At 35.1% G+C, this 63,835-nt stretch overlaps 2 protein-coding genes, 1 long non-coding RNA gene, 1 other non-coding gene and 1 pseudogene across 6 annotated transcripts; 2 read left to right on the plus strand and 3 right to left on the minus strand.

Moving 5' to 3' along the window:
* Positions 1-28,741: 28,741 nt before the first annotated feature.
* Positions 28,742-29,744, plus strand: LOC136203495 (ethylene-responsive transcription factor WIN1). The gene is made up of 2 exons (XM_065994660.1): positions 28,742-29,023; positions 29,107-29,744. The coding sequence occupies exons 1-2, from the start codon at positions 28,944-28,946 to the stop codon at positions 29,585-29,587; spliced, it is 561 nt and encodes a 186-aa protein (XP_065850732.1). The 5' UTR covers positions 28,742-28,943; the 3' UTR covers positions 29,588-29,744.
* A 4,690-nt stretch (positions 29,745-34,434) lies between these two features.
* On the minus strand, positions 34,435-34,521 carry TRNAY-GUA (transfer RNA tyrosine (anticodon GUA)). The gene is given in 2 exon segments: positions 34,435-34,471; positions 34,485-34,521. It is a non-coding gene; the product is annotated as a tRNA-Tyr (tRNA).
* A 1,621-nt stretch (positions 34,522-36,142) lies between these two features.
* LOC136203925 (inositol 3-kinase-like) lies at positions 36,143-37,539 on the minus strand (annotated as a pseudogene).
* Positions 37,540-39,285: 1,746 nt separating this feature from the next.
* On the minus strand, positions 39,286-42,504 carry LOC136202847 (uncharacterized). 3 transcript variants are annotated; one of them, XR_010674642.1, is made up of 4 exons: positions 42,240-42,504; positions 40,581-40,752; positions 40,443-40,492; positions 39,286-39,579 (listed from the first exon to the last, which is right to left on the minus strand). It is a non-coding gene; the product is annotated as an uncharacterized lncRNA (long non-coding RNA). The 3 variants fall into 3 exon arrangements; XR_010674640.1 differs by having other exon boundaries at positions 40,581-40,742; positions 42,240-42,502; XR_010674641.1 differs by lacking the exon at positions 40,581-40,752 and having other exon boundaries at positions 42,240-42,498.
* Positions 42,505-56,839: 14,335 nt separating this feature from the next.
* LOC136203618 (SPX domain-containing protein 1) lies at positions 56,840-58,983 on the plus strand. The gene is made up of 3 exons (XM_065994816.1): positions 56,840-57,349; positions 58,150-58,276; positions 58,367-58,983. The coding sequence occupies exons 1-3, from the start codon at positions 56,858-56,860 to the stop codon at positions 58,789-58,791; spliced, it is 1,044 nt and encodes a 347-aa protein (XP_065850888.1). The 5' UTR covers positions 56,840-56,857; the 3' UTR covers positions 58,792-58,983.
* Positions 58,984-63,835: the final 4,852 nt, after the last annotated feature.

A 63,835-nucleotide genomic window follows, 5' to 3' on the forward strand; every position in this document is an offset into this window, starting at 1 on the left:
ACTCAGCAGACTTATCCTGGTTCAGCCTCCACCCTACGTCCAGTCCCCAAAATACCTTCTTCTGGGTTTTAGGTCACTAGAGCACTCTTTTAGAGGTAGAGCACAAACCTTATACAAATAGATAGAGCCTTTGTAGAGTACCTTCCTATACAATCACTCAACTATCTATAATTCTATTGCTTGCTTATTACCGAAGCAAACAGCAGAGCTTCTGATGAAAAATATTATGAACAATGATTTTTCTTTTGTAAGAAATACAATAAAGATCTAAACAATATCCTTGGACGAATAAAATAAGAACAATGCTTGAATGTTTGAATATTGTGTATTGCTTTTGAAGATTGATTTTGCTTGAAAGCTTTTGGATTTCGTCAACTTCATGTGGAGCTTGTGAGCTTCTATTTATAGGCAGAGGGATCAAGAGATCCGTTTGAAATTGAAGTTACCATTCTGATAGAACGGATGTTGTCTTGTCCGCTCCTGGCACCTTTTTGTCTGGTAGGTGAAAAGGTCTGCCACACCTCCACAACTTCAGTCTTGGGCCATGTAATTCTGCCACCTTTTCTGTCTGTGGTCATGGTAGAGGTAGGTTGACCTGCATGCCCATTGTATCACTTATGCTTTTAGATCAAGGCTTGAGAATAAGTGTGCCAGCTGTTTATCCCCTCTATCTTGTAGACTCCGGATGTGGATATGGTCCTTTGGATGGATGATGAAGCTTTCTTTATCTCAAGCCCCTTTTGTTTCACTTGGCTACAACTTAGTTTTATACACTTAACACACAATAGTAGTAAATAAACCAATTTGAGTCTTAGTTTGTTTATTTGGGGTTCTGATTAACTTATTTTTGTCATATTCAAAAACTTTATGGAAAATTGTGTTTCAACATCTTAGTCCTATTATCAAATCCATTATTAAACACACAATTACCATGCATCTAAAAAAAAGGATAAAAGGACAAAAAGCAATTAGTAAAATTCCTTGCCTTGGGCCATTCGCCTTTCAAGCATTGATAAAAGACATAGTATCTTCTTGTTTGGACCTTGCATATATGTAGAATTTGAGAAAATATGATATTTGGATATGTAAAATATGCCATTTTTGGCTTCAGACCTGGCAAATTTAACTTTACTGCAACCTTGTTTCAACATCCTCTAGGCTGCTATAAAACATTTAGGACCAGGTTGGCCTAATCCTTATACTGCTTATGTTTCCAAATTCAGGATTCCAAGGATTGTTTTCTATGGAAATGTTTTTATGCCATGCGGCTATGATTTCTGTTCAGTAGAACATTTACAGGAAGCATCTGAATGTTCACTCTGATTCGATGTCATTTATCATCCTTAATCTTTTCGATGAAATAATGATAACTAGTAAGAAATTGCCAACTCATCACTATGAAAAGCCATATTGTGAAAATACTTAGAGGATGTGAAAATTGAGGAAGATTTCAAGGAGGAGAAGAAGAGTTGTGAGAGAGATGATGATGGATTATAAAATTGATCACAAGAATAAGAATAAAAATGAAGTTGCAAATGGAGTTGGAGTGGTGGAGAATTGCAGATGCAGTTGGAGTGGCATAGAAGGAGAAGAGAAGTAGATAAGAACTCAGAGGATGACCAAAAATACCCCTCTAGGCCATGCCCCTTTGTTTGTCACATCATCAAAGAAATTAATGTCGTTTTTCATTCAGACCATCTTTGCTAACGGAATGTATCATATGGTACCTCTTTGCAAACTTTTAAACCACTTAGTTTATGTTTGAAAATCACCCAAACCATAATATTTATTTTTGTATTTTTTCCTTAAATTAATTATATAATTTTATTCATTTTTTCCAACAATCCCCACATGAATAAAATTAGAAACGAGATGACTATGACGTGGTGATAACTTTCAACGGTCGATATCTGTATATGATATGTAGCCAATGTGCCTTGAACCTTCCCTTATAAAAGTATATTTACTTTACTAGATGACTAGTAGATGCGATATCTTTGAACTATTCTGATGTTTGTGTAAATAATGATATACTCCACACAGATACCAATATAACACGGTATTGGTTCTCATGGTTATGTTCGTTATGATCATGAACATTTCCTAGTTCTGTGAGATTTTTAGAGAACTAGGCCCCACTAGTACTGACGCACAATGTATCATTAAAAGCATATCGCTTAATCTATTTCCCGTTTTTATGTCAATGTTTATATCTAGGAATAGACTTGGGTTTAACCCCTAGTGACCACACAAGGTTCATGCAATTAGGTTGTCCTTTTAAACCTAGATCTTGGGATCTCCAGTCAATAAGGTAGGATTTTCATTCACACAACGCCTTAAATTTAATAGGCTTGAGCCTCATTCCTCTCGTTGTCTATTCAATTTGATCTCGGTTTAACCTATAGGTTAGCGGATCTGTTGTGTTACCCTTTGATTATACAAAATCAATAAGGATGACACTCATTGAGATCAATTGACTAATAGTGCTATCATGCAAAAACTTTTCTACTCGTATTTCATCATACATAAGCTTCTTATACCGCATGTTCACCAATTGATATGATATTTTTGGTTCTCTTCCTTCACTGTGACGTACTCGTTTTAAGGCGATTTGAATAGACAAAGAGCAGAAAATTTCAGAGAATCTTTTTCTGTATTCGTTTTGTTTTTTGGTTAATCACATCTAATAAAAAGTAAAAAAGAATTGTGTGGGTCGGCTTTTTTAAGAAAAACAAGCTTCATTAAATGGAATCAACGTATAAGAAATGTAAAATAAAATCTAGAGGGACAGTACCCCACTCCAAGTTCTAATAAGGAATCAGTATACCTAGCTAAAGCATGAGCCCCTCATTCGCGTAATGACCTATAAATCTGATAGAAACATCATTGAGACTAGAAATATGACTTTTAGGATCTTCTATAATTGAACCATAAAAAGAATGAAATTATACTTGATGAATATGCTCCACCACTGACAGCGCACATGACTCCACCTCCACACCACCCAAACCCTTGAGTTTAATCCAGCTGAGAGCCTCTAGAATACCAATACTTTCACATTTCCTAACCGAAACATTTCCAGCAATACATTTTGAAAACGCATCACAAAAGCTACTAGCGATGTCCCTACGCACAATACCAACGCCTAACCAGCTTGGCCCAGAAATAATTGAAGCGTCTGTGTTTACTTTGAGCTACTAATGTGAGGTTTAGATAAAACAACACTCATAGGGTCTCCATTGTGAAAACCAAGCATCCATTAGACATTATTTTGTAATAATTACGCATCTTGCTAGTCTTTAAGCCCAACACAAGCCAAACGAAAGACAACAGTAATGACAGCGCTCTAGCCCTTCCACACCATCTTATTCCTTCAACGCCAAATACCCTTATGGTTTTTTTCTTGTAAAAAAATGTATATGTTTTGCAAAATTAGTATATAAGAAATTTGACTTACACATTAACTCAATATTTTACATTATGAAAATTTAATATTTTGTTGTGTAACTGTTATTTATTTTTTTTTTTTTTTTTGCTAACTTTGTAAAACGCGTGTTCCTTTTTACAAGAAAAAACTAGGGATAAGGTGTAAAACTACTCTTAACGTTTACAGTCATGAACAATTTGACTCTTTACGTATAAAATTATGCAATTTTACCCCTAATGCTGGTAGCCAAGAAAAATTCTACCTCTAACATTTAAAGTTTGGTCAATTTGATAAATAATCCATCAATTTGTCTTCTCGGTCATGAATTTTGTCATTTATACTTCACATGTGCACTATTTTATCAGTCATTCATAATTTATCACAAACATATGATTAGACGTGAAAAAAATGTACTTTCCTTTATACAAGCTAGACAAAAAATATTCAAATATTTCACCGAATTTATAAATATTAATCGCCAATTCTAACATTAAATCACAAAAAATATAAAATATTTTATTCTAGAACTAACTGAAATGCAATTGGTGGAGAATAAGGAACAAAATATCTATCTTTTATAATAATATCTTAAGTTGACCCAACTTACCAAAATTACTCCTAGCTTTAAATGTCATGGGCATTTTTAAAACTTATCCCAAAAAAATCACATTTCTCTACTTGCAAAATTGATGAAACCACTAAGGGGGCGTTTGGTTCGCGCAGGGATAAGGGAATGAAATCAAGAAAGGAAAACAAGGAAAGAAGAATTGAATAACCCTGAATTTCCTTATTTGTTTGTTTCAATTCCACAAAGAGAATGATATACATTTGATTCCATTTGTGACTGTTTGGTTCAAATGAGGTAATGAACCACATTTGTATTTTTAATGATAATTTCTATACATACATGCAGTGTTCTAAAAATCAGCCAAGGCCTAGGCGGGGATTTTTAGAACACCGTCCCGATTTTCACTAATCGGGCGGCATAAACCGGTTGACCGATTTTTGGCCGCCTAGGCGGTCTCAGGCGAGTCTAGGCGGCTCCTAGGCGATCCCAGGCAGTCCTACGCGGCTCCCATGCAGCCTTTTTGAAAAAATTGGTCCTTAAATTTTATGTCAATCTTTTAGTTTAAAAAATATTAAATAACAAAAAAAAACTTAAACTATTAAATTTATTTTTAAGAATATTAATTTTATTTTATTTTGACACATTTTGTTATAAATATTATTTTATTGATCTATTTGTTATTTTTTTAAGGACATTAATATAAATAATATTAAAATATGTATGTTTTTCTATCCTAAATATTTTCTATTATTATTTTTACATAGTATAATTCATATATTAATGGTATTTATATAATACTTTATTTAATAAAAATAAATAAATATAAAAAATATAAATCCGATTAATCGCCGATTAATCAGTAAGGGGCCCTCTCCGCCTGACTAGCGCCTAACGTCTTTTACAAACCTTACATACATGCATCTCTATTAATAAAATATAAGAATTAAAATAAAAAGATGATGAAATAAAGGAAACTGAAATAAAATTAATAAAACAAAATGCATAAACATTATATTTTAAAAAAATTATTATGTTAAAATAATTAAAATAAACATTAAAACTGAATAGTATGATAAAAGAAAAAAAAAGTTGGTTAAAATTATTTTTCAGGATAAAAAAGTAAAATAAATAAGTATAAGGATCAAAAGTGAAATTAATCTAAGAATAAACAAAATAAAAATAAATAAATACAAGTATCAAAATAAAAATCAAAAAGTGAAATTTAGTCAAAAATATTTTTTAAGGAAAAAAATTTAAAAATATATAAGTACAAGCATCGAAGTAAAATAGAAAGTAAGTAGAATTTTATAATTTTATAAAGAATGTAGACGTTCAAATTTAGTGAAACGAGGAAAGGGAATAGAAAAATTTAAGAGAGATTAAGAAATGAGATTAGAAAAGTTAGATAAACCCAAACTAAAAATAAATTAATAAAACAAATACGGATAAGAAACCTCCTCTTCTCTTATCATTTCATGAAACCTAAAACAAATACACCTAATTTTTATATATATATAGAATTTATCATTCCAAGTTTCCAACTGTCAACAACTTTATACAAATCTCATTTAATTGAATATTAAAACTTGAGAAAAAAAAAAGTCTTCAATTCGTTGAAAAGAACAGCATCAGAAATGCCTTTCAACTTGAATTTATTCTTGAAAGAAATATTAATTCTGGGAAAGAAAATAGTCGAAATAAAAAGAAAGAATAAAACTAATTAATTCAAAAAGAATATTATAAAAATAAAATAAAGATAATTATTGTTATTGTTATTTTGTATCTGGAAGAGGCTAATTAAAAAAAGAATTGATGTCCAACTATATTATTGTGGTGGATTCAATTTATCCAAATCCAACATATAATGACATGTATTAATTTATGGTAAACTAAGACGTATAAAATAGGACATCTCTCCGATTCTTCTAGTGAGGACCCCACAATCGTACGGCAAACAGGAAAAATGAATATCGTTAAGCATTACCATCAAATTAATAAGGGAAAATGTGTATACATAATATCTTTTCATATTGGTATACACATAATGTAATTAATTGCATGTTTTATTAATAAGCTGCCGTTTTGCTTAAATAATAATAATAATAATAATAAGCTACAGTTTTTCAATTACACTACTAAAATTCGTTGATGTCTAATAATTTTGAGTAAATAATTTATTAATCCCTATTTTTATACGTAACACACTGTTTAGTCCTTTTATTTTGGAAAACATAATATAATATTCATATCGTTTGTCAATGTTGTTAACCATTCGGTTTTTTTGTCTTTTTTTTTTAGATTTTTAACCGAAAATATCTTAGTTTTTATGACAGTCATAGTGTGATACAAAATGGTCATGTTCTCTGTCATTTTCTATCTATTTTTATGTTAAATATAACAATTAAAAATCTAAACAAGATAGATAGGAGAACCAAATAGTTAACAGTAACACAAGATAAAGACCTTATAACCCTATTTTTAAAATAGCAGCAGTGCTTACTTGGACTCTGAATGATCAAATGAATTTGGTCATTCACCATTAGATTCAAGCTTTTTAAATCTAAGCCTTAGGATGGTTTGAATCTCCACCACAAGATTCTAATAAGATTGGATCTAACGGTAAATGGTCAAATTCATTTGGTCATTTAGGGTCACTACTGTTAAAATAAAAAGACTAATCAGTGTGTTAGGTAAAAAAAAGACTAATAAATTATTTACCCAATAATTCTTTTTAAAAATTACACATTAACAAATATTAACAAAAACAAAACCGTCCAAATAAAAACTATATGATTTTATATTTTTTTTAATAATTGAACTGTTTATAATTGACTGGTTAAAAAAACAGTTTATGCAGCAAATGAACTTCCCTGAACAGTATATCCGACTGGTTATGATGTGTGTGTCGACCGTTACTATGTCTTTTCTGATAAATGGACAACCTAGGGGCTTTCTTCGCCCTGATAAAGGCATACATCAAGGAGATCCAATTTCTCTGTACCTATTTTTATTATGTGCAGAAGCTTTATCAGCCAATATCAAAAAGGCCATCAGTAATAACTCGTTACACGGTATTAAAATCAGTACATACTGCCCTATGATCTCCCATTTGTTTTTTGCAGATGATTCAATGATATTCGGAAATGCGACAGTTCAAGAGGCAAATTCAATCAAAAATATCATTGCTCAGTATGAACAGGTGTCGGGACAAATGGTGAACTTTACCAAATCTGAAATTTTCTTCAACGCTGGAGTCCCACCGGAGATAAAATCGGAACTAGCATCGATCCTACAAGTGCAAGAAACTGGTGCCTTCCCACGATATCTAGGCCTCCCCACAATAATAGGCCGATCGAAAAAACAAATCTTTGCTACTGTCAAAGAGAGAGTGCTGAAGCGAGTTCAAGGGTGGGAAGAGAAGGTTCTGTCCGTAGGAGGCCGAGAGGTATTAATAAAAGCAGTCCTGCAGTCAATTCCGCAATATGTGATGTCCTGCTTCTTATTACCTAAAACCCTTTGCACAGAAATACAGAATCTAATCAGCAAGTTTTGGTGGAAGGGAACCGCGGGCAAAAGACCGTCTACTGGCTTGCCTGGGAGTCGATGTGCAGTGCAAAGGCAGTGGGAGGGCTTGGTTTCCGATGGATGAGATCCTTCAACCTAGCTATGCTGGCCAAGCAATGCTGGAGATTGCTTACCAAGCCTGAATCGCTGTGTGCCCGTGTTCTAACAGCCAAATATTATCCCAATGCCAGCTTTTTACAAGCTCCTACTGTTACTAATCCTAGCTACTTCTGGCGGGGCCTTTGGGAGGCTAGGAAAATCTTTTTGAAGGGGCTGAATTGGCGAATGGGACAAGGTCATAAAATTAATGTCTGGCATGACCGATGGGACCTAGCTTAAATGCAAAACGACCTCTGACGGCACTCATGGAAACTCAGCCTAATCTAGTAAGCGAGTTGATTGATTTGGAGACGGGCGATTGGAATCATGAATTGGTGTCTGCGTTATTTCCTTAAGATGAAGCCACAACAATTCTCCAAATTAAGCTCAGCTACAGACGACCGGAGGATGAACAGTACTGGGAACGGACAAAAAACGGATTATTCTCTGTTAAATCCTGTTATTTCCTGGCAGAGGAACAAAGACGGCATGCAAGAGCATCTACATCGGTGTTATCACATGACCATGGAGTCTGGAAACAGATCTGGAAACTTAGAGTCCTTCCAAAAGTGCAACATCTGGTGTGGAAATTGTTGCACGAGATTCTACCGTGTATGCTAAATCTGGGAAAGAGAGGGATTGCAATTGACAGCTCCTGCAGGTTGTGTGGATTCCATACTGAGGATGAGCAACACGTTTTTTTCTTATGTCCAACGGCTAAGGAAGTGTGGAAGAAGTTGCAGCTCCAGGTCCGGGTCGACAAAATCGTGTACAACAATATCACTGATTGGTTTAAGAATATGCTGCAGTGTCTAACAGAGGCGGAACGCCAGAAGTGCGCTTTTACCCTTTGGTGGATCTGGTTCCGCAGGAACAGCTATATACATGAAGGGACGATGATTCCGGTAGAAGTAACCTTGAGCAAAATTGCTAATTATATCAACGAATGGAATCAACGTTGCGCTAAGGCGATGACAACTGCAGAACCGATCAGTCGTGGTAACAGCAGCAACATGGATTCGCGATGGGTCCCCCCGGAGCCTGGTATGATCAAAATCAATTGCGATGCTACTTGGACACCTCACGGAACAAAGGACAGTATAGGTTTGATTGCAAGGAATTCGGAGGGGTTGATCATAGCTACAGCAGGAATCCCAATTGCTAAGTGCGGAACTGTTGAGGAAGCCGAATTGCAAGCTGTTATTGAGGGCCTCAAGTTCGCTCGTGACTGTTGTTTCAACACGATTGTGCTAGAATCAGATGCTGCAACCGTAATAAACACATTAAACAGTGAGGCAAGAACCAAGTCATACCTCTGCTTCCAATACGAAGATGCGTTGTCACTTTAGCTATCCTTTTCGTCCTGTCGGTTCACATTTACACGACGGTCACGTAACTGTGGCTCACGCACTTGCAAAGTGGGCACGAGACTTACAATCTACCATTGTTATTATAGAGGACTGCCCAATTATTATATGGGATTTAGTTTGTAATGATGTTGCAAGGCCTGTTGGCTGATTTTTTTTTTTTAAATTTGCGCAATGCGCTTACATTAAAGAAGAAAGAAAAATCCCCACCAGACCCGGATGTGATTCGAACCCATGACCTCCCAAGGCATAGGTAAGCTCTCAACCACTAGGCTAAGAGCTTCACCACCCTGTTGGCTGATTGAATACAAGCTCCTTTCATAAAAAAAAAATTATTTTATACCGCCCAAATATTGGGAGTCGATGGATATCTAAATATATTTTTTTTTAAAGCTAAAATTTTTCTTTATCTATCATTATCATCACAACATAACAATGTAATTTTTCTTTATCTCTCTTTTTCTTTCAACCACTCGAAAACTGTTCTCTCAGAGAGTTAGATAAGAAAAACTGTAATCTTCATCTTCTTCCTCCTTTTCCTTCTCCTTTTTATCAATCTTTCTATATTTTATTGATCTACTTTGAGGAGGACGTTCCTCACACCGGGTTAGATTTCTATATTTTTTTATTGCTTTTGTAGTCTGTGTTCATATATTTCATCGGAACTCCTTATCCGTCTGATTGTATCTGCTCTATTATTCTTTCGTTTATACTTTTTTCGGATTTAGCAAGAGCGGAAATGGTTTATCCTATCCGTAGATCAATAAAACTACGTGGTTGCAACAAAAAAAAATGATTCAGATCCAAATGTTCGAAATGGTCTAAAGAATGAAGTTTGGATTGCAGATGTCTTTCTACTGATTTGGATTAACGAGAAATATATTGTTGTTTTGTGTTTTTTATGCATTTTATGGGTTCTTTTTACTTTTTATAGTCATTTTCATCCCTTCGTGGATATTATATTTATCTGTAATCATGTGAGGTTTTTTTCCTTACGTTTTGCTTGTTGTACTTCTCTTTTCATCTAATGATATTACAAGCAATTTCTAAAAAAAAAAAAAAAAAGTAATTTTTTTTTGAAAGAACAATATAATATAATTATAACGTATTTTGCTTTTTGTTAATTTACAAAATTTTAAACTTACAGACCTTATATTATACCTCCAAATAATAAAAATCACATTTTTTTTTTATGTTGTTTGAGTTTTTAAAAATTCTGTCTTAATCTTAATATATTTTCTATATTGACTTTGATAATTGGATGCGGACAACACTTTCATCTAATCAACATCTAATGTATTATACAAAAAGTACAATTATTAATTAATTGTCACTTTCCTTTTCCAAATCCTTCTAACAATTTTTCAAAGACAACCATTTATATTATTCATATCTCTCTCACCATATTTAAACCACGTGTCACTACCATTTACTTAAATATTTTCGTTTATTATCATTTTGTTATTGCAAAAAAGAAAGTAGAAATTAGCAATATGGTTACTTTGTTTCTAAATCATATTTCGGGTATACATTTTGAAGCCTGGGCCATCACAAGGCAGCGGCCTAGGGCCTCCGACTTACGGGGGCTTCCGATCGGAAATTTTTTAAAATTTGATAATTATTAAAAAGGTTATGGTTAAAAGGTATATAGAATTAAATATATAACAAGAAATAGTGCTAGCTTGAATGGTAAAGACATAGTGGAGATGTTTACAAAGGTGAGTGTTCAACGCCCTCCCTAAAATGCCTTTAAAGTCCTTTAGGGCTTTTGGACTTCTGCGCGCCGTCATATGCTCCCTCATTAATGTGCACTCTGTTCAACGCCATTTGATGGCTGACACGTGTGGTGGCACACTGCCCTAGGAAGGTTCAAAAACCTTCTTCTTCTTTTAATTTCTCTTTCTTCCTCATTTCTTCATCTCTTTCTGTCCTCGAAGCTTTTTTCCCACAAATTTTTCGGAGATCCTACTCAAGCTTCTACATTTCCATGTAAGTGCATTTTTCTTTTATCTTGAATGTTTAGAAGTTCATCCTCATCTTCTGGGTCGACTTCTGAACTTTTTAACTCGACATCTCCTCCTAAGATTGAAGTAGATTTTAGTTGGACCACTTCATCATCGGAAAACTCCCAATCTTCTATAGGTGCAATTAATTCCGATTTAGCTGAGTTCAATAACTCGGCGCGTAACCATTACCAGACTCGTTCCACCAGAAATCCCTCTTTCTTTTCTTCTGTTTCCGGTGCCGTTCCGGTCGGTGCTCGTAATCGGTTTCTGGGTTCAATGGCCACTTCTTCCTTCCCTGTTAGGAAAAAGAATCCTCGAGCGGAGTCCACTCCATCTCGTATGAGTGCCGTGGATCTGGCGAATCTGGCGGACCGCTTTCCGTGGATCAAAAATTACGAGACCCAACTCGCTGCTTCTCATCAACGTCCCTCCAATCCGCCTAACGGCTTCCTTACTATATTCTGTAGTCATGTAGAGAGAGGGTTTCGCCTTCCTCTTCCCAAGATGATGGCGGATATCCTCTCATACTTTGACATTGCCGTCAGTCAGCTACATCCTAATGGCTGGCTCGACATGGCCTTAGACTGCTATCTCGCTTCAAATTTAGGCGTTGTTTATACGGGCCGTATCTTTAGAGCCTTTCATAAACCTTCCAAGAGGAAGTCGGAATCCTATCTTACATTTGCCAAATTTGGTGTCTACTCGCCTTTTTACGAAAAAATGTCCAATGTGCATTGCTGGGATGAGAGTTTCTTCTATGTGAAGATAAAAGAGGATGAACCGCTAGGTTTTCCTTCAGTTTGGAACTCTCGACCGCTATATATGGCGGGTGACATGCGAATCTTAACAAGCAGTGATGAAGTGGTGGCGAATCTCATGAAGCAGATCAAGGCGGATGCATGGACTTATGCGGATGCCATAGCCTTTATGATGAGTGACATTCTATTGATTCGCCGAGAAGATGATCAATTTATTTATTCAAAAATTACTCAGTTTGATCAAGGTACCTTTCTGTTACTTCGGGAGTCTTGATTATTTTGATGTCTTCTTTGGCAGGGGTGTATCTAAGGCCAATCACGCTCTTGCAGAGACGCGCATGAAGCTTTTGGAAGATGAAGCGCGCAAGAAAAGTCAAGCGGCTAATCCTCAAGCCGATACGGGCAAACGTCCTGCAGAGACAGCTGTCGATCCGCCACTGAAGAAGAGGCGGCCCAACACTATGGGTAGTACCAAGATTATGGCGGACGCGATACGATCCGCCAAACCTGCTAAGAAGATTGTTCAGGTAATCCATCTCTTGATTTCTTTTTGCTCATCCGATTCTAAAGCGGTGTATGGCTCTTTTCTGTTTGTGCAGATGGCGAAGCCCGATATTGGAGGATACTGGTCCGTCAAATTAGGGGCCCAAGGTTCTTTTGAGAATGAATCCCTTCTGAATGATCTGGATGAGGCCTTGGGTCAGGTGGGAGAGGTACAAAGGAACTATAACCAAATCCATGGACCAATTCACGTCCACAAGGGGAAATCAGAGCTTCTTTCGGTGAGTTCAAAAAGAATGTAGATAATGGTAATTCATTCACTTCTTTTTTGCCCTTAGACTAAATCATTTTGTCTTTTATAGTTGTATGCCCGTCTGCGTACTTTGGAAAATGGGCTTCTTCAGAACGTGGCGGACAGGGCAACTATTGAAAAGTTAGAAAAAGAGATAGCGAATGCCAATTCCACCATTGCCTCTGCAAACGCGGATCTAGCTTCCGTCACAGCTGCTTTAGTTCTTCGGGATGAGGAGATTAAAAGTTTAAAGGCAACGATGGCTTCTGATGCCAAAATCCATGAGGATGCTCTCAGAGAAGCTGAATACACGGCGGGTGTACAGGCATTTTATTATGGCGAGATGCTTATGGCATACTTCTCCCTGGCCCATCCTGAAGTTGACTTCACAGATCCCCAGTTCGCCGTCCCCGAACCAGAAGACGTGGCGAGGTTCAATAAAATGCCAGATGTCAGGGAATACCTCCGCAATTATGTACGGAGATGGATGAAGGGACCCATGCAGGAAACCAAACCTTCTACCATAGTTTTGGCGGATGATTCCGAAGAGGTGCCGCCCAAGGCAGGTACAAAACCAATTCTAGATTCTGTCCTTCCACCGGGTCCTGCTTCTTCGAAGGATAAGGAGGTATCTCCTGATGGCGGATCTGTGACTGTGGAGAAGAAGGATCCTCAAGCAAGCATCATAGGCGAAGGAAGCACAAAAGAGGATGCCCCTATTATTATTTAGCTTTTGCTAGAGATCTTTTTGTAAAAACCTTCTAAGTACAATTTGATTAATCCTTTACGCTGCTATCTATTTATTTTACTCTTACATTTGCGCAAAGAAGTACTTTAAATATAAGCATGTTTAGGATTTATGTTTGGAGTAGGTGGCCAGCCATACTCCATGGTATGAACCTTTGCGAAGGTTTGAAGCTGTTCTATTCCTTCTTGGAGGAAGTAAAGCTGCCCAGGGGTTCAATTTGCTACCTATCTTTGAGGTGAAATGATCCGCCCGCAGGACTTGTGAATCCTTCTCTGGGAGGGATAAGAGAGTGTAAAGACCTTGCGTCCAAGGATCGTTTTAACTCTATCGGTGATCAGGATCCGCCAAGTGGCGGATCTACTGTGAATGTGGAGAGCGTTGGATGCCCCCCTTCTTTTTAAGACTGGAATATTGATATTGCAGCAGTAAACTATAAAAAGAACATAGATAATAAAACCAACAATGTTTATTAATGGGAGAAACACCTTATTACAGCGAATAGGTCTTTATAAATGAGCCTCGTTAAAACCTTTAACAAGAAAAACCACATGGGAAAAAGCTTGTTAAAGGAAAAAGAGTACTCAAGACCATGGACATACTTCATTTTTTAACAAAGTATTTGCGGAGGTTTTGGAGATTCCACGTGCGTGGCAGTGTATTGCCCTCCATATCTTGTATTTTGAATGTGGCCGGTCCAACCTTGTCCACTATCTGGTATGGACCTGTCCAGTTGAGCCCCAACTTGCCCTTGCCTTCTCGAGATTGCACTTTGTCAGTTTTGCAAAGCACAAGATCTCCTATCTTTAGATCTACAAGCTTGGCATTTTTATCATGGTAAGCCGCAATCCGCTGTTTATATGCTGCCATACGTACATAGGATCGGTTCCTGCGATCCTCAACCTGATCCAAGCGCTCCCTTAATCGTTTGGTGTTGTCCTCTTCACAATAAAAGGCCACCCGATCACTGGGGACTTGTATTTCAACGGGGATTACGGCCTCCACTCCATGAGAAAGGGCGAATGGTGTTTCCCTAGTAGCTGTTCTTGGGGTGGTACGATAAGCCCATAAAACACTTGTAAGCTGATCCGCCCACCTCTTGTCATGCTCTCCCAACCTCTTCTTTATCCCCTTAACAATCGTCTGATTGGTAACTTCGGTCATTCCATTGGACTGTGGATAATAAACGGAGGCGAATCTGTTCAGGATGCCCAACCCCTCACAGAAAGCCTTGAATTTGCCACAGTTAAACTGTGTTCCGTTGTCAGTGATGATGGTATGTGGAATGTCATATCTTCCCACGATGTTGTCCTTGACAAACTCCACCATCTGTTCTGCTGTAATAGAGGAAACAGCCTCGGCTTCTACCCATTTGGTGAAATGGTCTACTGCCACTATTACGTACCTCTTTTGCCGGCGAGTTGGGGAGAAATGGGCCAACGATGTCTATTCCCCAGAGGGCGAATGGACGTCCCTCAATGTTTGGCTTTTGGATATGTTTGATAGTATGTGACTCATTTGCGTGAATCTGACAATTGTGACAAGATTCTACCAAACTCTGGGCATCTAATTCAGCTGTGGGCCAGTAGAAACCTGCTAACCTGGATTTCTTCAAGATCGTGGCAGATGCTTCATGCGACCCACAAGATCCCTCGTGTAGCTCCTTGAGGATCTGCTGCCCTTCTTCTGGTAGAATGCATTTCAGCCAAGGATGACTAAAGGATTTTCTGTAAAGACCATCATTGATCAAGGAGAAATAGGCTGATCTCCTAACTATCCTCCGTGCCTCTTCCTTGTCTTCAGGTAATGTTCCATTTAGCAGATATTGGCGGATGACTGACCTCCAATCATCTTCCACCGTTGTGAGTAGGGACACTTCTTCAGAGGCAAATGCTGGAGCCATTTTTACTTCAAAGGGACAATCCGGGTCCGCCCACTTTTCCTCACAATAAGCCATTTTGGCCAATTGATCAGCCTCTGTATTGGATTCCCTTGGTATGTGAATCAATTCCAACTTAGTTTCTTTAACTTCAAGGTGATCCAGCAACTTTTTGACTTCTGCTACATATTTGGCCAGAACCTCGTCTTTCACCTCGTAATTCTTGATTACTTGGTTGACCATTAGTTTTGAATCGCTATATATCACGATTCGCTCTGGGGTGATTTCTTAAAGTAGACGTAATCCCAGTATCAGAGCTTCGTACTCAGCAGCGTTATTAGTGGCATGGAAATTTAATTTTGCTGCGTATCGCAATCTTATGTAGTGGGGACCTTTGATCACAACTCCTACACCTGCTCCATCCGCCGAGGAAGCTCCATCAGTGTACATCGACCATTCTTCTAACGGAGGTTTGGGATGAGATATCCCTTCGTCAGTGAATTCATTCACGAAGTCCGCCAGGACCTGACTTTTCAAAGATGATCTGCTTTCATATCTTACATCAAATTCGCCCAGGCGAATCGCCCATTCCATCAACCTTCCTGAAGTGTCCGGCTTCTGCAATACCTTTCTCATTGGTATATTGGTTCGAACTATTACAGTATGCGCCTGAAAATATGGCCTAAGGCGAATTGCCATGGTTACAACAGCCAGTGCCATTTTATCTAGCTTTGAATATCTGGTTTCAGCGTCTTTCAAAACTTTGCTCACATAATAAATTGGGAATTGTTGGCCATCTTCTTCTCGTATCATGACCGTGCATACGGCTTTATCCGTGACCGATACATACATGTATAGATCTTCCCCTTTCAAAGGTCGACTCATAATGGGTGGCTCTGTGAGGAACCGTTTGATTCCTTCGAAGGCATTTTGACAATCTTCATTCCACTCGAATGCTTTTTGCTTCTTGATGACTTCGAAAAAAGGTTGACATCTACGAGCTGAGCAAGAGATAAACCTGCCCAAGGCTATGATATGCCCGTTGAGGCGTTGTACTTCTCTGATATTCTGGGGCGCTTGCATTTCTAGGACTGCCTTGACCTTGTCAGGATTTGGGCTAACTCCTTTTTCGCTGATCATGAATCCTAAAAATTTCCCGTATGTTGCCCCGAAAGTGCATTTCTCTGGATTCAACTTGATGTTGTGGTGCCGAAGTACGTCCAGTACCTCCTTTATATCCTCTGCATGCCTTTTTACAGTCGTGCTTTTAATGATCATATCATCTACAAGCAGATCATGGTAATGCAGACGAAGATATTCGCGGGCGCCTGGGTACATTTGGCTCATCAAGATTAAACCTTGGAACCCCTGATCCTCCAGGAGGGACTGTATCATTCCTTCGACTTCCCTCACCAGGGAATAATTCCCGGTTAACTGGTTGCTCGCCACCCGATGTCGTGGTAGTTATCATGGAATCAATGTTGTGAGCTTGAAGGAATGAAGAGCTATGTGCACCTGGTCCAAGACCAAAGTTTAATGGAGGTAAAGATGAGACAGCTGACGTAGATACCGTACTCCAACGAGGAGGAAGAGTCATGAATGCCCAGAGGCGGTTCCCAAACTCAAGCCCATATCGTGCTTCGATATCCTGAGCACATATATCGATGAAAGACGCAGTGGGCATGTTTCCATCAATATTTGTTATAGGAGTAGTTGTGTCGGTGCGACTAGCACTAGATGGTGTAATTATCGGTGATTCAACCCCAGAGGAGGGATTTTGTCCTCCATTGGTCATGATGTTTTAGCGCGAACGAAAAATCCTTTATTTGATCAAGGATTCCACGATCACCGCACCAATTGATAACAAGGGAGAAATTTCTGATTGGAGCTCGTCCCTGTGGGGGGCGTCGTTGGGTTCGACGGGGGAAACTCCGATGCCAAAGTCAGTAGAGAATATGGAGAATAAACTGTATTGACAAAGCTTAGAGAATATAGAAAAGTGTGAGTACCTTGATAGCCTAGGATAGTAGGCTATATATATAGTTGAGAAGTTCGTAACCTCTAGGTAACTAGAAAGTCTCCATTAATGCTCATTTAATGGCGGTTACAAGTTATTCTTAACCTGGCGGGTAAGACAATTAATGATTCATTTAATGATCTTTCATGGCCGAGCCGGCGGCCAGCCGTTACTAAGGTGAATGGAGAGATTCGCCTTAGAGATCCGCCAGCGGATCTCCTAGAGCCAATCCGTGGAGATCCGCCAGCCAGCTTCCTTTTAGGAGACTGCTACGTGGCATATTTAAAGGCGAATATCTCTTTTGGTCCTCATGATAATATCTCGATGTTATCAGATATAAAATGTTATTTAGACTCTGATTTATTTAAAATTTTAATATTTGATCACTAATTTATTATTTGGTCACATTTGGACCATAAACTATTCAAATTGATGAAATTCTACTTAATTATGATGAAGTCTTGATAAAATTGTTTCCTTATAATATATGGTGATATTTTGACATATGAGCTTGACATGTCGTACGTTTTAAAGTTGATTTACCCAAATAATTAATGAGATTAAAACAAGAGAACAAATCTCCAAACTAAAATTTATCAAGTCTAATTATCAAAATAATCATCATATGTCAATAATTCTATTAAGTTTCCATCCAAATTGGATTGAAATTTCATCAATTGTGATAGTTCAGTGGCAAAATGATAAAATTTTGCATAGATCAAGCGCCAAATGATAAGATTCCTTGGATCAATCGATGTCCAAATAGTGATTTAAGCATGTAATTCATAATAAATACGCGAGTCAACCAATTTTTAATCTCGAAGATAAATTCTTCTTTTTCTTTCCATAGAATCTTGCGATTAGGTTCGAGTTCAGCCGTTCAAAATTAATACTTTATCGTCTGCTTGCTTCTCGCATGACTGGTGAGAAGAAACTTGATTTTAAATATATAAAAGAAAACTCGATTTTATATATAAAAAAAAACAAGAACAATAATAATTTTTTAGTTTTATGTTATTATTATATGACTTGAATTGTAGTTAATAATATATTGGTTTTACTATATAATATTTATTATTTCTAAAATAGTATTAGATTTGGATATGAAAAAAAAAGTGCACAATGCGCCTAGGGCCTCCAAAATGCTGGAGACGGCCCTGGCCATCACATCTCACTCAATAGTAGTGTTCACATGGACCCTAATAACCACAGTGAATTCAGTCATTCACCGTTAGATGTAGACTGATTAAAATCCTAAGATGGATATTTAAAGCATCCTTAAGCTTAGATTTAATCAGCTTACATCAAACGGTGAATGATCAAATTCACATGATTATCAGGGTCCATGTGAAAAATACTGTCTCACTCAAACCTAGAAAATGATGGAGATATCGATATTAAATATCTTTGATGTTTAAAATATTTATTTTTCAAAAAAAAACATCTTTCTTAAATCGTATTTAGAATAGAACAAGATATAAGATGCAAGAAACACAATATTCAGACCAAACATGAAAATTTAGTCCTTTATAAATATGATTAATATCCATGAGCTGAGGATTTGTTCCAAAAAACAAATCCCTTTAAATTCGAAAAGGCTTTTAAAGCTAGGAGAACTCTCCATATGCCTATAAAGAAAAGTAATATAATCATAACAACGCTCTTACATTCTTTTTTATGCATTACTCTTTTTTTCTTCTTTAATTAAAAGGAATTCCTTAAAAAAAAAAAAAATTCTCCATGGATTCTTTAGGAATTTTTTAAAAGGAATTTTTTAATATTAAAAAAAGAAAAGAAAATAAAATAAAATAAGAAAAATGAGAAAAAGAATGAAGGAAAAAAGGAAAATCAATTTGGGGTCTAACATAGACAAAGAAAATATCTAACTTTCTGCGATCAAGAAGACCTCCTACTATTGTAACTTGAGAATGAAGAAACTGCTTGTCAATCAACCTTACTTCAAACAGGAAGTTCAACTACTGCCAAAAAACCAATACCACCACTGACTACAGAAAAATTCAAACGCCTATAAAAGTCAAAAAAGCGCGTACCCGGAAGATGGGGTTCTATCAAAACAATGATATCTGAGTTGTATAAGGACAGTATATACCTCAGTGCAGGGAAAAACTCAGTGCTCCCTGCACCACAACAGTTCTAGGAGATGAATTTCATAAGCAAGATTATATATAAAGGTAACCAAACCTCAAAAAATGACAGGCTCATGCAAGTAGACAATTCCCTTTGTAATATGCCGCGACAATTCCCCTAAAGGACGACCTGGACAAGTGTTCGGTGGAAGATTCTCCTTGAGGTTCGTAACTCGACTTCTCTTGGCTACAACGATGAAGCAGTACAAGCTTCCCCATCAACCGTCGAGTCAGAAGCCTCCGTTTGTAGTGCTGTAAAAATGTTATGGCTGGAAATGTCTAGGAGAGGCACCCGAAGTTCGGACCGAACGATTCCCTTCCCCTTACGAGCTCCTAAGTTCAGTGCTCCACTATGTTTAGGAAAAGACGACTTTCGCGGTTCCACATTATTATTTTGAGGTTGTACAAAATGTATAATGGAAGAAAATATTATTCATGGAGAACAAAACAATTACAAACTAAAGGATAAATGAATTCAATTAATTGAATTCATGGGATGCCAGTTGCTTTTATACACATATGGATAACTGTCAATTAGTTAGAACTGTTAACTAACTACAGTTAACTAATGTGGTTAACTATTAACCAGTCTAACTTCCTAACAGAATTAGTTACTTCTACACTACCCCCTCAAGCTGGTATTGTGTAGTCTATAATACCAAGCTTGGATAGAAACGTTGCAAGCTTTGCACCACTCATAGCCTTAGTGAATAAATCTGCAAGTTGCTCAATTGTTGAAACATGTGGTGTTGTTAAGAACCTGATAACAACCCAAATTATTCTTGAATAAGGAATAAGGGAAAATTAATATAAATAATGGTAACCCATTATTCCTTCTAAAAGAGATATTTATGCATGATTAATGTGGAATTAATGATAATTAATACAGGGTTAATGCATGGGCGAATATGCAAATAATGAGGAAGAGGAAGGAGTCTCTAGCATTATGCCACACCACGTGGACCATGGCGAGATACGCCATAACGAGATACGCCCGATGAGAGCGAGTAGTGGAGACCCGCCATAGCTCTCAAGGAGAGCGTACATACGCCTTGACAGATCTAAGAATACCAAAATGAGCCTTTATTACCATCCATGAATGGGAATAAATACAATTAAATGACAATTAATAGCCATTAAAGGGGAATAAAGACTTGACTGTTCGAATACCTCAACTCTGAGGGTTTCGATGCTAAATGCTTGGATTAATGGAGAATTGATAGCAATTAAAGATGAGTAATGACATGACTCTTCACCTGCTTCCCCATTTATGCTGAAGGTTACAGAAACCTATATAAATACCCCAGCTTCCTAGGATCAAATGTACACTTACTGATTCTCTACTTTTGTGCTTACAGTTTATTCTCAGAAATATTACTGACTTTGGCATCGGAGTGTCCCCGGCCGATCCCAACGGCGCCTCACAGGGAAGTGCTCCGATCAAGGATTTTTCCACAAGTTATCAATTGGTGCGGTGAGCGTGGATCTCTAACAAACAGAAGATCGCAAAATCTTGATTGTATAGAGTTTCACAAAGAACAAAACAATGGAGTCAACGGAATAGAAATCACAATCTCAAACCTTGGCTCAATCAGTACAACAAATCTATCCAAAGATACAGTTCTCCATATATTGGTGGGAAAGAGTTTTCTACACTAAATTTGGAACTTTATAATGAAAAAGATAAGTTTCCTCCCCTTTCTTATTCCATTTTTAATTAAAGAAAATCGAGATCCCTCTTATAAAGTGCTATGAATATCATTACATGTTATTATGATAAATCTAATAAATTGTGAAAGATAAAGTAATAGACACAAATCTTTCATTAAATCTTGCATGCTCAATATGTCTTATATTTTTTATACATGACGAGTATAATATGTCATTATCATTGAATTAGTACAAGATGCATGTATAAGATCCGTAATCTTGGAATTTTATAAAAAATTCATCCATTCAAGGTGATTTTATCACTTAATATTAAGATATCATAAAAGGCTCATGTAATTACAGATAATTTAGAACTGACCAGTCTTTTGGATGAACATGCATACAACTATTAGAAGAAATTACAAAAAATCATATTTGGTTTTTCTTGTACAATTCACCATCTATGTATGGCTTTTCTCATATATAGCACTTTTAATATCAGAAATTCATATTTTTGAATATTGTTTTGTCAAACAGTTATTTCATTCCTTTTTTTACAAGGATGTGTTTATTCATAATAAAAACTGTTTATCTGACATTGTTAGAATTTATTTTACCAACGTAAGAGACTTGAACATATTGAATCTATTTGTGATTATCATGTAATTGTCTCTAATTATTAAGGCCATTATGGACTGATGAATTACCAAATTGGATAAACGAAACTTTCATACCCTGAGCTAACTACAAAATAGTGCAAGTGTCAGTTTTGGATCAGAACATTAATTTATGTAAAATTCTTAGGATATACATGATATTTTTTATGCATGACGAGTATAATATGGCAAGGAAAGTTCTAACAGCGACAATTTTTGCAACTGGTGAATACGAATCAGTATAATCTAAACATAGATTTGATTATAACCTTTAGCCATAAGTATGGCTTTGAATCGATCTACAGAACCATTTGGCTTTCTTTTTATTTTTTACACCCATCTTGAAGCAATACCTTTCTTACCCTTTGGTAATGTTGTCAACACCCAAGTCTTATTATCTTTTAAAGCCTTGAGTTCCAGATTCATAGCATCAACCCATCTGCTGTCTTTTACTGCTTCCTTGTAAGACTTAGGTTCTTGTTCATTTGCCAACTGAACTAAAAAAGCTTTATAGGATTGACTAAATATAGGTAAATGATATAAACCTATATTAGGTGTAACTTGCATATGAGCTACAAAGTCTGTCATCCATCCTGGTTGTTTCACTGTTCTACCTTGCCTAGTTTGCACGGCCGTTGTTGTGGGACCAGTTTCGGTATCTGTAGATGTAGAATTAACATTTTTCTTTGGAGGTTGAAATAAGTCTGTAGGCGGAGTTTAGCTTGTGGGAAAAGTTGTGTCTGAAGAAGATATCTGAACATTTTGAACTTTTTGATCAATATAATCCTTTAAACTAGAAGTTGCTTCTGTATAAGACTCCTCTTCACCCTAATTTGAAAATTGATGTGATGAAATTGTATGGAAAGAATCTTCTGCTTCTACATTTTTATCTTTAGCTGCATCAAACACATTGTTAGTTTTACATGGAAAAGTTGTTTCATGAAAAATAACATCACGCATGACACAAATTTCATTTGTATCACAATTATAGACTGCATAGCCTTTTTGACCGGTTTTGTATCCCACAAACAGACCCCTGTAAGCTCTAGCAGCAAACTTGTCCTTCACTGGTTGAACATTTGTTATGTAGCACAGACAACCAAAGGCCATGAACCTGCTATAATCTTGTTTTTTTATGGTGCAGTCTTTCAAAAGGTGTTTCCCATTTTAAAGCTTCAACAGGTAAAGCATTGATGATTTGTGTAGCAGTTAAAATGGCTTCTTCCCAGAATTTATTTGTCAAGCCAGATTGAAATAATAATGACCTTGCCACTTCCAACAAGTGCCTGTGTTTCCTTTCCATAATCCCATTTTGTTGAGGAGTGTAAGCGCATGACTTTTGATGCTGGATACCTCTACAATGGAAAATTGCTTGACAATCTTTCCCTATAAATTCCTTCCCATTATCACTCATGATGACTTTGATCTTTACATCAAATTGATTCTCTATTAACAATAAGAACTTGAGCAAAATCTGACTAACATCAGATTTGGATTTCATCAATATAGTCCACAAAGCTCTAGTGTAATCATCTACTATGGTGAGTATATATTTTGCACCAGATGTTGATGTATGATGGTAAGGCCCCCAAATATCAATATGAAGTAAATCAAAGCTTTTATTAGAACAACTTGTGCTAACAGGAAATACCAAACGATGTTGTTTAGCCAAAGGACAAATCTCACATGGTACATTGTGCTCTTTACATTTCAAAACAGAAATATTCCTCAACTTTTTCCATGATACATGGCCAAGTCTGTAATGCCAAAGCAAATTACCATCTACTACATTATTGCTAGTAACTACATTCATAATAGTTTCTTTCTTCAATGTACTAAACTATTGTAAAACAACTGGTTGAAAAGACTTCTTGGTAAGTTTGTACAATCCATCCTCTAGGAACCCCACTGCTAACACTTTATGGGCCTGTAATACACAATGTCCAGGGTGAAAAATGATGCTAACATCTGCTTCTTTAAGTAGATGCCCAACTGAAAGCAAATTATACTTAAAAGATGGAACATGTAGTACATTGTCTAGCTTAAAATCTTTTGTGAAATTGATTATTCCAGAATGCTTTATATACTTTGTACTACCATCAGGAAGTGAAACTGTGCTAGATGCTAAGACCGGGCTGCTTCTCATAAAATTTCCAAGACTATAAACATATATGACGTAGCTCCTGTATCTATTATCCACATATCACAGTCAACATTCTCAGGCACATTATGAGTAAGAATAGTACCTGTAAAACCAGTAAAAGCTACATTTTCCATATCATTTGAGTTCTTCATGTAAAATTTCTGTAACTCTTTTTGTATGAGTTGAGAAAACATCTTAGTTGTTTGATCTGGTGTTGAATCTTCTTCTGATTCATTTCCAGTTGTACTTCCACTGGAAAGATGAGCTTGTTGTGAACTCTGACCCTTCTTTCCACCTTTCGTCTTGTTACCCTTAAACCACTTAGGGTATCCCTTGAGTTTAAAACAAGTTTCTCTCAAATGTCTAGGCTTCTTGCAGTAAGTACACTTCATCTCATCTTTTGACTTAGTGTCATCCATACCAGTTTGAGAATTAGCCATATGAGCCAGTTCTAGATGTTCAATTCCACCATTTGTGTTCTGCTTTTGCCTCTCCATTTTCTGAATCATGGCATACACTTTATTCACCGAAGGTAAAGGATCGAGCATCAGAATCTGATCCCTTGTTGTTTCATAAATGTCATTCAGACCCATCAAGAATTACATCAAATGGTCTGCCTCTATCATCTCCATTTGTTTTCTCATTACAGATCCACATTCACATACAAGAACAGGGTTAAGATCTGCAAGATCTTCCCAAAGCTTCTTCAACTTAGTGTAGTACATACACACATTCATTGTTCCTTGAACTAGAGAATTAAGTTCTTTCTTGATTTGATAAATCAATGGCCCATTAGATTCACCAAATCGTTGCTCTAATTCAACCCATAGTTCTTTTGCAGTCTTTACATAGAGAAACGATTCTGAAAGATCCTTCGAAATCGATCCAAGCAACCAATACAAAACCATATTATCACATTTCTGCCATTTTTGATACAATGGAGAAGTGATTACGGGTTTAATTGTATCTTTTAACACAACATCAAGTTTTCCTTTTGCAGACAATTCAATCTTTATAGCACGGAGCCAAGAAATATAATTTCCAGATGTAAGAGGAGCGCTTACCAGAGTAAGGCATAGGTGATCTGAATTTTGGAGATCCAAAAGTGAATCGAACAAAACAATTACAAACTAAAGGATAGATGAATTCAATTAATTGAATTCATGGGATGCCAGTTGCTTTTAACACAGATGGATAACTGTCAATTAGTTAGAACTGTTAACTAACTACAGTTAACTAATGTGGTTAACTATTAACCAGTCTAACTTCCAAACAGAATTAGTTACTTCTATAGAGGCTGGGGCCTGTCTTTCACCCCCGATATCTGAGATTGCAAAGGTAAATGGGTTTTTGGTTACAGGGGCTAGTAAGCAGACTCATGCGACTTCTCCTTTAGTATACACTTCTGTCGTGGAACCATTCTCCAAGGGACGTATGCCACAATATCCTGCTTAGCGGTCCCTTCTGTAAACTCCTAGGCCATGACATTGTCTGAATCGGCAACAAGGGCATAATTAATTTGTGTCATTGCGCAGTATAGATATAGTGCTCTCCTTCGTATCCAAATGAAGTATACTCGTATTGATGCAATTTACATTGTCATGGCCATATCTCCCACATTTTGTACATGCGATATGCAACCCTTGTACTCAATCTTGTATAGTTCCCCTCAAACTTAGCAATGAGTGGTTTTAGCAGGTCGATCTCAATATAGACTCTCGCAAACCCATCCTTGGAAGCTTTAATCGTGCTTCTATCCACCTTCCCAATATTATTGGCCACGTCATAATAAAATCTGTGTCATACATCTGCACATGGAGGTTAGGAAAACGAACCCAAAGAAGTGCCGAGGCGATAGTCGCAGTGGATGCCACGAAATCAGGTGACCAGATCCTAACGATGAGGTAATGTCCTTAGATGATCCAAGGACCTTCACTTACAACTCTATCTCTGTCCTGCAAGTCCTCAAACTATACGAGATGACAACCATGTCAAATATCCATAATGTCCACGTGTCCAGTCAGCTTCCATATCTCCAAGTCATGTTTCTGTAGTGCAATGTATCCCAAACTCCTACCAAGGAGTTTCACAATAAGAGCATCTTTCCATTTCAGATTTGAGTCTTTCAGTAAAGCGGATGCTACAACGAAACTTGGCTTAAGTGGGTTAGCAAGAGAGACGGATACTAGTCTTGCTATCCGAAGGTCCTTATAGATTCACAGCTGCTCAGCCCACGACACAGACTCCCTATAGGAGCGTTTCTCCCTTGTGGCCATGTCACTGTCGGAGCCACAGTTATCCGGTGGCCGAGAAGCGGCGTCGATCATGCGAAGGTTGGGTCGGGTGGATAGGTTTTATTGACACCTCTAAACTAGAGGTTTTTTTGTTATATTTGGTTAAGTTATTGGATAAGGAGGGGAGGGTTGTCAAAAAGAATAAAAAGAAAATAGAATAGTAAAGTGTGTTTTGTCTCCTAGGATTATGATTCTATTATAGTATAGGGGTTAGAGAGGGATAGGGAATTAATTAATAATTGGGCACACCACATTCGTATACGAGGGAATTAAATAACATATGGCCACACCCATGTGCTACACAAATTTCTGTGAACGTGGCCACATATCAGCATCATATATATATATGCAATGCAGCACAACTTTACTAAAAGATTTCAAATAATGTTTACCTTTTTTTTCTTTGTGATCACATGTCAAAGATAATAATAGTACACAGGTAAGGTAAGGTTGTTATATTATATGCATGCAACCCCAACTCTTTAATTCGGCAGGTAACGCCAAAAACCATGACAACTCAGATATAAATGGAAAATATATACATCTAACCTAAATATCTAAATAATTCTCATTTTGGGTTCCTTTTTTCTCCAATCGGGTTAAGGTGCAAAAATACCCCTAACGTTTTAGGTCATGAGCAATTTTACCCCTAACGTCTAAAATGATGCAATTTTACCCCTAACGTTTGTAGCCAAGAGCAATTTTACCCCTAACGTTGGTAATTTGGGTAAATTTCAGGCACTATTATAAAACACAGATGTTTTTATTCATTATTTTGCACCAATTGCATATCAATTCATCCTAAAAAAAGAATTTCATGTTTTTTGTAATTTAATAATAGAATTCGAGATTAATATTTACAAATTCGGTGAATTTTTTGAATTTTTTTATCTAATTCATACAAAAGACAGTATATATTTTTTTTATTTTTTTTCACATCCCAGCATATGTTTATGATTTGTTACTGATAAAATGACGCATATGTGAATTGTAGATGATAAGATTCATGACCGAGAAGACAATTTGATGAATTATTTCTGAAATTGATCCAATTTATCAACGTTAAGGGTAAAATTGCTCTTGGCTACAAACGTTAAGGGTAAAATTGCACCATTTTAGACGTTAGGGGTAAAATTACTCCAGAACCAAAACGTTAGGGGTATTTTTGCACCTTAACCCTTCTCCAATCTATCATCCGCCACTTCAACTGCTGGATGGAAATAAACAGTGTTTTTTTTATATTGAATTATAAATTCTTTTCATTTTTACCTTATATGTGTGTAAATAAGATAGTAAAAGACCACAAGTTTTCGATATAAATTGGTCACCACATATTTTCTTGGAGGATAAAAAAAAATGAATTGGTTCCTTGTTGTTAAAAATAATAAAAATTGTTCTTGATATGTCATTTTCAGCTTATTTTTATTGAGTTAAATGGTGTTTTTCACATCACACTAAAACCTTTAACCTAACCATTTTAGAGTCTATTTATTCTTTAATAAAATCGATTATTTCAATTTTACCTATTAGCATAAGTTTTTAAAACAAACATTATATAAGTTTAATATTTGTTTTCTCACTTGTTCAAAATGTAAGTTTTTGCCTACTAATATAATATCTGGTGATATTTTCTTGTCATATATTAAAATTGATAAAATCTGAATTAATATAGATAATAAGTTAATGGTTTTGTTAAACATTTAATAGTTCCGATAAATTTGTAAAGATCGAGTTTTTGTTAAGTACATTAATATTTTAATATAATTGTTTTTTTTTTTTGAATAAAATGTTTTAATATAATTGTTAATTTACCTTGTTGAGATTTCATTAATTTTGATAAGTTATAGGGTAAATAACTAAAGAGTAAAAAAAAAAAAAACCAATATTTTAGGTAGGTGAATAGGTTATGAGTGCATGCTTTAAACCTTTACAAGTGCTTTCAACCATATTTAAAATAGAGGTGGGTATTTTTTGGTCTAAACCTAAAGGAAGCAGTTGTAACTAAATCAAATTGATTATTAACATAGTATTCTATTTATATTGTTTTTTAGTTAGGAATAATACTTGATATGATTGTATGTGATTTATCATTCCATATAAGAGAGTTAGAGACTCGTTAATATTTTTATTGAGATAATCATGTTTAAAGTTTAGTTATTGTTAATGTAACATTCTGACTAATACAATGCAGATTGTTTGTTTTAATACAAATCCAACAATTTGGATGATTCTCATTTTACTACTAATAACTTCAAGTTACTTCTTTTCTATTTCTCATATGAGATTTACTTCGTTTATAATCGTCATCCCTCATGATCGCTCATTGTTCAAACGCATAGGTAGTACTATTTAGCAAAGAGCAGTTGTAAATTATTGGCACGTTCTGGAATCCTGACACCAAAGTGGAAACCTTCCGGCTGAAATTGGGGCAAGACTTGCAGTACTTCAATATTTAACTACTTTATGAACCAAAAAAAAAAAAAAAGTACAAATAAACCAACCAAGGAGGGAGAATCAGAAATGAGTAAATATTATACTCTAAAATTAGATATTCCTGAAATATCATTCAGTAGTAATTCTAATTAAGTAAAGTACGGGTTTATCATTTATAATTTTAGGACAGTAAACTTGGAGTAGATAGTATAAGAAAAAGGTAGAGGAAGTTTGAAGAGCAGTACAAATGGAATTGATAACGCCGACAGAGAATCAAATGCAGTGAGTAAATGTTCTACCCAACTTTTGAGTCTTCTCAGCACCTTTATATTTATCTTTTTTCTCAGCCCTTTCTGTGGAAACTCGTACTTGTCTCTCTGCTCTGATCATCATCATCATGGTGCAATCAAAGAAGTTCAGAGGAGTCAGGCAGCGCCATTGGGGTTCTTGGGTTTCCGAAATTCGGCACCCTCTTCTGTATGTATATTTTCTACCAACCCTTTTCTTTTCTTTTTTGTCTATATAAAATGATATATATATATATATATATATATATCCAGGAAAAGGAGAATCTGGCTTGGGACATTTGAAACCGCAGAAGAAGCGGCAAGAGCATATGATCAGGCTGCAATCTTGATGAGCGGCCGAAATGCCAAAACTAATTTTCCCATACCTCAAAATCCAATTGGGAATCCCAAACCAACTAATAATGATTCTTCTTCTTCTGAGTTATCTGAAATTCTGCACGCCAAGCTTCGGAAATGCAGCAAGGCGCCGTCACCGTCGCTGACTTGTTTAAGGCTGGACACAGAGAATTCCCACATTGGAGTGTGGCAGAAACGCGCCGGGCAGAGGTCGGATTCGAATTGGGTGATGACAGTGGAGCTTGGAAAGGGAAACCAGGCAGAGACAGAGGTGGTTCAAGTGCCGGAGATGACCAATGAAATGGTAGAAGAAGAGAGGATAGCCTTGCAAATGATAGAAGAACTTCTCAACAGGAATTGTCCTCATGATGATTCTGCTTCTGCCTTTTTCCTTTAATATTCAACCGACTTATTATATGTACTGTACATACTTATCCTTTGCATGCTTACCGAATTATTATATGAATCAAAACAAATCACAAATAAATATTTCTTTTTTAATTTTTCTGTAGTATATAATATTACATTTCGGATAATAATAATATTATTGAGATAAATATGAAGCTTTCCACAAATGTCTTATGTTCTATTAACTCTCATTTACATATGTTTCTCATAATAAGCTTAGTCTCTTTTCCTATTTTTTTCTTTATGCTTTTTTTGTATGCATTTTTTTACTCTGGAAAAATAAATTTCACTCTAAATACTCTAATGATCAATCACTTAGGCTATATTTCGTATGCCAATGTAATCAAAGTTGTAATGTAATCAAAATTGCAATGTAACGAAATGGACTAGTGATTCTATTACCATGTTTGGTTGACAAATAATAAAAAATGATGAAATGTAATTATTATTACAATACGTATGTTTTCCTAATTAAATGTAATCATAAAATTTTATTTACATAGTTAAAATCAACGAAAAATATGAAAATACGAAAACCGCAAAAACCACGAAAAATGTAAAAAAAATCGAAGCGAAAGCAAATATAAAATTAGATTAACTGAAATCAATAAATTAGTGTATACTTTTTCGCTTTTTCATACTTTTCTTTTACATTTTTCTCTTTTTTTTATTTTTTTTTTATTTTTTCTATTTCCTCTTTTTTTCTAAAAAAAAAATTTTGCATTTTTTCTTTTTTCTCGTTTTTATGTTTTTCTACTTTTTTTGTGGAAATTTCACCAATTATGCTAGTTCAAGGGTTAAATGTTAAATGTAATCGAATAATATTAATAAATCAGAGGTGAAATATAAAATTTTATATAGATTAAAGATAGTGATTTTAGAAGAAAAAAAAAACAATTGCCAGGTTTGATTAACTGATTAACAGTTAACCAGTTAAAAAATTGAAAGCATAGCAATTGAATTTTTAATGGATTGCTTTTCTAATCCATATAAAATAATAATTAAATGGAACAATTTGATCTTAAAAAAAGCCAAAGGCCCATCCAGCTCTCTAAACTATTTCAAGTCCTTAATCTTTTAAAATCTACAATCAAACTCCTTCTTCATCTCTCCAATTTTCATGAGAGGAACACTACTGCCTCTTAACAAACAATGTTAAAGTTAAAAGGAATGAGCTTGCTTTTAAAAATAATAATTACAAGGAGAACTACTATAAAATAAAGGGAAAAGTATAAAAATAAACCTTATGGTTACACCTATTTTCGATCACACCCCTGTGGTTTAAAAATTTACAAAATGGTACATTGAGGTTTATTCTGTTAGCAAACACATACCAAATTGACTAACGGTGTTAAAAATCAAACGGAAAAGAGTTAATTTGGTCTTTATATTTATTTATTTTATAAATTAATCCCCTTTATTATCTAATTATCACAAATAAACCCCAAAATAAAAAATAAAAATCAATTACACCATCTTCCTTATCTCTTTAATTTTATTTTATTTTTCTTTTTTTCTCTCTTTTCTCCTAATTTTTCTCTCACTAAAATTAAATGAACACGTTGCTCTCAAGATCAAATGGCATCTTACTTTCAATCAGCAACTGGCCATGCGTGACCTTAAACAAGCTGCTCTCGCACTTCAACATCACCATCACCATCAAACCTCTCACAACCCTCATCTTCTTTCTTCTCTGATCAATTCCTTTAGTTTATCACTTTCTCATTCAAACTCTCACCAATAATTCACTTCTCCGCCACCTTCCCCCTGTTCTTTATCATCTTGAAAATATCGAAAAATTTGAGACACCTGAATCCATTTTTGCCCATCTAATTCAAATTTATGGTTGCGCCAATCAAATTCATGACGCTCTTGACCTGTTCTACAGAGTACCCATGTTTAGGTGCGTTCCTTCTGTTTACTTACTCAATACTCTGCTCTGTGTTCTTTTTTCAACCAGTGAAGGTCTCAAATTGGTTCCTCAAGTTTTGCTCAAGGGTCGAGCTATGAATATTCGACTCAAAGATTCGACCTTTCTGTTGCTGATTGAAGCCCTTTGTCGAATTATGAAAGTTGGTTACGCTGTTAAGATATTTCATTCCATGTTGAACGATGGTTTCTGTATCGATACGAAAATATGTTATTTGCTTTTCTCGTCACTTTGTCCTTCAACTATAACTATTCCACCATTTATATGTCGGAACTGAACTTTCAGGCAATATGTATATACTTCATCAACTTCATTCTCGTTTTGAGCTTTGAACTTGATGATGATGATATGTGAAATTCCAGAAGTAGTCCTGACATTATCTAAGGATTATTTTAGAGAGAGAAAAATTAAAAGAGAAGAGGGAGAAAGAAAAAAAAATAAGAAATTAAAAAGATGAGGAAAATGGTATAATTGATTTTTATTTTTTATTTTGAGGGTTGTTTGTAATAATTAGACAATAAGGGAGGTTAATTTATAAAATAAATAAATATAAGAACCAAATTAACTCTTTTCCCTTTGACTTTTAACACCGTTAGTCAATTTGGTATGTGTTTGCTAACGGAATGAACCTCAATGTACCATTTTGTAAATTTTTAAACCACAGGGGTGTGATCGAAAATAGGTGTAACCACAAGGTTTATTTTTGTACTTTTCCCTAAAATAAATAATAATAAAAATAATCTCAAATATAAAACAATGAATTATTCAGCCACTAAGCACCAAGGTTTTGTCAAATAGTTATTAGCTATTAGCTTATTTAACTAGTGATTTTAACTTGTTTGTTAAAACTTAGTTGACTACTAATATCTATTTGTGTAAGATGACAAATAAAGATATGATAAAACTTTTATTTGAAGTTAAATGGTAGTAATTAGGAATAAAATTGTTCTTCAAAAGAGATGGAGCAGTAAACTCATTGAAAAAACTCTTAAAACCATCTTTTTCAGAATTAGCTTTTTGGATCTAATAACCTTTTTTAAATATATTTTCACCAAACACAATTATTATAAGTTTGACTAGTCAAAACATTTAAAGTGGCTCAAACTTCTAAATTTACCTCAAAAAACTCTTTACCAAATAGAGTTAAAATCGCAATTATAATCTAAACAAAAACAACTATTTAGGATAATTAGGTGTATTATAATTTTGTTGGGATAATAAAGATTCAAATTTGCCCGATAGTATAGATTTACCTTAATATATAAAATGGTACAATTTTATCTTTAACGTTGTTAAGTAATATCAATTTTATCCTTGCCTGACAAATAAATTGAATAAATTGATTTGACAGTTATTCGACTGTCACATCGGATTTTAGAAACAAGTTTGTTCATAAACTGAAACAGTTTTGAGAATGTTGATGAATTATCTATAAGTGTTTTAATAATGTAATAACAATTTTAGACATCATTCATATTTGAAAGTAAATAACAAGTCAACTAATAGTAAACCAGTCTAATTATATATTGTATTAGATAGGGGTACCATTGATTTTGTTTTCAAAATGTTAAAAATAAAATTGCATCATTCCGTATATTTTTTTTTAGAAAAATGTTTGTAATTTCATTAGATGAAAAAAGAAGAAGTACAACAAACAAAATGTAAGGAATAAAACTTCACGTGATTACATACTAAAGCAAATACATTAACTACGAATGGGTGAAAATGACTACAAAAAGCAAAAAGAATTCATAAAAGGCATAAAAAAACACAAAACAACAATATATTTTTCGTAAATCCAAATCTGTAGAAAGACATCTGCAATCCAAACTTCATCTTTAGACCATTTCGAACATTCGGATCTGAGTTTTTTTTTTTTTTTTTTTGCAACCACGTAGAGTTATTGATCTACGAATAAGATAAATCATTTCCGCTCTTGCTAAATCCGAAAAAAAAAACATAAACGACAGAATAATAGAAAGCACATACAATAATATGTCTATTTTATTATATATAGTTGTCTAGTTTGTATTTATTTTTAATTTTAAAAAACAATCTCATTCTTATTTAACGGAAGAGAGATATACATTTAATTTAGTTTGATATACGGGCTCCCTTAATGGAAAATGGGGAAATGATATTGCTGATTTTGAAAGGTACTTTAAGGAAACAGTACAAGGGGGCTGCATGGGCCTTTTGCCAAAACAATATGTGGGTCAATTACATGAACATCATAATTAAGTACAAAATTAAGTTATATCACCCAACTTAATTCTTAATACGTCATTATTTTTTATATATTATGTTTTTACACTATAATTGAAAAAATTAGACTCAAATTTATAAATCATAAACCCTAGAAAATATATTCTAGACATCTAATTTATAAATTTTAATCCTTAAAATATATTAAAAGTACTGATTTTACTAGTTTGACATAATCCAAAATTATAATTTGATATAGTTGTAAATAGTTTTTAAAAGATGAATTTCTGTGTAATTTTCCCAATAACATATAGGCAAATTTACATACAAATTCATATTTGAAAAACTATCTTAAATTTAAATTATGTTAAAATAATAAAATCATCACTTTTAATATATTTTATGAATTGAAGTTTATAAATTAGAAATCTAGAATATATTTTTTAAATTAGGGTTTAGAATTTTTAAATGATGGTGTAAAATCATAATATATAGAAAATAATGATATTTAAAGAATTAAATTTGATGATATTACTTAATGATAATTTTGTACTTAATTATGATATTCATGTATTTGACCCTAACATATATTTATATATTGGTCCGTAAAAGCAAAATGCTATGATGCAAGCCTACTAAAATGTGGCCCAAAACGTCCAGTCCAGACTCTCCAAATCATTTCAGAAAATAAACAAAAATAATCCGACCTGCCGGATTCGAACCAACGACCTAAGGGATGACAGTGCACCAACTACAGTCCTCCGCTCTACCAACTGAGCTAAGGTCGGTTTGTTGAGTTAACCTATCAATTAAATTATTAGTAGAATTAAGTATGAACTTTCTTTTAATGCTAACTTTAGATCTATATAGAAAAGTGCCACCTAAATAATATTCATGTGTCAACCTGTTTCATAATAGATGTTTTTCTAGATATTTTTTTTTACCTAATATATGATGACTTTGATTAAATCTATATATTAATTGAACTTTTATTAAATATAATAAATAAAAATTAATTAATGGATGCAATTAATATAAAAATAATAAAATATTTTAGTTAAAATTAATTGCATTTTTAATTAAATGTTAAATTTTTTTCTTTCAATGCTTTTGCAAAACTATTCTTTAAATTAATTTACTATTTGTTAGTCAAAGTATTCTCCCTATAATTAGCAAATGCACTTATTCTCAAGGACAGAGTCAGGGCGCGGGGAGGGTCAACCGACCCTCCGGCCCCGTCGAAAACCCTTTGGGAAGGGATTTTAACCCTAGCTCTTTCAGGGAGCCGCCATGGCTGCAGCCCCTCCAACCATGGTGGCCGAAGAAGAAAAATTGTTGTTCTTCTTCTTCGTGTCTGTTTTCTGAAAATGGTGAGGGCATTTTTGCCCTTTCCATCTTCTTCTTTTTTTTACCTAGAATACCAAAACGACGTTGTTTTGACATTCTAGGTTAAAAAAAATTACACGATGGAAAGGACGAAAATGTCCTTTCCATCTTCAGGAAAAAGAAAAGAGAAGCACTACTCTCTTTTTCTTTTCGAGAGAGCTGTGCAAAAAGAAGAGGAGGGGGCAAATTATTTGTGAAAATTTTCCTAAATCATCACTTCTTTCTTCAAATTTCAACTAGAAGATACCCTCGCTTTGCTTCGGGTAAGAAAATAACTCAGAAAATAATTAAATAATATGGTAGTAAAGAAAGTAAATTTTTTATAATATGATTTTTCATGAAGATTACCTAACAAAATAAAAAGAAAAAACTATGATAAATGAAATGTATGATTGTCGTCTGTATCAAATACGTTGGGGTAAATTTCATCAATGGTGTACAACCTTTACCTCATTTCACACTTTGGTGTACAACCTTCAATTTGTCTCACTAATATGTACGAACTTATAGGTGACCTCCCACTTTGGTGTACGGCCGGTTAAAATGACCGGTCAACCCAAAAGTCAACGCGCCAGCTCATTATTTTTATGTTACTCATTCATTAAAAAGGACCCATACATAATATAATTACAAAAACACCCTCATAAATACAAAAAATACCCAATGTTCTTCATCTTTCCTTTTTTCTTCAAATTCTTTCTCTCACTAAGGCCTTGTTTGATAAACCACTTAATTGCTTAAATTAAAGTGTTAAGCACTTATTTAATTTAAGTGCGTTTGATAACAGTTGTTTCTCTACCACTTAAATTAGTTAATTAAGTTAAAAACCACTTATTTTGATAAGTCAAAATATTTAACTTAACATTTTAAGTTAAACATTATCAACTAATATTTTTATAAAAATAAAATCATTCAATATTTTCAGCACTTATAATATTCAGCACTTAAAATTCAGTACTTATTTTTTCAGCACTTAATTTTCAGTTTTATCAAACAGCACCTAACTCTCTGTCTCTCCATTCATACGCTGTTCTATTTGTTAATTCATGAAAAAATAATGTAATGCTTCTCTTTTCATGTTGTTTATCAAAAGAAATTTACATGTTGAATGTAATTTATGGTACATACAAGAATTATAATTACATGTAGGACATAACAAAAAAGATCCCATCATATCCAAATCCATTTATTTCTGGATTTCTATCTCAGACCCAGTATCCACAAAAAAGGTGAAATCCCCAATTCTTCATCTCTCCAATGCACCTTACGACCATATTCCCCATTAGTAACCACCACGCAACACCAATTCCTCACCTCCTCTACATCCATATACACAGCCTCCTCCGATGAAACCTTCAAAATCCCAATTTGAGGCAATAAGGGATAGAATCTCGTCTTCTCTAATTCAACAAGCTTAACAGTCCCATCATGTTTATCAAAATCCCTAATTAGAGCCTGGAATCACAAATCTCAATCATTCTTTCAAGCGTCTCCGGCAATGTCACCCCGCCAACCCCAACTGCGATTCCGAAAACAAACCTAGCATCGGGCAGATCCGTCGGCTTAATCAGGTCACAAGCGCAAACCCGCTTAAAAATTCGATCTTGGTGATCACTAATGTGTACAACCTTAACAAACATAGGCATGAAAAATCGTGGTCTTTGAAGCAGGAACCACAATAGGGGCATGATCACAATAAAATTGGATTTGTATCTCAGACCTCAAGCTTGCAGTATTTTAATCTTAGAGATGAAGATGAACTTCAAGCTTGAAGAAAAAAGGATTTGCAGAAAGGATTGGAGAGAGAGATGAGTCAGAGAGAGAATGATTAGTAGAAAAAAGGAAAGAGAGAGAAAAGGAAAGATGGGGAATATTGGGTACTTTTTTGTATTTACGAGGGTGTTTTTGTAATTATATTTTGTGTGGATCCTTCCTAATAAATGGGTAACATAAAAATAATGAGCTGGCGCGTTGACTTTTACGTTGACCGGTCATTTTAACCGGCCATACACTAAAGTGGGAGGTCACCTATAAGTTCGTACATATTAATGAGACAAATTGAAGGTTGTACACCAAAGTGTGAAATGAAGTAAAGGTTGTACACCATTGATGAAATTTACCCAATACGTTGTTATAATGTCAGTATACTGTTTTCATTCTGTCCTAATACATGTACATATCAAATACGGCGTCGAACAACAATCATCAAATGACTCATACTCAATCCTAAAACTCCCATAATATATAAAGTTACTTATGTATCTCCATCTCCACGCCTCCATTAATCAAACTGTATATTCATCATCTCTTTACCTCTCTTCATCCACGCCAAGAATGACGGATCTAAAAGAGCGAGAATCCATGGACAAAATCCATTTCCTCGTAATCTCAGAGATACTTCTTATTGTCATTCTCCTCATGGTATTCGCTTATTTCCTTTCCGAAATCATACTCGGTCCTTGTTGACCAAGAGAAGGTAATATCTTCACCAAAAAAAATATGTTTGATTGTGAGTTGAAATTAAAAATTCTTTTTGTAATTTCATTAATTGAATCGTAAATATTTTTTGGAGAAATTTCATTAAATGTTCAGTATCTGTACGTCGATAAGTAATTGATCAAAACTCCAGACTTATTTAGAATTTCAAGGATTGACAAAGTCCTAGCATCTAGCAATTCGAAATAATAAATTTACATTTTTTAAAGAGAAAAGGTTGAAAATTATTTGATTAGTAAAAAAAATGGAAAGTATTACAATAGAAAAATATATATTATACTCCAATTAAAACAATAAAGTTTGTGATTTAATTTAATTAATATAATATATTTATATAATTAAATGTAATTTGAACTTATAAATATATTTTTAACTTAACACACTGTTTAGTCATTTTGTATATTTTTTAGCCTTTTTATTTTGAAAAACACATTTTAAGGTATATATCATTCAACAATGTTAACCCTTTAGTCATTTTGTATATTTTTGTATATTTTTTAGAGTTGTAATTGTTATATTTGGCATAGACTGATACGCAGAAAATGACAGAGTAACATGGTAATTTTGTATTGTACTATGTCTTCAAAACTAAGATATGTTCGGTTAAAAATCTAAAAGAAGATAGATAAAATAATCAAATTGTTAATATTGACAAAAAAAAAATTAGACTTTATAATGTACTTTTTAAAATGAAAGGACTAATAATATATTACGCAAAAAATGGGGACTGATAAATTATTTGTCCATATTTCAATGGTGGATAAAAGGAATGGTAAGTTAATATGGTAGAGTTGATATTTTATAGAATTAAAGTGAGATAGGTCCAATTGAAAGAATAAAAGTTTAAAATTATTATTTGATAATTGCTGCAATCTTTGTTGTTGGTAGCTTCTTATTATTAACCGAGTTATTATTAGTGTTGATAAATTATAATTAACTGTTATGTAAAATGTATAATATGGATATGTTTTACTCAACAAATAAATTAACTAAAATAAAAAATTTAATACACATCAAAAAAATCTAAATAACAAAATAATAATAATAATCATTTATTTAGAAAAAGTAAATCTTTGTTCTTTAGAAAAAATTATATTATAAAGATATGAAAATTTTTTAGCAAACGTGTTTTATAAAAATAAAAAGAATAATTTTATCAAAATTAAATAAATATAAACAAATTTTCAAAAAAAAATCCAAAAAGAGGTTTTTGTAAAAATTGCAGAACGATATTGTTTTCATAAAAAATATATTTTTTAATCTAATTAAAAACTATATTTTAAATTTACCATATCCAATCCAAACATGCGAGAAAATAAATAGGGAACAAAAGATATAGTATTAAACAATAAATATAAGAGAATTACTTAAAACTTTTATTTTGGAGCAAATGAATATATTCAAATATCAATTTGTGTTTTAATTATTTTTAAGCAATCATATTATATAAAAAAAAATATAAATGATTAATGACCTACTTTCAATAAGATTGTGTGGCTGAAGTTGGTTGAATATGATAAAATATTTCATTTAAATTTTCATTTTTAGTTATGTCACATAGTTATATCATTTAATTCTTTACAATGCTTAAATTTCAGCATTTCTATTTTGAATACTTTATTTTCTAGTATTTGATACCACAGTACTGGAAAAACAGTAACACACTTGCATTTCTTCAAAAATTGAAACATATATTAATTAATAATTATAATACTTCAAAAAAAAGTTGTTATTAAATTACAACAACAATCAAATCTTAGTCCCGAGATGATTATGGATCGGATAACATGAACCGTCATTCAAAACCGTAAAATCAAATCGTGCCAGCGACATTATTTTAAATTACAATAAAAACAAAAAATAAATAAAACATAAAATAAATCCTGGGAAGGTTTTTCTGCAGACCTTATGGCCACAACTTTTTCATGAGTTTGCTCTTTTATCCTAACTTGATTTTTGGGCATCTACATAAAAAAAACCAAACCCAATAAAACCACACCCAATAAAATATAATTCAGTTAAACATGTTACAGTCAAATAACAAATATAGCAACTATATAAAATCCATTAGATTGTCATTCCTCCCTAATGTAAGAACTCATGTAAAATCTCCCAGGGTACCTAGTGCTATTATAGAGGGGGAATAACAATGCAAAAAATGAAACAAATATGGTTACTTTGTTTTTGACAAAGTAAGTCTTACTTTGTGTGTTTTTACTATTGGATGAATTATATCTTAAGCCAATAAATAAACATTTTTATCTTCAATTTTTTCTATCATTTCTCATGTATCACTTTACTAATTAGGTGTTGCATATGCTATTGTTCAACAAAATCATTAGAGCAGGAAAAAAAATTAAAACTTTCAAAAAATTGTATTTAACAATAGTATGGCTAAAAACTCTGCAAACTCAAAATACTCGTTACTCAGTTGCATCAAATATGATTCGAATCCTTCCAAAGACAAAAATGACTCATTCAATCTAACACAACCAATGCCTTTGTGCAGCAGCTCAGTTGTTTACTATAAAGAAAACGAAAATAATATTAAGCAAATGAACACCTAAAATATTTTAATTTTCGAGGAGTGCAGGACCAAAAGTGCATAACATTTTGCAAAAGAATAAATTTTTTAGCATAGACAGATTGTCAAAGCCATTGAGAAACTGTATGTAATTGAAACCCAATCAATAGAATTTGAAAAAATTCAAAAATTAAAACCAAAACAACATGGTAAAAGAAGTTCCAATTTCAAATTGAAAGTTGGATACTTTTATCAATTTTTTGCTTTAACGTATAATTGGAGAAAATTTATGTTTTTACTTACCTTTTTTATTGCTTCAACATGGGAAGTTTTTCATCCAGCAGGTTAACATCCTGTAATAAAAAGAAAAGACATCAGATTTATAAACTATAGAATAATGTAAACTATATTTAAGACCGGAAATGAAGATTCAGAGGTTACATCCACACTTCTATTTGATGTTCATAATTAAGAGTGTATGTCATTTCGATCCCTACGATTGTTTTTTTTTTCTTTATCAAATCTTCCATATATCAGTAAGAAATCTGCAGATATAACCCTCCCGAGATTGTGAGACAGAGCATGGTGAAGTACAGTTATCACCTGCAATTATCTATAACCTTTTCATAATTTATCAAACTTATAGCAAGAAATCGAAGGAAAATGAGACAAACATAAAACAATATAAGAATATTATAGCATGAGAAACAAAACTTAAATGAACATATGGAAGAACAGTTAAAAAAACAAATTTTAGAAAGTACTTGTAATATAGGAAGCAAAATTAGCAATTATGAAAAGCTCCATAGCAAGGTGTAAATCATATACAACTGAATCTAATTAAGGTGTTTCCATAGCAAGGTCAATTAAGTGAATCAAAAGAGACATCCATCGCATAAAAGAGAGAAAACCAAAAACTAAGAATGGACAAAATGAAACACCAAAGGTAGAAGAAAAAGATTTATTTTACTCTAAATTTACAATTATTTTGCTATGGATTTACTTTCTTTTTTCTTTGTGTCACATTTTCTAATTATTTTATGAGATCGGAAAAAACATCGAAATTAACTGAGTTAGATGAATAGAAGCAAAAAATCAAATGACTTACATATTTTCCTCTTTACAAAATATTGTAGATTGACACAAAATTAAACGGCATGGATCTATGTATTATTAGATTTGAACCTAAAGGTAAGGACGCCCAAACAATTAAGAAGAAAGTATAGATTAGCCTAATATATAAAGTGCACCTTTTTTTCATCTTTACAGAACCCTGCATGAAGTAAAACAGTATATAGATCTATGCAAGAGGAACCCTAAAAATAATAAACGATTTTTAAAAGTGTAATGAGTAATTGAAAAGTACTTGAAAATCCACAGCATAAGACTAAGCAGTATTTTTCATGGAAAATCAATTCGAGACCACTTATAAACATATCGGTGCAGATGCTTTAAGATCTCCTAAACAGAAAACCACCAGAAAAAAAACATATTGTGCAAGGGTAATAGATCAATGGGAATCATTGCCTGAGCCAGTCAAGGTCTCACCACGGTCATCTACATTCGAAACATGTCGATGAAAACGAATCATGGCCTGAGACAGTAAGAAATCACATAGAAAACATATCGGTGGATGCTTTAAGATCTCCTAAACAGAAAACCACGGAACAAAAAAAATCATACTGTGCAAGGGTAATAGATCCATGCGAATCATTGCCTGAGACATTCAAGGTCTCACCATACATACTGAAAAATAAAACCCCTTTTCTTACTCTTCCATTCCTCATCTCTTAAGCGAATCGGTGAAGAAAGATTAGTGATAATAATAAATACATGTAAATCAGTACAAATGCCTAAATAGGAGGGTTAATTGATTCTGAAAAAATAAATGAAGAGTGAGTTAGAATACTGATGCAGATGTTTTTTAAAAGACAAATGAGCAATTGATGATAATAATAAAAACCTATAAATCATAACAACTGCCTAAACAGGAGGGTTCATCAAAACTCATATACAAAGTCCGATGATAAAAAAAGATAAAGATATCTCCTGAAACAGAAAAAAAAATTAACGCTACAGTAATAGGTGAAGAAGACTTACTGTTTCGAGTAAGGAAGCGATAGAAAAATGATGCCTGGTAAACCAAAGCTTTCGACATCGAATCAGACTTACTGCTTCATCTTCTTCTTCATTTCCAGAATCCGATTGAAAGCCATTGGAAAGTAACCTCGAACCGAAGAAGATAGAGGATGGCAGTGGTTGTTGCGTCTGAGAAGAAGGGGAAAAGAGATTCGGAAAACGCAGGAGCGAGAGATTAGGTAGAAAGGAAAATCGAGAAACTGCTGGAAATGATAGGGGATGAGTGGATTAGAGAGTATGCAACCCCACGATGTTTAATTTACTAAAAGGGGCTTGTAAAAACGATGTCGTTTAGGTTATTAAGGGTTTTTTCTGTAAGAAAACCAGGGACAGTGTCAGGAAAAGTTTTGTCGGGTTTAATTGAAAATTTGGCCAAAAATACTATAAAACCATTTGATTATAATGAGATAGGAAAATGATAAGGACTCAATTGGAAAAATAAGACAAAAAAAATGCCAAAAGGACAATAAAGCCAGTTAAATAAAAAGGAGGAGGATAGATATTATAAGGGCTCAATTGAAAAAAATGGATAAATGTGTTCCAATTTCACTATCGAGAACATTCAACTTTAAAGTATTAAATAGATTGCCCAATTGTTTTATCATTTCACTAAATTTAACATCCAACTTTCATGTAAGTTTTTTATTTTCATTCTTTATTTTATTTTTAGGTTTATGATTTCTAAATTTGGAATTGTTAAATTAGGGATTATTAATATGTTGTTTACTTAGAGATTCTAATTTAGAGTGTTTAATTTATGACTTCTAAATTAGGGATTTGTAATTTAGGATTTAATTTTGGAAATTTAATTCAGAGATTTATAATTTAGGGTTTAATTTAGGAAATCTAATTTAGGAAATTCTAATTTGTTGAAGTATCAATTTAGGCTCCACGTACAAATATAGGCATCAAATCAGAGTTTAGCGGAGTAATATCAATGACGTGTCCCGTTTCGTTATGGAGGCCTAAATTGGTACCATTTTTTAAACGTTAAGTCTATATTGGTGCTATTTTGTACGTGGAGCCTACAAATCATAGGTCGATTTTTGTATCTTTTTCCTATAATTAATTTAGGGTCTAATTTAGAATTTCTTGGGATTTATAAAAATAATATGGACTGGTTTAACCCTATCTGTAGCATTTAAATTTTTTTTTTGTTCACGGTCTAACCCTCGACTAATAGGTCCTAGCTCTGCCACTGCTTATTCTTGCTCAATTAGTCCATTCTTCGTTTTTCTCGGTTAGGCTTACCATTTTTTAGTGCAAAAATTATGGGGATTGGTGGAGCGAGAATGGAAAATGGGGTGTGTGCTTGGGAAAGAGGTGAGTCTAAGGAATGAGAAAGGAGAAAAGGGAAGGAAGTTAGGGTTGGGAAAGAGAAAGATGAGAGTAATCGGGTGAAAATGGAGCTCATCTTTTTTTTGAATACTAGTTCATTGTGATTATCAATCTATTGTATTTCCATGTAACTTTTTAAATATCGCTCTATTTACATCTTGTAAGCTCAACTATTTATTCAAAATATGAAACATATTACAGGTAGGGATGTAAACGGGGCGGGACGGGGATTGGAGTTCCTATCCCTATTCCCCTATTAAATGAGAAATCCCCATACCCGCCCGCGAAACAAACGGAGAGAAAATTTATCCCTGCTCCGCGGGGAATCCCCGACTCCGCAAGTATCCCCGTTTACCCATTTAAAGTTTAAAAGAATATATGAAAAAAGAAATAAATGAAAAGAATAGAGAAAAAAAAATAAGAGAATATGATGAACAAATAGATATAGAGTGAAATATAGGTAAATCATTTGGATCTAGGGGTGTGCATCGGTGTAAAACCGAACCGAAAAAACTGAAGTGATAAAAAATAATTAACACCGACACCGAACCGAATAATAGCTAAAACCGAAATAAAACCGAACCAAAATATTCGGTTCGGTGCGGTTTAAACCGAACAAACCGAATTACATTAAAAAAAATAAATAAAAACCTCATATTTTCTCATTAAATTTACCATAACCACAAATAAAAAGGATTAAAAAAAATCATCTATCATGCAATGAAATAAACATAAGAGGCAGAAGGTAGCAAACACACCAGATTGTGGGGTAAATTTCATCAATGGTGTACAACCTTTGTTCCATTTCACACTTTGGTGTACAGCCTTCAATTTGTCTCATTAATATGTACGAACTTATAGATGACCTCCCACTTTGGTGTACAGCAGGTAAAAATGACTGGTCAATACGAGGTAACGTGTCATGTCAGCAGTTTGACCGATCAAAAAATCAAAATTTGACCACCTAATTAAAATTACTTTTATACCCTTTCTTCTTCCTTTACCATGTCCTTTTCTCTTTCCAACTCCTCCCTCTCTCTTAATGCAGCACATCTTCGTCTTTTTCGTCGGTAAAGCATATGGGAACAATTGATAGGCAAAAACAGGAAGCATATGGGAACAAGTGATTAAAATAGAAAATACCCAACAAATTTCTATTTAAATAAATAATACAGTTAATGATGGATTTTGTAGAGGTAGTCGGCACACAGTGTTGTAAATCAGCCACACAGAGAATGAATGCCAAAGACTATAATCTAGCGAAGTCAGGTTATGATGAGAAGCCCCCGATCTTGGATGCAGAGGCATAAGATGTGGTGGGGACTTAGAATTTGAGGAATATCGCTTGTGCTGCTCATAATACTCCCGGAACTTCTCATCGCAACTGCTCATTGCAATTTCTTTAATCGAGATGAAGATGTTGCCTCTACTAGACTCGTGAACGACTTTGGTTTTCCGTTATAAAACATTGATATTGTTGAAACACATTTCCACAATGATTTTAATTTGACAAAATTATTTAAATTAGATTTAAATTCCCATGATAAAATATTCCAACACATTAAATTTAAATGCTTTGATTTATTTAATATTAATGTGTTTGTTCAATATTGAGTAATTAAAATCTGTAAGAGTTTAAAGACAATAAAAGATCAAGGCTCAAAAGCCCACAAGAGAAGGTCAAAGCCCAAGTCAATAGATTCAAGTCATGCGGCCCAGCAGGAAGAAACGTGGCCCAACAACAAGAAGAATCGAGAAGGCATTCTCAATTGCTTCATGCCGAAGCTGCTGAGTCGAACGGATAGAAGACAGGTCAGCAGTTGACCTGAGTAACTTCGAGACAAAGTTGTTCCACTTTGGGAATGTTTCAGAAGACGCATGAAGCTGTCTGGAAGACTTTGCCATAAGTAGAGGGACAATCTGACGCCTACCGACCAGAAGTACCTGGCAACTGAATCAGACAGAAGATGCAACGTTCTCATTGGCCGAAGACACTGAGCACTGACCAAGTGAAAGCGACAGCAAGCCATTTCCCTCCAACGGTTATTTCGAAATTCGAAATACCTAGAGCCTCAGATGTCACCATAAATAGGCCTCTCAAATGCTTCATTTGATGCAGATCTTCACCAAGTCGAAGCGCTGACCAAATAGCAACTCGAAGTTCTGTGCCAAAGCAAAGCAAAGAAATCTTACACTCATTCATATTCTTGTGTAAAAGCCTAGATTGTTAATCATCTAAAGTGTTATTTGTACTTAGAACAAAACATTTATCATTTCTAGAGAATAGAAGGAGATACTAAGTTGCTCGATTATAGCACTCAGTGGTAGAATAGTATTGAGTATAGGACATAGAGGAAGGTACTCTGTATACTCACTGACTATTGTAAGAGGTTTGTGCTCTACCTGAAAGAGCTCAGTAGTGGATTAAAAAGCTCGGAAGGATTCTGGGGACTGGACGTAGGCAGGAGGTCGAACCAGGATAAATCTGCTGAGTAACACTTTCTAACTCTTACTCCTTATATACTACTTGCTTTGTACTGTGCCTAGTAAAACGTAAAATCTATATACTGAGTTGTTTGACCTGAGCACTCAGTTCGGGAATAGACTTAAGTGTTATCTCCTGACTCAACAATAGAAGCCGTTCTAGTTACTAGTTAACTAAACTTGCCTCTGATCTTACTCAGCATCACTGTGCTAAAAGACTAAGTAAAAGTCTTAACTTAAAAAGAAGTCAGCCTTAACGTGAAAATTTTTAAATAGTTCCTAACCCCCCCCCCCCCCTGGAACTAATCTTGTCACAGTACACGGGACCAACAGATATCCCTTTCCTGCAACCCCAAATTTAACAAATTGAATTCTGAATCCAATTCTGAAAAAATTAATTAGGACTACATTTAGATGCTACAAGGGAAATTGTTTGTACCTCATCGGTAAAGCCTTCTCTAAATAATTCATAATCAAGAGTCCTTTTGAAATTACTTTAGACTTCATCTTCATCCTCGCCATCCGAGGACTCTCTTTGAGACAGATCGCAGTTCTTACCAATCGACGAAGAAGACGAAGATGTGCTGCACCAAGAGAGAGAGAGAGGAGTTGGAGAGAGAAAGCCACATGGTAAGGGAGGAAGAAATGGTATAAAAGTAATTTAATTAGATGGTCAAATTTTGATTTTTTGACCGGTCAAACTGCTAATGTGGCACGTTGATTCGTGTTGACCGGTCATTTTTACCTATTGTACACTAAAGTGGGAGGTCACCTGTAAGTTCGTACATATTAATAAGACAAATTGAAGGTTGTACACCAAAGTGTGAAATGGGGTAAAGGTTGTACACTGTTGAGCGATTTCCACAAGTGCACGGTTTCACTTGTAGTAATAAAAAGATATCGATCCCACATGGAACGTTTTTTCACAAAAACTTATTTTGGTATAGTTTAAATACAACTTAGGTTTATTAAGTAGAAAACCGTTAATTGAATTTGGTTTTGAGATTGATTTAATAAGAATCGGATTAGAATATGTGTAGAATGTTAGAAATCAATTCCGTCTTGAAATTAAATTACAAGACAGAAACATTTAGCGTTTAAAATAAGAGAAGAGTTGTACTCGCTTGCATTAAGCAAAGATACCAACTTTAAACTTTGTAAAAATTATAAATATGTAATAAACGTAAACTCCTTCAATTAAAAGGCTTTGAACCGTAGAGAACCCTCTGGCGTTGAGTAGATTTTTACCTTCACCAAATTTATACTTATTTCCGATAAGCCGATCCAACGATCATATCGTCCGTAAGAATGAAATTTCTCAAGTGTTCAACAAAGTTTTCTTGTAAAGATTTTGAATTTAACTACGTTTTAATGAAAACACTAGAACTTTACTTCGGATCATTTACCAAAGTAACTACATAAGAATTTATTGAATTGCATGAACTTTATTAGATGAAGTGTGAATTGATACAAGTTTACAGAGAACAAAAAGCATGGAAGCATTCAAGAGGACTTAGTGAGTTCCAGGTTGTCAATCCTTTCCTCAAACCTCGTTAGAGTTTGTCAGGCTCCGGGGTCGAATCCACTACTTAATCTTCTCGCTGAATCTTCGGAATAGAGATGGCGTTTCTTCTACCGAAATGCAAACTAGTCTTTGAACGGATCTTAATCTAAATCTAATTGCTACTGTGTTTGTAATTAATCTAAGAACAATGTGTGTACATCAGATTGTTTTTACAAAATTGAACTCTAACTCTGAATCGTTTCTGACTCAGAATTTCTGCATAAATTCTGCACTAATCTTAAAAATCTAACTCTCTACAACTCTGAAATCAACTCTCTATTTATAGATGTTGAAGAGTCGTGTTTAAGGGTCATGTTCGCTGCGAAGAGACGTTTCTATCCACCCGAACGGACGCGTTTCTTTGAATTTCAACATGTGTAAACTGTGCTGGAGAAATCTCTGATGTTACCGAGATGGGAAAATCTCTGCCGAGATTAGGGAGTAAAATTTTGGTCTTCGAAACGCAAGTGGGAGTCTCTGGAATCAGCGTGTCGCGATCGAGATTAAGGAATCTCGATCACGATACGGGAGTTTTCTTCCGTCTCTGACTTCGTTCCGTCATCTTCATTTCGGTGCGCTAAATTTCCTCGTCTTTTGCTCGTAACTTAGGGTTTTTCCTTTGTTTTTGACTTGTTTTACCAAATATTTAGGTACTTTGCATGAAAGAAACATATTCGGACGTAAAAGTACTCTAAATAGATATAAACAGCACGATTTCATAGCAAAATTGATGTAAATATTAATGATATTTTATGTATATTTTGGGCTTAACAAATCTCTACACTTAATCTTTTGCTAGTCCCGAGCAAAATTTCACTGAATTTATCCTTTAACTAATCTCTTTATGAAAATAAAACATATATCTTTGTATTTCTTTTTAAATTAGTTAAGCCGAAAAGATTAACTTCGCAAGGCAAATTTATACGCAAAATATCAAACTAACTAGTATAAAGGCGATATATCATTCGTCTTGTATTTTCAATTTTAAAATCGAAGTATTCGGGACGATATAAGCACGCATGTTATTGAGTCTTTTCGTCTCAAGGCATTTCAAAGCACAAAATTTCCTTTCCCAAACCTAAACTATTATATGAATTATATTAAATGAATTAAGTACTTAGGTTAATTTATTTGCTAAGTTATGCCCGAGATAAGGGTGGTCTTGATCGTAACTTTATATGCATTTTATTTGTGTTCGCTTAAGAGGTACCGACCATGTCATGGGTGGACGCAATCGTTACTTTAAACTTAAACACGCTTAATTTTTACTTTAATTTTAACGTTCCTTCCATACCTCGATTGTGATAAGGGTGGTCGCAATCGTGGCCAAAAGTATCGTTTACTTATTTTTTTCTTCCCTTTCATACCTCGATTGTGATAAGGTTGGTCTCAATCGTGGCCAAAAGTTAAGAATACGACTACTTGATTTAATTAACACGAGTTATAAAATTAAAAGTGGGAAAAAGAAAAATAACACATTCATCCTATATTGACTTAAAATTCAACATGTATTATGGCTAAAGTTTCCTTAAAAACTTCAATTGGTGTTAATGTAAGACGAAAATCAAACCGAGCTAAAAAAAATGTTAGTTCAATTTAATGCCTATAAACCTAATTGAAAATTTAAAATAAGATTTATTGTATCATGAATTTACATGATATAAAATAGAGATAGAAATAAAGAATTTTATTTACTTAAATACATTCACTCGAGATGTTTTTATTTAAAATCGTATCGGAGAATTGTGAAAAATTTAAAAAATACTACCTATATAAAAATGTTATTTTCTATCGATAATGATAACCTAAAAATAATCATATCCTAAAATTTTAACTTATGATTAATTTATAAACATATGAAAATATTAAGTTATGAAAAACAATGTTTTTGTATAAAATGACATTTATTAAAAAGTATGGCTTTATTAAAAATGTGTTGCATATTAAAATGTTGCATATTGCATAAAACAATTGTTGTATTTATAAATTATATTTATGAATTATATTTATGTTAATATAAATGGTATTTATTCTTATTCGTTGCATTTATTCGTACTAAAAATAAAACGATATATGTAATATCTCCTCCCACACTTAATTTGGACCATGTCCTCATTAGTGCAAAAATTGATAAAACACGAAAAATGGTACGAAAATAAATTATACGAATTAAGAGATAAAAATTATGAAATAAAAATCATCCATCATAATATTAAAAATTAAATTGTACCAAACATATTAGAAAATAGAAAATTGTACCAAACTTAAATATAACAAGATAATTGATAAATAAAAGAGTAGATAGAACCTAAGTATGAGTAGGCGAATCCGGTGGAGACGGCGATGTGGTAATGTTTTGACGACGGAAAAATGATAACATCCGACGCCGTGTGGATTTGTGCTCCCTCCGCAAGGTGTTGATATTGTTGTCCACCTCGGTGACTCGTGAACTCATCACATTGTTGCTTTCAACCATGTCGTCTAATCGCAAATTTAATTGCCGGTTATGTGCATTCATTTGGTTCCAAATTCTCCTCAAATCAATTGGATCAGTATCATTTGGCGCACCACCTACAAATGCTTGAGCTTGAGCTTGTGGTTGTGGTTGTGGTTCATCATGCGCCTCCTCCTCACCCGCTTCTTCTTCTTCAATGCCCTCTTCGGTACCTACACCATGTGAACTAGAGGCTCCTCTACCCGTATGACCATTAAGATGTGCAATACGCGCCTCATACGAAACAAAAACGGGAGGACCATCTCTAAGCAATAAATTTGCTCGAAGAAGAGCCGCGATATCCAATAGAGGTAAATAGCCTTGGTAAGTGAGGTTTTGAAAATCCGTTAACTCCCCACGTGCACCCATGACAAGTCCGGTAATAAAATTCCCTAAAGGTACTTGCTTAGTGTGTGATGCGGCGGCATGGGCTAAATTATCAAAGAGCATTCCTATGCTATCAATTTGGAGACCTTTGAACAAACAATCAAGCACAAATAAATCCCAAACTTGAACTTTTGAACTCTCAACCCGTCCAAACAACGAGAAACTCAAAAATTTGTGAAAATAAAATACACAATTATCACGAAACATCTTGCTAGATGTGTTTTTGGGATAAAAATAATCTTGGCCCGAAATTGTTTGCCAAATGGTGTGTGAATCAATCTCCTTAGGCCTTTCAACAAAACCACTAGTTGAAAAACCGAACATATTACCCATAGCTTCATAATCAATAGTATAGGTGATACTATTATTCCTAAAAGTAATTAACTTCTTCCTCTTATCATATTTCAAAAGTAACTAAAAACTCAATAATGAATCCATCATTATGAGGAAATTACATGCTTTCAAATGTATTCCAACCAAGAGTAGAAAGAAATTCATTGATTCGGTCCAAGAAAGATAACTCCTATTTGGATTTTACCAAATATTTAGGTACCTTGCATGAAAGAAACATATTCGGACGTAAAAGTACTCTAAATAGATATAAACAGCACGATTTCATAGCAAAACTGATGTAAATATTAATGATATTTTAGGTATATTTTGGGCTTAACATACACCATCAATGAAATTTACCCCCAGATTGTGAATGTTTTCCATATGTGTTGACAAATAAACTGAGGGATAGTGATTAGTACCCAGTAACAAAAATATTAATTGTCTAAACACTAAAATACGCACATCCCTATTTGTATCGGATTAATCATAGGTTCAAGTTTTTCTATGCGTATTTTTTTATTTTCTATAATTAATAACATGTTATCTGGGACTAAATGGGTAATCCGTCGGGAATCCCCGCAGGACACAATACGGGGCGGGTTCGGGGATCCCCGCGGGGCAGGAATACCCTTTCCCATCCCCGTCCCGTCCCCGCTAATGGGGCACATATTAGTCCCCATCCCCGCCCCATTTACATCCCTAATTACAGGCAAGTCTTAATTGTATTATACTAGTCATTTCATATAATACTTCGAATGATATTTAAGAATATAATAGTTTAGCATACGCAAGACCGTCTCCAGTATTTTAGAGGTTCTAAGCAACTTTTATATAAAAAGATAATATTCTTTCAAAAATAATAAATGTCAAATAGTTAAATAACTATATTATTAACTACAATTCATAATCATATATTAGTTTTGATGTAACAAACAAAAACAAATAATAATAACCTAAAACTAAAAAATTATTTTTATCGCTTTTTATTTACAAATTCTCTAATTAAATAATTATAATCCATTTCATCTAAAATTTTCTTTATTAATAGATAAACATATTCAATCTCTCTTGTAATATAGTTGGTAGAGATAATTCTTTATTAACTTAGCTTAAAGATAGTCTCTAGGATATAATTTGATTTAGTTAAAGTTAAATTATGTAGTCTATTTTTAATATATATTCAATAAATATTTTTAGCCCTTAATCTTTCATATATTTTTTCTCCTTATCAAATAGTACAATTTCAATCTTAACATTTATCAAAAGGCGTAATTAAAAGCCTCACTAACAGAAATTGACACATAAGATGATTGTATAGTTAACCTCTTTATACTTAGACGCCCCGTCAAATTTCCAACCTTATTCACAATTTCTTTAGGGTTAAACAATACAATTAACATATCCCTAACCTTGAGAATGCTCCCTCATTCCTTCCATCTGCCATTGAAGAACTCCATCTTCGAGCTCCAAGGATTCATCAAGGTTCCATCATTCAATCTTAAGAAGACGACTACTTGGTCGACAGCTTCCCTAAAAGGGATTTCTACTCTCTTTTATTTCTTGTCTGTTTTAGATCTTTCCTATGTATCCTAGATTGATTGTAACTTGTGACAATATTTCTTCATCTTTAATATATAGTTTTCAGTATTAATTTATCCATTCATTGTTATTTCCTTCTGTTTATGCTTTACCTAATTAGTTTAAATCATTCAATAATCCAAATATCGTCTAGGTTCATATTGCGAGTCGAATTTGATTATCCATAATAGAAGAACCTATGAAATTGACAACCTCATAGTTGGTAAGACCCAGATTCCTGAACCTTAGAGCTAGCTCGGCCTATAACAAAGGAATAGCGGGCTAAGAACCCTAGAAGGATAAGTAGGTTTAATCGCCTTAGGCCTAATCAACTCAGATTAGATTATCAATTAATTGTTAAATTAGGTTGAAAATAGTATTATCGTATCACTCCATTCACTTCCAGGTTTAATTGCCTTCCTTAAGACCACTTAAGAGTAGGATTAACTTAGATAAAACCACTCAATCAAACCCCCCTATCGCCTAGATAACATTAGAAGCCTAGTAGTTTGGTACTTGCGGTATAAATCATGTGGATTCGATACGTAGACTTGTCCAGATTTATTATTTATAACGATGGGGTACACTTATCCCTTAGTGAGCCTTTAAGCATGAGCTCGGGGCGTATCAGTCGCCCCAAATGTGCACTTTTCTGGGTTGAGCTTGATGTTGTATTTACAAAGCACTTATAGAACTTCCTTGATGTCTGCTGCATGCTTCTCCATGGTGGTTCTTTTGATGATAATATCATCCGCATATACATAGAAATTATTCCCATTATTGTCCTCAAATATTTTGTTCATCATTCTCTGATACGTGGCCCCCGTATTCTTTAACCCAAATGGCATCACCTTAAAGCAATACGTTGTTTGATGTGTGACGAAGGAAGTTTTGATTCGATCTGAAGGTTCCATCTGTATTTGACATCTATGAAGGAATACACTTCATATCATGCAGTTCCATCAACTAGAATATCAATGCAAGGTAGAGGATAATTTTCCTTTGGACACGCCTTATTTAGATTTGTGAAATCTATGCAGATCTTATAGGACCCGTTTGCCTTTTTACAAGCACTACATTAGCCAACCACTGGGTATATATTACTTTTTTTTATTGCATCTGCTTTCTTTAGCTTTGTAATTTCTTCTTGTATAGCTTTTTACCTTTCAGGTCCATGGTTCCGTCTTTTCTGGGTGACTGGCGTTGCATCTTCCGCCATGTTTAGCTTATATGTGATCACATCTGGACTTACGCCTGTCAAGACTTCATTTTCCCAAGCAAATACACTCTCGCATTCAACCAGAGCTTTTATGATGTCTTCTTTTATCTCAGGTTTTAGCCCTTTGGCGATTTTCACCTTTTTCCCTTCAGCAATGATGAACACCTCGGTGTCACCTAATACCGTGGTAATACATTCTTCATCCTCTCCTTCCCCAACATCTTTGGTTTATGGACGCATAGATAACGAGGCTGAATAAGTTTCCTGCACCAACTTCTGATTTCCTCCGATCATAACTCCTCCACTGCTTGTCGGAACATACATCACCAGATGGCGGATGGAAATCAAAGATGCGGCTTCAGAGAGGAATGGCCTTCCTAAGATGACATTGTACGCCAATTGTCCATCCATGATAGAAAATTCTAGATCTTATGTCCATACCTACTCATCCTCAGCGATCTCGCACTCCAAGGTCAATTGGCCTTTAGTTTGGATTGTATGTCCTGTTACTCCCAGGATATCCATAATCGTTGTCTCTACTTGAACTGCCAGAATCAACCATGACTTGCTTCATCTCCCAGCCATCAATTACCATTATTATTATTACTAGTGCATCCGCATATCTTTGCTTTTTTAGCAGGTGGCTGATACCCTGGTCCGCTAGCAATAACGTTGATGACACCTTTAGATTTCTTCCTGGGCTCTATCTTCTGCTTGTCATTGTCTTGTTCTTTGTTGTTCTGGACAAACCTATATATCAAGTTTTCCTCTTTCAATCAACTTTTCTATCTCCTCCGCCAGCTCCCAACAAACTTATATGTCATGGCCATTTCTTCTATGGAACCTGCAATACGCCTTAGCGTTTCTTCCAACATTTACATGCTTCTCCCTTTTGGTTTGGGATATATAATGTCCCGTTTATACTGACTTTTCTCAAGCCACAAGAGAATTTCTTGCTTAGGGGTGTTCAGGGATGTATATGTTGGTCTTCCTTTTGAATTTCTCTTGTTCCTAGATGGTGGATCACTAACTTTCTCTTTCTTCTTAGATTCACCCTTCTCTTTCTTTTGTGGGGAATTTGTAGCTCTTTTGATGTCATCTATTTCTATGAACCTTTTGCATAACTCCTTTAACTCCACAAGAGTTCGAGGTCGGTGCATCACTAACTTCTCCCGCAATCTCTCACATCTTGTATTTTTTTTATCACTGCTTCTATGGCTGTGTTGACATCGTCATGAGTGATTGGATACACAATTTATTGAATTTCTCGATGTAATCACTCAAGGATTCGTGCTCTTTCTGCATGAGATCATACAGCTTTCGGTAAGATACGACGGGTGGGATACTGCCTGCAAACTTTGCGTAAAACTCTCGGCTTAGTTGCTCCCAGCTATCTATTGATCTAGTGATAAGAGATTGAAACCAATCATACGTCGGTCCTTTTTAAGGTGGTTGAGAATATTCTATAGATGATTCCTTCGCTGGAACTATAAATATCCATCAGCTCCTTGTACTGCCTTGCATGTGCTTCAAGATTAACTTCTCCTTTATATTAAGGCAAGTTTGGAGCTTTAAACCTTCTGTCTGGATCGTATCCCAGGATCTGCACTGTGAATGGTGAATTCCTATTTACTGGATGGGTGTATCTTTTCGCATTATTTTCTCGCCTATTCAATGCAGCTTGGACATGTGCTTCAAGATATTCTTCTCCTTTATATTGACGCAAGTTTGGAGATTTAAACCTTCTATCTGGCTCGTATCCCAGGATCCGTGCTGTGAATGGTGAATTCTTATTTACTAGATGAGCGTATCTTTTCGCATTATTTTCTTGCCTATTCAACGCAGCTTGGACAATCTCATTGTCCATACATTCATTATTGAATTGTGGTGATGAAATTGGTTCTTGGTCCGTACCTTGGTACCATTCTTATCGACGTTCTGGTGAAGACCTCGGAAGAGAGCGGGAACGCTCTCGATTTTGGGCGTACCTAATACCTATCACATCATCATACACCCATTCCTGTCTTTGAGCTTCTCTTGGTGGATCGGGGAATAATTGCCTTTGTAGTGGAGCGAATCTTGACACGGTATGGTTGACTGTTGCATCCACATCGTGTGTGTGAGGAGGATTCCATTGCCTATGAAAGAAGAAAGGTGGGAATCTAGCCCAAATACAAATCCATCTTGAGCACTTGTGGTGTTTGGGGTCGTCAGGTCATCCCAATGTCTCTGGTGACTGCCCGATCCAAATCATCTTCCATGTCCATGGGCTGGGGGTCTGCCCATTGTAACTCTTCCTATGGACTTGTTTTCCAACATCGTCCTTATACGGTCACCAACTTCTTAACCAAAGTTGTTTGTTACTAAGGTCTGGACTTCTTCGTTGAAGAGGGAGGTGAAAATTCATATGTTGGCTAAATTACCGATCCCATTGGAAGAGTGGTAATTCCAACGGAGAGTGGAACGATGGTCTCGCCAGGAGGAGGGTTTGGCCCCTCTGAAGTCATTATGTTTGTGGTGTAAACTCTATAAATTTCAGAACTCCATGCTCACCGTACCAATTGATAACTTGTGAAAAATCTTCAACCGGAGCTCTTCCTTGTGAGGCGTCGTTGGGTTCGGCTATGGACACTCCAATGCTTAAGTCAGTAATATTTATGAGAATAAACTATAAGCACAAAAGTAGGGAATCAGTAAGTGCACCTTGAATACCTCGGAGTTGGGGTATTTATACTAGATTCCGTAACCATCCAAGAGATAGCCAAACAGTCTTATATTTAACGCCCTTTAATGTATTAATGATACATTCTTTACTTCAGCCGTTATAGCCTTTAATGAGCTGTTTAGTGATACCGTTTATAATGGTTTCATGAGGAAACGTCCCAGTGGCAATGAAAAGACTCTAGTTTGGTATCATGGGCCAATGTAAATGAGCCTCTCTCTGCTGTGTCATTTTTGTAAATTTCTCCAAAAATCATACATTCCCCAACTACTCATATTAAAAACCAACCAGCTCAGCTGAAGAGAAGAAGATATAAATTACTAAAAACTTGGAAGTGCCACGTTTCGCCAAAAGATCCGTAAAGGGTAAAAGAGAATAAATAAATAAAAAAAGATAAAATGTGATGTTCCGGGGAATAAAACCAGAGATATCCTCTTCCTCTCTTTGAAAAGAATAAATGGATATTCCAAGACTAACCCTCGAATATTCTTCCCTTTCCGTTATATCACCTCACCCCTTCTACTTCCTTCATTCTCTCACTTTACTTTTTCCCTTCTTTTCTCATCACCCAAACACTCTTTCACTTTCACACCCCTTCTTTCTTACTCTCTTCCTTTTCAAAACCAATACCGATCGAGTAGGTTTAATCAAAGTCATGAAGTTCGGAAAGAGCCTTAGCAACCAGATCGAAGAGACTTCGCCTGAATGGCGAGACAAGTTTCTCTCCTACAAGGAGCTCAAGAAAAAATTGAAGCTCATAGAGCCAAACAAAAGCGGGGATAGGCCCAACAAACGCCCCAGATTAGACGCCGGGGATTGCGCGGTCACCAGTGGCAGCGGAGACATGACCAAAGAGGAAGTCGATTTCATTAAACTACTTGAGGACGAACTCGAGAAATTCAATTCCTTCTTCGTGGAGAAGGAGGAGGAGTATATCATTAGATTGAAGGTATTTTACCTGTTCTTTTCCTGTCTGTTTGGTTCCCGAGAAAATATTCTCTCCTCTCTTTTGCATATAATAGGTAATTTAAAGAGGGAAATTAGTTGTGCTGTTGTTAAATAACCAGTGAACGACAAGGCAGAATAGCAAATCTGAGTGAAACGTTGTCGTATAGTGGTAAAATCTAGTATGCAGTAAAAGATTAAAGAATAGTGAAACGGACGGTTAAGTCCGTTAGCGTTTGGGCGTTACTTTAACAACTGGTGGGCATTTACGATTAGTATTATTATTATTATGCCATTGGTATATTCTTCCACCATGTGACTATTCCGTGTTTATCTCTGTCAGTCACTAATTAATTTTAATGTCCTCTTGTTGATTTTGACAGGCAAAATATATGTATTTTCATTCAGTTATCTCCATAATTTATCCTTTTTATTCAAAAGAAATACTTGGTGGTCTGTATAATTGAAATACCAAGTCCAAGTTACTTGTTCTATGTATACTTATATTTGTGATGGTTGCGTGTTCAAAATATAGTTGTTTCTGCTAATATTGCAACCAGATATAACATTACATGATTTCTCTCAGATCTTATGTGCTTAAATTTAGACATCCTTGTTATGTTAGGAGTATCAGTTTGATGTTTATGTGAAATGATTTGGTATATATATGTTGTTATAAAACAGAGGAATGGAGAATGATGTAATTGAACCAAATATAAGATAATGCACTTGTGCTGTTGAATTTAAGTTGGAAAATTGAATAGGTGAAACTGATTCATAAATTGGTATAAATTTGGGATTCAGGAGTTGCAAGATAGGGTAGCAAGGGCAAAGGACTCCAATGAGGAGATAATAAAAATTCGGAAGGAGATTGTTGACTTCCATGGAGAAATGGTTTTACTGGAGAATTATAGTTCTCTTAATTACACAGGTGAGCATGAGCTACCCCAATATTCTGATTGCTTGTTTTATCTAACAGACAAAACAAGTTATACTAATTTGCAATGATATATTTGAACAGGATTGGCAAAAATACTGAAGAAGTATGACAAAAGAACTGGAGCTCTGATTAGGTTGCCCTTCATCCAGAAGGTACTGCAAGAGCCATTTTTCACTACAGACATGCTATACAAACTTGTGAAAGAGTGCGAGACAATGCTAGATCGCCTTTTTCCTACAAAGGAGGCTCCATTTTCATCAGAAGGCGATGAAGCTTGTTGTGGTCCATCAACTTCTGCTACCACCTCCAAGAACGATGGAATCCTCAGCGAAATTCAACACATGGATAGCTCATACATGAAGAGCACAATCTCAGCATTGAGAGTTTTGAAGGAGATAAGGAGTGGAAGTTCTACTGTTAGTGTTTTTTCATTGCCTCCATTGCAGATTAGCGGTCTCGATGATACTTGGAAAAAGGTTCCTATACTGGAACAGGTAGCCAAATAAATGGAACGGGAGATCAAACCACAAATTACCTTCTTTTTTTCTTTTTTTTTTATATATATAGTTTTTTTATTATATGTATCTTTATGAGTTACCTTTGGTGCATATTCTTATGCATGTCTTAGATACTGACACTGATGTAAAATGTTTAATTAAACTGGAATTAGATATTATGAAGGATGCAATATTGGAATACCTCTTACAAATTCTTTCTTGTAATTCCTTTCCAATGTATGATTTTACAGATATTATGCAAAAAATGATGTCATCCATGGTCACTTTTTTATGGATAAAAGGCCACATAGTATTTAAAGCAATAGTCATAACTAACGACAACAATCCCGGCCCAACAATGAAGCGGCCCAACGACATCTAAACAAGGTCTGAGACCAATACGCATAACTTTAGCCTCAATTAGAAAAGAACCTTTCAGAATCCTATGAGATAAATGATTCCTTAAGGGAATAGGAATCCTAAACTCATAAGGATTCCTAAAGAGGTGACAATCTTAATCTAATCAAGCACTATAAATAGACATGTATGAGTAGAAGGTTCTGTACATTAACTAATATCTCTAAGCTTGTTTTTACTCTTCAATCCGATCTAATCATAAAATTGACTTAGGCATCAGAGCGGGTTTGTCGGACTACGGCCCCGTCTGACCTCCATCTTGTTTTGTAGATCCATTACGACATCAGATTGAACTAGAAGTTAAGGCACGTGATCATATATAGGTAACAAGTTATCATTGGTGCGATGTACGTGGATCGAACAATCTTCCGCAATTATTCAGAATATCTAGTTATGGCTACATCCCAACGAATTCAATTAGAAGTTCTTTTAAACAATGATGAAGAGGTTCGGCCTAACTGGATCCTCAGTACCAACTGTTGGTAGAGGAGGTGTCCCAGAGATTTGATCCGAATATGATCGCCATGCAAAAGGAGATGGACGAGGCGAAAACATCCCACAAATGGGAGATGGTCATTCTCCAACGACAACTAAAAAAAGGCAAGAGAGGATCTCCGAAATAAGCTCGTTCAGGCAGCAGAGTCCGGACATGAGTCCACTAGAACTCTGAAGACATGCTTCCAAAGCATATCACCAACAAGGAGATATTCCCGGTCGATGCCTCATCCACGCAAATATGAAAAGCCAAGAGAGAAGGATCAACCTCAGGGTTGTAACAGAAATCGTACCCCGTCCAAACCATCGGGCCACTGGCACAGTCGTCCGGAGGCAGATAAGCCAAAGCCAAAGCCAAAGGAGGCCACCCCTTTTAGTAAGGAGGACGTATTGGAACTCCTCAGAAAAGATGCGCTGAAAAGAAACAACACAAAGGATGGATACTCGGGCTTCTTAGATACTTGCACACCTTTATCTAGGGAAATTCAGCGATAACCGATGCTTAGGGGTTTTCGAATCCTAACTTTCGGCCAATATAGAGGAATTGGGGATCCAGTCACACATGTTAAGAATTTTCGAAGAATCATGGAGGCAACCATTGCCACAGATGCAGTATTATGTCGTCTTTTTCCTACGACCCTAAAGGAATCTGCAGCCTTTTGGTATGAGAAAGTCTTGCCCGAATCGACCTACGACTTCAACCAAATCACTAAGTCTTTCGTGGATCATTTCGTCACTTCAATACCCGAAGGAAAAATGATGCAAGATCTCAATCGTACAGTCCAGGATGAAGAAGAGACGTTGGCCCAATTTATTGAAAAATTTTAGGCATTGGCCATTTAGGCTAAGGAGTTTAGCATCAGAGGAGTCATTGACGCTATGGCGAGTAACTGCCGAAGTAGAGCCTTGCAACAAAGCATCATAACAGCTAAGCCGAAGGACTTCCGTGACCATATGAAGAGGGCCCAAAGCTATACACGGTGGGAAGAGCACAAGCCGAACCTTTTATTAAGAAAAGAGCCCACACCTGGAGGTAATAAACCTTCCCGAGAAAAATATAGAAGAGACCAAAGCATCAACAAGCCTTAGGAGCAAAGAGATAAAGCATAACTATCGTTTAATGCTCCCCGGAAAGAGATGCTTTTTTGGGTTGAAGACAATAAAATACGAATAGAGTACCCAACAAAGCTAAAAAGGGTCGGAGTAATGGGAAATACTCACTTCCATTAAAATGAAGGACATAAAACAGAAGATGCAAACAGCTAATCTTAGAACTGGAGAAGCTGGTAGAAAGTGGTAAGCTCGACTACTTCCTCAAGAAATATGGAGAGGAAACCAAAAGAGAGAAGGAGAAAAGGTAAGAGGGTCGAGCCCCTCGGGGAGTGATCAACATGATTTCCAGAGGCTCGCAAACCAAGAGAAAGCGAGAAGAAGCTAACACGGTAGAGAGAGTAAAAGAGCAACACGGGCAGTTCAGTCTATATCATTACACACAAAGTTTTTGAAAGCTTTAATATTAAGGAAGGAAGGCTAACCACTAGCACGGCTCCTCTAGTGGGGATAAGCAGCCATATGGTGCCCCTACTGGGCAATATTCGTTTAGATGTGGAAATCGGGATTCGAGACCAAAATGGCAAAGTTCCTTATGGTGGACACTACTCTCCCTTATAATGCAATTATTAATTATTATTATATTTATAAATAATGAGTGGAAAAAGACTCATTAATAATAAATTATTAATAAAAAATAAAATAAGAAGGACACTAAAAATAGAGAGATATTCTCTACTAGCTCTCTCTTCTCAAATTTTAATTTTTTTTAAAGAATAGGAACTTTATTAATAAGATTCAGCCAAAAGAATATCAGACAAAAAAGGAGGGGGACCATCTCACTCCATACGAACATAAACTGACTCTATAGCATTTACTAAGTTATATGCCGCAGAGTTCGCTGATCGTTTGACAAAGGAAATTGAGACATTGTTTAATGCTCGCTTTAAAGAAATACAATCAGAAATAATTTCGCATAAATAAGAAAGATTAAAGGATGAGTTATTGATTGTTTGAACCACGGACAAACAGTCAGATCTAATCACCATATTGCTTAAGTTATTCTCCTTCAACCATGATAGAGCCTCCTTAACGACCATTGCTTTGGCCACAATAGGTTTGTAAACACCATCCATTGCGGCATGAGTAGCAATGTGCAGGTGCCTGACGAATCCCGAAGTAGAAAGCCGTATGGGCAGTAGCCTTGTTCATTAAAAATGCCTGCATCAACGTTACAGGCCAAAAAGTCTACCTATGGATACTTCCATCTGGTCATTGGGACCCCAGTACTAGGTCTATATCTTGAACAAGAGATATGTGAATTATTCCAATTATTTACTTCTACTTCAGCCATTTCGACAATTCTAGCAACCACCTCCGAGTATCCTTTCCAAACTACTTGATTCTGATTTCGCCAAAGCGTCCATAGTAGACTAACCACTTTTGATAGCTCTTCGATCCCGCTACCTGACACTTCCGCTAGCACCCATTCTGACATCTGTATGTCCCCGAAGTGAATCTCCCACGCTCTTGTCGTTATCTCACACCTAAGGAAGGCATGGGTTTTGTCTTTACCAGGCTGTTTGCCGATCGGGCATAAGTTGGCGAGGGAACTACGCCTCCATTCCAGATTTGCCATGGTCGGTAAACTGTGCGATAACAATTATCAGAGAAAATTCCTGATCTTTGAAGCAGCGTTAACACGCCATATGGGCCTCCAATCGATTTGTGGTAGGGTGCTAGGATCTGTGCTAGAGGACATGAAAATTTGATATCCACTGCAAACTAAGTAACAACCATTTCGTTCAGCGCTCCACAGCCAACCGTTCGTCTTTGATAGCATCCTCCTTGGAATGGATCAAATTAGACTTTGATCCCGTAGAGAGAAATGATTGCTTAATAATTCCAGGTTCCATCTTCCATCGCTCAAGAGTAAGGAGTTTGTCGTACCATCACCAATGGTGAGATCCGTCCGACTATCAGGGAAGGGGTGATTAATGTCTGGAAGCCATGGCTCCATCCACAAATCCGTAAGTGCTCCAGATGTATGAAGGGTTATGACCCACTTCCGCTTTGAGAAAGTGTGAAGTCGGGAAATACCTCGCCTTTAGGATTCGCGTAATAAGCGAATGAGGATTCAGAAGGACTCTCCATCCTTGCTTTGCTAATAGGGCCAAGTTGAAACCTCGGAGATCACGGAAACGTAAACCACCCTGCGATTTAGCCTTACACATTTGCTTCCAACTTACCCAAGAGATTCCATGGTTAGTACTGCTTGAATTGTTCCACCAGAAGCGACTCCCTAAGCTATTTATCTCCGAACAAAATTGATCTGGAATGAAAAAGATGCTTATAATAAATGTTGGAATGGCTTGGATCACTGATTTGATTAAGACTTCCTTTACGGCTCGGGAGAGGAACTTCTCTTTTCAATTGGTGATTCGGTTCCTAACTCTATCCTTGAGGTACCCAAAAGTCTGTAATTTACTTCTACCAACCTCATTCGGTGCACCCAAGTAAAGGCCATGGCTGTTTACTTCTTGTACTTCGAGCGCTATAAGCATTTGGCCCTTAGCTTCCGGTGTAGTATTCGCACTGAACAACATTGCTGATTTTTAAAAGTTTACCTGTTGCCCCGAGGCTGACTCATACACTTGCAAATAGTCCCTTATAAGTGAAGCTTCCACTATACCATTTTTCCTTTCACATGACACAAGATACATGATAGATATTTGTTTTCGTGTCGTCTGAATATATTTCGTGACAGTATTTTAATTCTATGTCATCGGAAGGCGAAATAAAAAATGCGCTCGCGTCTCAGATGACGTTACGGTTACAGTATGCTGTCATCCCAAAAGAATGCGATTTTGATGGAAAAGTCACTTAAGCATCAGACGACACTTCAAATAAATGACTGTCATTGTTATACGAAAATAAAAAAGCGGCAACCAAAACTTAGAAAAGCGGGCGAGCAAAAACTCTAACTTTTATTTTGCGCGCTTAAAAAAGAACGCGGTATATAAGGCCATTTTAACCTAAACCAGACTTTCGAACTGCTCTTCTCCTTCGATCTCCACCTCTACAAAAACCC

Source organism: Euphorbia lathyris, chromosome 8, assembly GCF_963576675.1.
Source record: "Euphorbia lathyris chromosome 8, ddEupLath1.1, whole genome shotgun sequence".
NCBI classification, from domain to species: domain Eukaryota; kingdom Viridiplantae; phylum Streptophyta; class Magnoliopsida; order Malpighiales; family Euphorbiaceae; genus Euphorbia; species Euphorbia lathyris.

Excerpts from the sequence above, each read along its gene's own strand:
- LOC136203495 (XM_065994660.1), top strand. The coding sequence starts at position 28,944 with ATGGTGCAATCAAAGAAGTTCAGAGGAGTCAGGCAGCGCCATTGGGGT. Across the intron at positions 29,024-29,106 it reads GAAATTCGGCACCCTCTTCT|GAAAAGGAGAATCTGGCTTG; the intron begins GTATGTATATTT and ends ATATATATCCAG.
- LOC136203618 (XM_065994816.1), top strand. The coding sequence starts at position 56,858 with ATGGATATTCCAAGACTAACCCTCGAATATTCTTCCCTTTCCGTTATA. Across the intron at positions 57,350-58,149 it reads AGTATATCATTAGATTGAAG|GAGTTGCAAGATAGGGTAGC; the intron begins GTATTTTACCTG and ends TTTGGGATTCAG. Across the intron at positions 58,277-58,366 it reads TAGTTCTCTTAATTACACAG|GATTGGCAAAAATACTGAAG; the intron begins GTGAGCATGAGC and ends ATATTTGAACAG.